Source organism: Sinohyriopsis cumingii, chromosome 7 (assembly GCF_028554795.1).
Source record: "Sinohyriopsis cumingii isolate HCF-2022 chromosome 7, ASM2855479v2, whole genome shotgun sequence".
Taxonomy (NCBI): Eukaryota; Metazoa; Mollusca; class Bivalvia; order Unionida; family Unionidae; genus Sinohyriopsis; species Sinohyriopsis cumingii.
This window is the reverse complement of record NC_142967.1, coordinates 70,486,637-70,558,725: the sequence shown is the minus strand read 5'-3', so window position 1 is coordinate 70,558,725 and position 72,089 is coordinate 70,486,637. Positions and strand designations below refer to the sequence as shown.

Here is a 72,089-nt window from a genome sequence, read left to right as displayed (position 1 = left end):
CTTCCACGGAATCTGTTCAATCACATGTGATGATAGTCGTGGCATGGATTCCTGTTTTTATAGTCTCTTTGTTTCGGAAGCAATACACGTACTTTCTACCCAGAGATCTTCGTTCTCCAATTGGAAATTTAAATGCTCCAAACTGTAATCTAAACTTCAAACTTCGTTTAGAAGTTTCCTCTTCCGCTAAGTAGATTCCACGTAAAATGTGTTGGTAATCCTTTGACTCGTCTTCCTCAATGAGTTGCACTAGGTGAATCTCGAAGTAACCAAAATGATGAACATTTCGATCATTCACTAACTCAAAGTGTTGAACAAGGTCTGACAACTGAAACAATTTCTGACGAATCAGTTCTTTTATACCATTCAGGTACCAGTGGTTAAACATCTGGTGACGTAACGGATGCAATTGTTCTTTACGTTTGACTTGTATTTTGACCAGCTCTCGGTAAATGCGTTCTCTCAACTCCACAGGCAAAGCACGAATGTTCTCTTGTAAAGTATCCATGAATAGGTCAGTCAGTACAATTCACAGTCTTCTCCTAGAGCAAAAGTAAACCACATAGTAAGTAATTTCTGACCACTGCCATTCAGGGTAACGTCCAAGAATCTCATTGAACTCTTTTGATGTAAAAGGTCTAGAGTGATATAATAGGATGAATGCACCCTTGACCCAGAGAAATCTAACACACTGGTTGACTTTTTTCACTTTCCTCTTATGATTTTCTCGGCACAAAAGTTCTACAGTTACCCATTGAGATTTCATTCTGGCAAGTCCCTGCCAAACTTCCTTATGAATCTTCTCTTGCAGTTCTTTAGGTAATGATTCAATATCATTTTTGAAATGAAGTTTAAATACTGGTCTCAGTGATGTCCAACATTTGACTCCTAGCGAATCTGGTTTCTTCTTCGTCAACGACATGGCAAGTTACTTCAATGTCTCGGTCCCACTAAGGGTAAGTAATGACAATTCGGTGACCATCGAGCATGTTCTAGGTAGGCCGAATCTTGTGGTTCCCAGTGGTGAAGTGACACACCGCAACTGAAGCACTTAACTTTATCCCCTTCGCCCAAGTAGAAAAATCCGGCTCTGCCTAATTCTTCGGGGGTCGGTCCTCCCAGATACTTAGGCCATTTTCCTTTGAACTACTGAAGACGATTTTCAAAGCCACAGTATTCAGACAAACGCACAGGGAACGAATATTCGTCTTTCACAGGTTCGTTTCGGTGAGGGAAGGGTGGCATGGACAGGAATTTGCTCAGGGCTGGATGACATCCGTAGGGGGGTAGACGTGAAGGTTGACATCAACATTGACCATGAAACCCAATAAAGTGTCCACGATGACCAGGGACATTGATTTTGCATCCCTCAGGTTTGACACGCACAGCATCACTTTCCATGATAGGGGTAGTGACACTAAAGTTCCCATGATGCTTTACGGCATCACTAAGGTCACAACGTATATTATCGCTCCCATCGCAAGGCTCACAATCGCATTCTACTTCAGAGGCCACAAACTTGAATTGTGCCTGTCTGAACTTGTTTTGTGTTTTTCTGAAAGTATTCATCTTGTTCGCTTGGTCTTGGTAGTCACAATGAACTATCGATCTTGCCTAGGGTTACTTTTTATATACAGACCAATACCAACATGTCCATACGGTAAGGTGAAATGATTGGGAAGTCGGATTTGCTTCTGGTACACGATTTGATAAACTTTTTCCAAGGATTGACTGACGATGTGGTGAGTGGGTAAACGTACAATCTTGTTCGGTTGATAGGTGGTCACTTTAAAGTGGTCATCTTTTCCAGAGTGTAATTCTTCTTTCAATACGCCAAAGTTCACCACTCGACTGGTACGATAATTCAGAGTCAATCCTTTCACTTTACACTTCGTGTGCACTTCTCCTTGTTTGTCCCGGTATTCGTAGCCGTAATTTTTAGGACCGCCACTTGCGAAACTTAGAATCTTGTCGTCGGGGTGCTCGTCTGTCCAGGCTCCTAAACGGTCTCCTTCGATGTCAGGGTGGTGTTGACTCGGGTGATGGATGTAAATGCAACTGTCCGTGTCAAAGTACAGGACACGTTTCCCTAACAGTTCTAAAGCTTCGTACAGTTTTAAGCGAGCATGAGCTGTCACGTAAGCTGCAATGATGACATTTCCAAAGGGGTCAGCTTCTACAAAGTCCAGATCTTCTTCGTAATTGACTAAGATCAAATCCTCTCGAACGACGTCCACGTGTTTGATGAATTTGGTTTTGTCGTGAATCATCTGAAAGTAGCGGGAAGGTTCTGTCAAATGTTCCGTCTTGGGTAAACACGGTCGTTGTGCCATTTTACCCCACAAGCAATTTAACATCACTTTGGCAAACGATCTCCTGCCTTCGTTTTTCTCGATGTGGTCTCAAGTAATGCCTTCTTGTTCTCAGTATTTCTCTTTGAATTGTATTTGGTCTTCGTGAGTATGACACCAGGAAGGATAGCCGCTGGCTTCTTGCTTCAGTTTCAAAAAGGCATCCACGTAGTCAGCGAAAATGCCTTTCTGCGTGGGGTCACCCTTGTGGTATTGTTGTGTCATGGGAAAGTGGCAAATTTCGTACACTTCTAACAGTTGGTATCCCATGTCCAGAGCTTTGAACAATTCTACGCTGACCCACGTCCCCGTCAAGGCGCGTTCTTCCTGGGTGTGCAGACAAGGCTGGTCTTGGTTGCACGTTTCGGCACAAATACGGCACAAAGGAAACATCAGTTTGTCTTGACAATGGTGAGGTAGCACAGGATGGTACAAGTCGGTGGGAGGCAAAACTATACATTTGATCAAGCCTTCGTATTGTCGAATGTTTTTCGGGTCGATGTGTTCCGTTAACAATTGTGGGTGCCCTGCAGGAAAGCGACAATATTTGCACACGTAGGGATACAGTGAACACACGTCCAAGTATTTGATTTCTTCTCCTTTCTCATCGTCGGCTTGGTACAGCAAACAGGTGGCATTGGTCCTTCCTCCGTACAAACTATCCCTTCGGTTCAGGGGGTCCATGAACTGGTAGCTTTCCACGGTGCGTAATTCGGGATCGGTTTTCAAACTGTGATCGTATTCGTGTTCCCACATTTCCACCACTTGGTATCCTTGCTGTTCTAACTTTAGGCGTCGCTGACAAGTGGCCTGGTACAAGTCTTCCATGGTTCGTTGTAAAAACTGATTTTTAGTGCCACGGTCAGGGTAACAGACGGGACATCCGTGAAATAAGCAACCGTTAAACTCGTACACGATCTTGGGGTTTTCTAAGTCCCAGGCATCGACCGAATGCGTTCCGATGATCTTTTCGCCTCCTCCGTTGCGGGCATGCTGAATCCATTTGTCTTCCTTGTCGCACAAGTAATGTAACCAGCGTAGGGCTTTGACCGAGTATTGACGTTTGACATAGTTGGTCGTTTAAGGACTGATGACAGCCACGGTGTTTTCAGGCATGAATCGTTGTCGGTACACTAAGGAACACGCTTTGGCAATGGTGCAAGCTTCTTTAAAAGGATCGACCCCTCCGTGTTCCATGAACAGTTCTCGAAATTTTCCACAGCATTGCCGTAAAATGTCCACGTCGGAACGACAATACTTTAGCATTTCTTCCTGAAAGTCGAAAGGGTCCGAGGCGTGAGCCTGGTACCAAGCGTAGAAAGCTTCTCGTTGTTCGTTACGCATGTTGTCAGGGTCGTAATAGTGATCCTCAGGCAAATGGGGTAGAACGGCGTGTTGATTGGCTTCCGTATTGAAAAAGTGAGGAAAATACCCTTTAGCCATTTCTGTCATTCCAAACGTTTTAGGCATTCGACTCAAAGGCATGGCCAAATAGCTCATCGAATCTTTAAACTGCACTTGCATGAAAATGATTTTGGCTCCGTTCAAAGTCACTTTAGGACGTTCGGTGCCATGTTCCGTATAGTATCTCAAAAGAAACTGTCCATCATATCCGGAGAAATTGTGAGCCATCACCGTGGCATGACGATGACAATCTCCGTAACGTTCGATGTCCTCTTGGCTCCACGTCTTGTCGATGGGGTCTAAGGCCCATTGAGCGAAATCGGCTAGCGTGTTCGGTCCCCGAAAGATTTTTTCACGCCCTCCAGGAATCTTACTGCAGTGAGGGCAATGACTGAAAATAGGTTCTTGGATGCACTTCTCGCACGCTCGATGAGCCACGCAGAAATTAGGAATGTGAATGCCGGTCTCTTGCATGCATTCAAAATCGAAAAAGATGAAATTGCCTTTCTTCTTGTGGCCATCCTCTTTCTCTGGTTGGGGTTGGTATTTTTGCACGTAGCATTGATGTTCCAAGTCCACGATATGGTGACACATGTGACATTTTTTCTTTCCTCGACATACGTGTGCCTTGACAGTATTGGTACATAGACCTTGTCCACAGGTAGGGCACAATCTCAGGAGTTGACATGCACTTTTCTGCTGTGAACCTTGCGTCTTCAGATGTTGTTGGTAACAGGCAGGGCTGACAAACGTGCGCAGACAAGCAGGACAATGCACTCGTTCTTGCCCTTCGTTCAGACAGGGTTGAGAGGCCAAACATCCTGAGCATTTCGATCCGCAATGCTTTTGTTGCTCTCGATTGTTATAGCCATAGTCACATTTCTCACAGTAATAACCGTATCCCAGGAACGCGGTGATACTGGTAATGGTATCGAAATGTTCATCGTGATGATAGAGGTGAATATATTTTCCGTCCTTAAAGTCTTTCCCTCGAAACAACAGAGGTCCACGCACTTCTTGAGGGTGTACTTTCAAGGTGTACCGTGGAGCTAGGACATCTTGCAATTTTTGCATTTCAGGAATGCCACAGGGTTTGTCTTTGGGCAAGCCGGCTCTTTGTAACAGGAGTTCTGCTTCGTTTCGTTGTTTGGCTCGGTCCGATTGTTGAATAGTTTTCCAGGCTCTTTTCCATTCTGCCTTGTCGTTTTTGTTGTCATAGGTTCGTCCCACCACGATAGCCCTGGCTAAACACATCTGGTCTTGAGGGTTGTTAATTCGGACGAGACTTGTTTTGGTGCTGCGAAGCTCGTCCACCAATAACATCTTTCTGCGTCCAGTCCCTTGAGGAGGAGAGACGTGGGTCATGTCCAGTGTGGCTTTTCCATCGGTGATGTCAAACTGATCATTAGACTGTTGTACGTGTTGAATTTTGGCAATGACTTTGGAAGGGGTCAATTCTTCAGGGTTACTAAACTCGATCCAAACAGGGGATTTCAAGCCGTCGTGTTGTATGGAAAGTCTCAAGCGATCGTCTTCTTTGGCTTGACATTGTCTCTTTAGTGTGGTAAGCAAAGAATCCCACACCTCATTGATGAAACCCTCTGCTTTCTCTAACGGTACGTCGGACTTGAAATTTTTAAACTTCACTCTGTACGTGTAAGCCGTGGTTCTAAATTTTCTAGAGGAGCGCTTTTCTGTCTCTCGAATGTGATAGTACTTTTCAGGGTTGACTAAGGGTGGTGAACTTTGTTTAGAGGAAAACTCTCTGGGTTTGGATTCTGATTCACTCATGTCCTCTTCAAAATCACTGGCATGAATTTGTGAAAAGACTTCAGCCCTGGTACGAGGCGATGGATCACGTTTCTGCCTCTTACTTTCTTCTTCTTTCTTCTCAAATGAATTGGATCGTTTCATCTTGATAGCAAAAAGTCAAATGACTAAAGTTTAAACACCATGGACTAATTTATAGTCATGGCAGACCATCGTATATAAAGGGTATGTGTCTTGTCCTTTCACTATTCATTTCACTCTCAAACCGAGTAGAACGATGGAAGAGACTACACAGATCGAACGTTTCATCAGAGCTTTGCGAGGGGTCATTAGAACATTTTCTTCAGACCAGTAGTCGGACTACTCTCCTTCCTTTCGAGATAAAAGTCAAGATACTTGCTATATCTGTCAGAAGAAAGGGCATTGGTCTTCAGAGTGTCCAGACCGTTAAAAAAGCAAAACAGGGGCTAGAAGAGACAAAAGTCAAGATACCTGTTATTATTGTCAAGAAAAAGGACATTGGTCTCCAGATTGCCCTAAGAAACAAGAGGAGTCAGAAGAAGAAGAGGAGAATGATAGAGAGGAAGAAGAGGAAGAAAGCAGACAGGTGAAGAAAAGGAAACAGGAGAAGAAAAGAAGAAGGGAAAAAAGTGAGGAGGAATAGAAGGAAAAGAATGTAACTGTGAAGAAATTGAAAAAACAGAGGGTGAACAATGAGACAGAAGAAGTCTATGAACTTTTTAAAATGCTATATTGTGAATTTTGAATTGGATTGTAAATATTTATAAAAGAATAAATTAGATATAAAGGTAAGTGTCGTTGGGTTTTGATTTTAAAATAAGAACCTACACTCACGCACTCAAACACAGACACGTACTACAGGGTAAAATGTTTTCTTTTTTTAGTTATTGGCAATTGAAAGTCTATCTCTTTTCGAGAGATATGGGTGGCCCTGAAAAGGGCCTTTTTTGGTGTAGGGGTGAGTTTAAGCAATCAGCTTTAACTGCCTTAAGCCTTTGCCACGGCCAAGGCCTACTTCTGGACTGAGTACTGTTGATGATGATGATGATGATGATGATGATGATGATGATGATGATGATGATTTGGTTGAAATCACTAAGGGTGGTACGGTAGGCTTAGTCACAGAGTTGGAGTGTTTAGCTCGGGAAGGTCGTATTCTCTTCGGTCGTAATAAAGAAGTCTGATACATTTGTTTCAGACTTCTTAACTCTGCTAAAATGTCTAACAGTACCGTGATCGTTTGACTTTCACACCCTTGTTTCTTTGCTGCTGCTTGTTCTTGTTGTTGTTTTTTTTCTTACCTCTTCTTCTTGCTGCTGTTGCTGTAGGAGAAAAGCTTGTTCCGCTTCCTTTTGCTGTTGCATAAATTTCTCCAATTCTTCTTTCTGTCTCTGTCTAAAATTCTCCACGTGTGGTAATGAAGGAGAAGGTGACGAAGGTTCCGGAACAAATTCTTGCGAGGTAAGAAAATCCACAAAATCCCAATTCACCTCTTCTGAAAGTAAGTCCGGGTTCCCTTGGGTAGTCTCCATGGCTGTGCACCCCAATTTATCGTTTTCTGAGTTTCCGTCATGTTGAAAAACTGTCGCATGGATTGACTGCGCACAGGCGCTAGCGAATCTATATAGGACATGTGACGTCACAGACTGCTCTGTTCGGATTGGACGCGGGCTGACTGAATTTTGTAACTCGTGTTTGGATTGGTCAATGAACTCAATCCGTTTCGATCCTTCCTCTCCCTATAAATAAGCGCAGTTCACTGCATTCCTTCACCTGTTCTCGGCACCCCCAACATGTGGACCGACGTGCGATCATCAACTCTTGTATCTTCCATGATGTTCCGGACGGACATACCGATGTATGTCCGATCCAAGTGGACAGTTGTCCACAGGACAGACACCAGCATGTGGATAAGAAGAATATATGTGGAGAGACAAGGATGCCTAAAGAGAGTACTAATATATGGCCCTGCAGTCAGGCGAAGCTTGAGAAGAAGAAGATCTCACAGATGCCCTTTATGTTAATATTAAGAGTATATTAACATAAAACCAAAGGCCCTTTTCAGGGCCACTCCCATGCCTCGAAAAGAGATTATCTTTCATTGCCTACCCCTTTTTAAAAAAAAATGTCTGTTGTCTATAGTGTGTGTGTGTGTGTGTGTGTGTGTGTGTGTTCTATCCTTTTCCCCTGTTTAAATTTCCTATGTTCCATTTCCATAGACCCATAAGGTCGGGACTATATTAAAATAGGATCCCGACCCTGTTCCATTTCATTTGACGCTCAACAAACCCACCCTGTTCAATTCCCCTTGACGCTAGACAGGCCCAAAAATTTTTGCCCATGTTAAATTCCCTTGACGCTAGACAAGCCCAGGGTTTTTTGCCCATGTTAAATTTACATAGACGCTAAACAAGCCCAGGGTGGTTAATGTTAAATTTACATAGACGCCAGAGTGCCGGGACCCTGCTTTTAATGGTAAGTCCCATTGACGCTAGGGTGCCCCTATTCACTACTTTTAATATCAGCGAAACGAAGATATAACACAATGCCACTCAACCCGTCAGTTATATGCTTTGGTAGTAAAAATGCAGAACTCCTAACATACACACCGTATGATAGCAAGTAGCAGTCTTCATCTTCGGCCGTACATTATCCAAAGCAAAGATTTACCATGAATGATCCTTAATACTATTGTCATAGCCATGAATGATATGTAGCTAGAAGAAAAAGTGCAATGAACAAGTGCCCTCAGCAATGTTGGTATCAAGGGATTGTGTGTAGCTGTTTCCATATTTCACTGGGGTAATAGTTTGGTTAGATCTAGTTGTATCACAAAATCATTTTATGTATTCTGTGTAATTCACCCTTGTCCATAATTGAAGGTAGAGTTATGGGCTACCTGAATAGTGTCATGGCTGCATGGCTGAGAGTTGTGTCATCATATATTTTCTCATTACTTTTTAAAGATGCGAACTTGTATTTAAGATCAAAGCTTGACCTTGTTTACTATTTAATGCAATTTGTCCATTTGAAATCATTAGTTTTCCAAAACATTTTGTTGTAGCATAGGTACGAGGACAGCTTGAATATAATTATGTTTTAGTAAACAATTATTCATTATTGTTATAAGTTCAATCTATGGAAAAATATAATGTTGTGTTAAGATATAATCTGAGAGGATTTATTTGCTTAAATTATTCATTGGAATTACAAAGTGCTCATTGACATACTAGGCTAAACAATACTTTGGGATTATTTGAATGACAAAGACATTCTGGATAATATCACTGTGAGACATCAACACTATTTGCACATCAGTACATTCGAACTATTGGCACACCAGCACACTAAAGATTATAATTAATTTGGACCATTCTATACTTAAGGACGTTTGATAGCTGTGTTAGTACATTTAGGATTAATTGGTATTTAATTTACAAAACAGTTAGTTCCTCTTAAATTTTCACTTTGTAACTTCGAGAATTAAATTATTTGTAAATTTTACAACACTTGTTTGTTTAGCTAAGCTCTGCTCCTTAGTATATATACTAATTTACTTTTCTTGGCTGAGATTTGTTTGCCACTATTTGTCATCAGTTTTGTCTTCTCAGCGCTTATCTCCATGTCAAATCTGGAAGATGTTTCATCCAGGTTCTTCACTAAGGTGGCTAGCTCGTCTTCACTGCCTGCCAGCCCATCAATGTCGTCTGCAAAGCGGAGGTTGGTGATGTTACGCCCTCCAATGCTGACTGTCCCACAGTGGTTTTCCAGGGCTTCGCTCATGATGCGCTCTAAGTAGATGTTGAAAAGCGTGGGTGACAGGAGACAGCCTTGACGCACTCCCACTGTTGTCTGGAACCAGTCCTCCACAGCACCTTGGGCAATTACTGCACTGGTAGCCTTGGCGTACAGCTGCTTGATGGTATTGGTTAACTTTTGACCCATGTTATACTTCTTCATTGTGGCCCACAATGCCTCATGCCACACTCTGTCAAAGGCCTTTTTGAAATCTATGAACACATGATAGATGTCTTGTTGGTGTTGCGAGTACTTTTGGCACAGAACCCTGAGATTGAATATTTGTTCTGTTGTGCTTCTTCCATTCTGTATCTAGTGTTTAAGCAGGGAAAATGTCCACTTTGTTGCTCAGGATTAGATAATTAAACAATGAAATGGACCAATACGAAGGTCATCTTTAACGACACCTTTAGCCTTTGCAAAAATAATCGTCTCTGGTAAAAATGAATAGATGGTATATACAATATTTTCAAAGTCGTGTATGATTTGATGATCTGCCTTAGAGTTCGTAAAATTCAACTTATTGTTATGTGAACTAATGAGGTTTTCGTAATTATGTTGTGTTTTTTTTTCTGTCTCAATTATTGATTTATTTGTGATGTTTCCTATCTGGAATCTACAAACATACCTAGTACTCTTTACACCATTTCTTGTTAGATGCTTTTGGGGAAGGTTACAAGTTGCTGATAGCGTTGAAAAAGTAATTTATATATTTTTCTTCTTGAGATTTTGGACGTACCTTGAACTCCATCTTGTTTATTTACCCGACTAAGGTTCACATTAATATACATTACTTAACACAAACTTTTTAATGTCTTAAAACATGTTTTTTTCACACTTCAAATTTTGATTGTAATTAAATGGATGATAGTGAATAAAAATTTAATTAAACATAAGGATAGCAAGGAACATTAAAAGACTTCTTCTCAATCGACAAAAGACCCCTGCATGATTGAATTTTGAAGTGGTAGCAAACACGGATACGACTCAGATGCATTAAGACTAATTCACGACAGGCCGTATTAAGAAATAATAAGAATACTCTGAAATATTGAGTACCGTCTGAAGCGTAACATCACAGGTTAAAAGTGTGATAAATATTGGACATACAGTCCACGAAGCTCAAATTGTTACGTATATTTAGTTTGTCTTATGTGCATGACCTTTGACCATGATTGAGGATAGAGTTTTAGTGCGCTAAAGATGTATGTCTTGTTTGTAAGTTATAAATAGATGTTTACCTGAGTTTTAGTTCAACATCTGACCTTGATGATTACCTTAGAAGGTTCTTGAAACAAATTATTTTACAAATTTGATGGTAAAATGACCCACATCTTGGTCATTTTATTGTGTCTTAGATATCTCTTTACATAATGGCTTTGATCAACAAAATTATGCATTCTTATCTTAACATTTGAATTCCTAAGTCCTCATTGATTTTTTGACAAAGCACTACTTTTGGGATTATCGTTAATTCACTCAAAGACATTCTGGATTATATCAGTGTGATACAGCAAAACTATTGGTACGTCAGCACTTAAAGATCTATGATGTGCGAACATAAACCTAATAAAGTTATCTAAGTGGTTCGTATACAACTTTAATTAGTCTAAATTAGACTCTAAATGCTGAAATAAAATAAGGTATATGCATCTGACTCTGATTCACTGTGCATATGGGTTGAAAACGAGAAACTTCTTTAGAGATATGAAATATACGATAGAATGATATATCTATGAGAAGCAATAGTTATATCCAAATATGTCTGTAGATCAAGGTCAACATTATATTTGCTTAAAACGACTGAAACGAAAAGAAGGCCGGTAACGGAAGAAAAATTTGCGTGTTAAATAAGACTTCTGAATTCTGTCTTTTTGAACACAAACAAAATTATCACTACAAACATTTACCCAGATCAAATAATCACGAAATGTACTGCATCTAAATGCATAAGGTGGCACTGAGTCTGAGCGATGAGAAATGGTTCATGGTTGTCAACATATACACTTTGCCATATTATGATTTCAATACTTGTAACGCATGAAATCTGTTGTTTTTTTTTCTTTCTTCTTTTCTTGCATATAGTAGTAAGCAATTTCTTTGTTTACATCCTCTGTGATGACCCCATTTTCAGTGACGTTTATTTCAATTGCTTTTTGTCCGTGTTTTAGAAAACAAACAAGAAAACGTGTATTTTCAATGCAGATTTGTACTTTTGCACAATCATCCATACTGATATTTAAAAATATCTACTGAAAAAGCTAATCTAGCTAGGTAACTTGCTTTTCCTTTTACGTCTTCAAGATTCACACAGACATCAGTTAAAAACAACAGTTATACCTAAATATCAACCAATAATTATATCCACTTACCTTCTGAATCTATCACGATGCCCGTTTCATCTTTGAGTGACCACTTCTATCGCAAATCTTGTTCCACACAAAGGCTGGACAGATGAAAACGATGTAATCCATAAAAATATATTCATTCACATTATAAGATTTTTCCCTAGAAATGGTACACCAGAAAATCATCGTGTAATAATGTTGTTACGTATATTTAATGTGATGGAGAGGTTGGTGGAGTATTGTTTCAAGAAGACAAAAATGGTGTGGATCATCCAATGTGTTATTTCTTTATAAAAATAAATAAAAAATCTAAAAAAGCACCAAAGAAATTAGTTCACGATTGAGAAGGAATATTTAGTTTCGTTGCTGACTTTACAACAATATGAAAGTGTATTTTTAGCTCCATCGCCGATTATTGTATATTCAGCTCCATCACCGATTATTGTATATTCAGCTCCATCATCAATTATTGTATATTCAGCTCCATCACCGATTATTGTATATTCAGCTCCATCATCAATTATTGTATATTCAGCTCCATCACCGATTATTGTGTTTAATTATCACAACCCCCTTACGATCATGAACAAAATAAAAGATAAAATTCTGATATTGCTGAGGTGGCATTTGATGCTGCTAGAATATAACATTAAGATTATCATGGGAAATGATAATCTAGATTATAGATACGTTCTCACGTGTATTGAAGTACTGTATTGCCTACTGTGTATTTTTGTGTCATTCATAAGATACATTTCTATGTATTTTTAATTATTCTATTACTCTATGTAATTTTAATTATTATAATATCATGTATATTTTCCACTAGAATGTAAAAAAAGACTTTACTGTATAATGTTTTGAGCGGTTGTGTTATGTATATTTAATATATATTGTGTGGCTGACTTATTTAACGTATTTATATGTTAAACGTGGACAAAACGCATGAAATGATACAAAAAGCATCCTCTCTGAGAAAAACTGAAACTATCATACTGTCGTGGTTTTGCTCCATTATTTATACTATGATTTTTTTTCTTACAATATTCACGCTATCAATATATTAAAACTTTGGTCTTGGAGAATATATCTTATTTTATATACATGTGTGGTCGATAACTGCCGTAGGTATATTCAGCAATTATGAAACTGTTTGCCAAGTTTAGATTAGATAGATAGATAGATAGATAGATAGATAGATAGATAGATAGATAGATAGATAGACGGATGGCTGGCTGGATGGATAGATGGACAAACATACAGAGAGAGACAAAAAGATAGAGAGACTGACGGCTGACTGGATTAATGGACGGATGGACAGACAGACAGAGAGACAGATAGATAGATAGATGGATGGATGGATGGATGGATAGATAGATAGACGGATTGATGGATGGATGGATGGACAGACAGACAGACATGCGACATGCAGATAGATGGATGTATGGATAGATAGATAGACGGATAGCTGGCTGGCTGGACAGACATATAGACAGAGACAGGCAAAGAGATAGATAGATGGACAAATAGATTGATAGATATATAGATAGATGGATAGATGGATGGATGGATGAATAGATAGATAGATAGATAATGCTGGAATTAAATTGCAAACATTTTACGAGAGAGAAAGAGAGAGAAAGTAAGATAGAGAGAAGGAGAGAAAGAAAGAACAGCAATAGTAGTAGGAGCTCATGATTTGTATTTGCATGGTTCGTGACGGGGCATATCTACAGCTGATGTTGAATTTCATGACGAGACTACACATTGTTCTGACAATCGAAACGGCATTAGTCGAATATCTTGTAAAGAAAGAGTCAGTCTGAATTGTTAAGTTCACCTGGGGTAAAGTGATTATTTCGGTAGTAAAAACTACAGGTGAGTACCACATTATTAATTTAATGTAAAACCTATAGTTGAAAACTACATTATTAATTAACTTAACGTAGCTCCTTCTCTTATTTCAACTCAAGGATTATAAGATGTTTAAAGACGGAATTTAATTAAAAAAATATCATCTACATGACGTAAATAAACAGGTAAACAAGTTTTGTTACTGCCTGACTAAACTCATATGTACATGTACAGAGAGGTGGGAAGGATAAGATAATCAAACCAAGCCTTCGAGCAACGGAATCATCGTCTTGATTTCACATATTCATTCGTCAGCTTATCTATTCACTCGACATTGCATGCAAAGACTCGAAGAAAGGATGGAACTCATTTTCATGGCATGTCGGAAATTAATTTGTTTTGTTGGTTAACTATTTTTACATAGGATCAAACAATCAATAAACAGACCATTCAAAATGCACGTAGGCAATATATGACAGTCATAGTTTGTTCTAATTTGTGGTAGGACACACTTAACTCTCGTACTGCGAATCTAAATGGTAATGCAAAGAAATTCTCTTTCCTTCGAATTTTATAAGCATCAATATATCGCAATATCCAATAAACCTCACGAGTATATTTTGCAGCGATTTCTTTCAATTATTCTTTTTTTCGTTGGGTTCTGTTCTTATTCTATTTTTGTCATGGATATTTGATTTGATGCCGTTGTTTATAATATAGCTTTGTAGCGTCTTACGGTTGTAGTGTTTGCTTCTGAAATATGGAGCATACTTCCCCTTATCCAAAACTCAAGGATGACCGAGAATATGAAGATCTGAAAAATGAAAGCATCGCCTTGAACTTGATTCGAGAGGATAGCTCAGATGACCTTAAAAACGAAGACCTCAAGGTCATTATCGAAGCGGAAAGTAGGGACAGTCAACTACTTTACAACGTGGACGAATCTCCACCTCTGGGAATGACATTATCCATTGGTTTTCAGGTACGAATATTTTTTTATTACAATGATTATTTGACGAAATACTTAAATACACATCTTGTCTGCTCATATAGAACTGTATTATTTTGAATTTCTTTGTGTCTTATTGTTAAAGATACGTTCAAATTCTTTAATTTTTAATTTGGGTTTGAACTCTGCAATGTCGGCTTTTTTAATTGATCTCAGGCTGGCAATAAACGGTGACTTTTGAAAATGATTAATTAATATAAATGATTTAATTTCGTATGCGTGACTATGACCGTCATAGTGATGAGAGGAAATCAAAGTATGATAAAAATGATTTCTTTAAAGACTTAAGAATTAACCAAAGTGAGCCAAGTTGCCTTGCATTTACTAATGACCGCCAAAATCAATTATTTTGCAGAGAGAAAGAGAGAGAGAGAGCAGTACTTGAAAACTACTTTCTGGCTAAGCGTCGAAATGGCAATGATGATAATCTTACTGATGTTAATACTATTATTATTGTTATTGTTATTGTTATTGTTATTTAGCATACCATGATGTCTCTTGGGTCATCCTTAACAACCGCTTACGTTATATCCGATGTCGTATGCGCCGGACCAGATCATCCAATCAGAGCGAAGCTTTTCTGTACGACTCTTTTCATGGCAGGAATATGTACTCTTTTACAAACTCTCCTTGGAATAAGGTACCAGTTGTTCATTTGAAATTAGGTCAGCTTATCGCATGTCAAACACATTACAAATAGTACCCATTTGGTGTCATACAAATTTTGATTGAACATTTGTTCTTAATTTATAATGCGTGTATTGCAATGGAGTCAATAGTGTACGTATTCCAAATTCTTTGAAGAATCTGTTTTCAAGCAATACAAGTCAGCTTATGAAATGACTACTAAATTATGCATCTGTTTTCAGTTTGTAAATGTCAACTTATAAAATGACAACTGGTCGATGAATCTGTTTTTGGGGAGTAAATGTCAACTTATAAAATGATTACTGGTCGATGAATCTGTTTTGGGGGAGTAAATGTCAACTTATTAAATGATTACTGGTCGATGAATCTGTTTTTGGGGAGTAAATGTCAACTTATAAAATGACTACTGGTCGATGAATCTGTTTTTGGCGAGTAAATGTCAACTTATAAAATGATTACTGTTCGATGAATCTGTTTTTGGGGAGTAAATGTCAACTTATAAAATGACTACTGGTCGATGAATCTGTTTTTGGGGAGTAAATGTCATCTTATAAAATGATTACTGGTCGATGAATCTGTTTTTGGGGAGTAAATGTCAACTTATAAAATGACTACTGGTCGATGAATCTGTTTTTGGGGAGTAAATGTCAACTTATAAAATGATTACTGTTCGATGAATCTGTTTTTGGGGAGTAAATGTCAACTTATAAAATGATTACTGTTCGATGAATCTGTTTTTGGGGAGTAAATGTCAACTTATAAAATGACTACTGGTCGATGAATCTGTTTTTGGGGAGTAAATGTCAACTTATAAAATGATTACTGTTCGATGAATCTGTTTTTGGGGAGTAAATGTCAACTTATAAAATGACTACTGGTCGATGAATCTGTTTTTGGGGAGTAAATGTCATCTTATAAAATGACTACTGTTTGATGAATGTGTTTTGGAGGAGTAAATGTCAACTTATAAAATGATTACTGGTCGATGAATCTGTTTTTGGGGAGTAAATGTCAACTTATTAAATGACTACTGGTCGATGAATCTATTTTTGGGGGAGTAAATGTCAATTTATAAAATGACTACTGTTCGATGAATGTGTTTTGGAGGAGTAAATGTCAACTTATAAAATGACAACTGGTCGATGAATCTGTTTTTGGGGAGTAAATGTCAACTTATAAAATGACTACTGGTCGATTAATCTGTTTTTGGGGAGTAAATGTCATCTTATAAAATGACTACTGGTCGATGATTCTGTTTTGGAGGAGTAAATATCAACGTATAAAATGACTACTAGTCGATGAATTTGTTCTTGGGGAGTAAATGTCATCTTATAAAATGACTACTGGTCGATGAATCTATTTTTAGGCAGTAAATGTCAACTTACAACATGACTACTAGTCGATGAATCTATTTTTAGGGAGTAAATGTCAACTTACAACATGACTACTAGTCGATGAATCTATTTTTAGGGAGTAAATGTCAACTTACAACATGACTACTAGTCGATGAATCTATTTTTAGGCAGTAAATGTCAACTTACAACATGACTACTAAAATATGTATCTGAATATTATGAGAATCGCTGTTTATTTTTAATTTCACTTATAATATGTGTCAGTGGGTGGGTAGAAGCATGAAGATCGTGGCTACTTCGCTATTTGTTTTTGTCCTTATCTAATTTCCTTCTCTTGTAGACCCCTCCCATGAGCATTTTAATGAATTTAGAATGATTTTAATGGTTTCTTTATAATTTATCAAAACATGGCAGTCACATCTTTCCTCTTCTCTTTTTATTGACTACTTCTTGTAGGCTTCCAGTTTTCCAAGGTCCGTCTTCCAGTTTCTTTATACCTTTGATATCTATGAAGAAGACTGAGGGATGGCAGTGCCCTTCCCATCCATATTTGAACGGTGATTTGTTTTCTTTCTTTCTGCCTTTTATACATCCATGCATGAATCTAATTATTTATCTTTACAAGGTGTGTTAACAAATTCTTACGAACACTACTTTAAGTGACTTTATTCTTCATACAAACATGCACAACACCAACATAATAACTGCTGACATGATGTCTGCATATGTAATTGTTGATAATCCTTAATAGAATCTCCAGGTTATAATTACAATTTATCAACTTTATATTAAATATGTGGTATTGACATTTATTCATCTCCACAGCTGCCAGGAACTCGACAGCACATTACACAAACGTCACTGAAACCAACACTGATGACGTCATGTATGACAAGCTGAGACAGGTGATCATTTTCTTGGAAATTTCTTCTTAAGTAATGGTTTATGACATGAAAAGAAATTTGCTAATAAAAACATCGTAGAAATAATGTGATAAAATAATTGTTTATCAGGGCAAACACATATGGCTGATGTTTTCCTATAAAAAGTGGAATTGATGTACTCAAGCGGAATTTTGCATATCTCTATTTTTAAAAAGAAAGCAAACGTACACGTAAGCAGACAGAATCGACAAATAATACAGTTTTCTCATTGGCTATTGATTTACGTAAGTATATTCTTGTCCGTGGTACAAGTATCGTTCGTTCATAACGTATTTCTCAAGATAATATGCTATGTTTCGCTTTAGTATAACTAATATTTTCAATGGTTACAATTCGACAAAATATTAATTGAAAAGATCTCAAAACCTCATTAATCTCGTTAATTCCCCTGATAGATTTCGATATTCTCGATATCCATGGAAGTCACTAAGGAGAGATTTTTAAAAACATATATACATATATATTTGTAAAAAGGATCAAATGCTTATCTGCTGAAGAAAAATTTTGCTTAAAATATTGTAGCATGTAGGGGAATCTGTAAAAGAAAATATTTAAAAATGCTCTTCTTGGAAGACGTTTATTTTTTTCTTTTTCAGATGATGGGTAGTCTCATTTTGGCATCGTTAGTCGAGGTTCTGCTGGGGTGTACTGGAACTATCGGACTAATGATGCGGTATATTGGCCCTCTTACAGTGGCTCCCGTCATCTCCCTTATTGGACTGAGTCTGTTCAAAATACCACTAACTTATGCCCAAAAACATTGGGGCATTTCGGGGCTGTAAGTAGCAGGATAATGAGAATGATCGATTGATTGATTGATTGATTGATTATATTTTTACGGCGCACCAGCACTGTTAGGCTATTTAGCGTCATACAAAAGGTTGTATGTAGGCTCATTTAAAAGTGGTAAAAGGTTTCGTATCGACAAGCGATATAAAAGCAAAGAGTTAAAGGTAAAACGACAAGATGGTAACGGTAATAAATAAAGATTCCCGATCAACGGGGAATGTAAATGGTGTATGTTAATGAAGACAGATGAAAAGGTATCGAAAATAAGAGACGGTATATACATTACATAACATTTCTCAAGGTGATGGGATAAATGTTATAGTTTAGAATAAATGTTTAATTCTGTCAGGAATTTTATAATACAAGAGAAATGTATCAGAAAGTTCCTTCATGTCAAGCACATTGTAATACTGATCGCGCGTAGGTTGGAGGTCGAAACACTCTATCACAAAGTGATTAACAGTGAATGGTTCATTGCAAGAAACACACTCTGGTAAGTCTTTGCCTTTTAGCATGTGGGATTAGGTTATATAAATATGACCAATTTGAATTTTTGCAATGACTACCTCCTCCCTATGGATGGTTCTGTAGGAAGGAGTCCATTCCCCTAGGTTGGCTTGATTGCATGAAGTTTGTTATTCACTGCATCATTCCATGATGCCTGCCACTTCTGACAAAGATTCTTTGATACTAGGTTTAAAATCAGTATACGGTATTTTAAAATCAGATGTTTTTTTTTTAGTTAGGGCCATTTTAGCAGCGCGATCTGCTTTTTCATTACCTTTAATACCAATATGGCTGGGTAACCAACAGTATACTATATTGTGGGAGGTACTCAGCTCAGTATTTTTGATGAGAATATTGGCTAATAATGGGTTCTCCAGTTTTATGTTGTGTAATGACTGAAGTACTGATAGTGAGTCGGAGAAGACAATGCTGTTTTAAAATACGTTTGTTTTCGATATACTGCAGAGCAAGGTCTGTTACTCTGATTTCGCCTGAAAATTTTTTTGTACCATTTGGCAAGCAAACTTTTGTATTGTGTTTTCCACTAACGAAGGCTGCCAATATACATTGCTCGTTTTAAGGTATTTTTCATAAACGAGACTCCCGCAGAAGAGTAATGTTACATGTTAAGTTTGCTTTAGAAAATATTAATCTTAAGTATAGCACATTTATTGGTAACGAAAGTTTTAAAAGGCGCAAAGGTTTAACTCAAAGAACCAGAAACTGTTAAAGGAATACCGCTTTAATAACTATTTTATGTGTGGAATGATACAATTATACTGCTGCATAAATATCTACATAATACACAAATACCTAACGGATTATAACTCTGTAAACCTTTTGATTACTTCTGTGTCATTCTGTAATAATTTCCTTCACAGAATCATATATCTATACATGCATGCATGCATACGTACGTACATACATGCATGCATGCATGCATGCATACATACATACATACATACATAACATTGTGGGATCGTCTGTATTTGGTATTTTTGTTTCAGTTTTTAATTATAATTTTATGTACATAACTTGCGCTTCCAAATAGAAATCCGGTGATTTTTTCCAATTTATTTTTTACATTGTATTTAGGGTTAATTTCCATTTGCATAATGAGCAGTTGCCTGAGCAGCTCGATGTCTCTCCTTTGATATTGTTCCATCCATTTTGGCAGAAGAATTCTCAGTCGAGTCAATAGAACGCCGGTGCATAAGAGCTAGGAGATACTCGTTCTGGATCACTGCAGACTCACCTGTCTGCGTGAGTTCGATTCTCAGGTGGGGCTAACGTTGGTACGTGAGAAAGCCTGCCAGTAGCTTATCTTGGGTCGGTGGTTCTTCATGAGGTTTCCCAGGGTTCTTCCTCCATCAGTTATACTGGCCGCCATGTACAGCTTATCCTGTGCTGAAAAAGGGCGTTAAACCCTACAACAACAATAACGAATAAGACTCCTAACTGATAAAAAGTATATAACTCTTTAACCGGTTTGATCATTTCGGTGTCATTCTATAAAAATAACTGTTATATACGTATATATTATACATGCAGTCTAAAATTCAGTGATAATCACCTTCATCGAAAGTTTGGACTCCATGTATACGAAGAGTTCAGAACTCACAGCAAGCGAAACTCCTACCGTCTTTTATCTGAGGTTACTCCATTGCGTATCAAAGTGAGTCGCTATGAGAACCTTCGTACCTTTTGCATATTAGATCCAAAACCTACCTTACTTGCTCACACCCACCCCACATCCCTTTCCTCTCCAAGACAATTATAATTGTCAAAGTTTCTTTTGCATCACGTAAATGAATTGTACACACATTCAATCCCGTTGTGGCAGGGAAGTTACTTCACTTTTTAGAAAAATGCACTTACTGATATAGATTTTACAGCAAGTTATTCAAATTGACTCTGGCATAAATTCGGCAGACTTTGTTGAATAGATTAGAAACTGATTTATAATCGACATTATTTTGATAACCGGTTTTTCTTTGGTCTTTCAGTTCGGCAGCTCTCGCGACGATCTTTATACTGTACCTAAACAAAGTTTGTGTCCCATTACCATTAAGCTGTACAAAAGGACGTCCCACCTTTACAAAGGTTCCTATCTTCCAACTTTTTCCCGTAAGTATCTTATATTTATCGCAACAATTATGATGTCTGCGTTTGGTTTATATTACTATCTTTGAATTGTTTCTTTAAATCCATCTTCTATGTTGTTTACATATAGTTGGCGTTGCTAATAAAAACCCGAATGTTACATACAGAAACCACCACCACCACCCCGTCACGATTGTCTAAGTTATTATATGGTCCACGATGGTGCGGCTCTCTTATCTCATATATGAATTTATTAATAAATAGAGATAAACAGTTTTAGTAACATTTATATTATGTATAATGCACACTTATTAATAGGAATAGAAAATAAATCAATAGAAAAGAGAAAGTAAAGAAGAAAATAAAGAAATAACATTAATAAATAAAATTAAAATTTGATAAATACATAAAATATATATACTAATATAATTTGTTCTGCTATTAAGTAGGGTATTAGAACTCAATTTATATAATAAAAATATGTATAACAAATATGGTGTTCATAACGTTTGATATGAAGTATTTTATAAATAATTAATTATATTGTACAGAAAATTAATTTACAACTGCAATTTCATTTTTAAATAGTTAGTAAACTTATTTTTATATTATTAGATTCTACTTTTACCAATTACATTTTTTTTGCAAAGTAGAATAATCATATCTAATTGTACACAAGGGACATAATTCAGAAAAAAATAATAAAAAAATTTTAAAAAATTTAAAAAATATAAAAAAAAAATAAAAAAAAATAATAAAAATTTTTTTTTCACTTAATGTCGTATAGTGTTTTTGAATTTAGACCTTTTGGATATACCGTATTAAGACGGTGAATCCAATAGGTTTCCTTTAGTAGACGTTCCATTTCAGGATCAGTTTTAACAATAGGTTGGAAGGAGAAATCTTGTAATGAATGGGAATTTTTGTTAAAATGTGCGGCAACATGAGATGAAAATGATTGATCGATATAATATTTTATATCTGATCTGTGTTGGTTCGTACGTTTAGATATTTGTTGACTGGTTTGTCCAACATATTGGATGCCACATTTTTTGCATGTTATCAAATAAATAACATTTGATGTTGCACAATTAATATCACAACGCATATTAAAAGTTTCTTTCGTATTATTACTATTGAAAGAAGTATTTTCATTAATAAATGAACAGTGTGAACATCTAGGTCTATTACATTTAATTGATGATCCTATTTTATATGATGGTTTTTCTAATTTAGAATTAGTTAGGAAATCTTTAAGATTTTTAGTTCTTTTATATGCAAGTGTAGGTTTGCTTTCGTGTAGCGATTTAACACTTGCTTTACATGATAAGTTTAATAAATCCCAATATTTATTGATAATATTACCTATATTAGGCAAACTTGGATTATATTCAATAACAAAAGGAACGATATCTTCATTTTTACTTTTGATTTTATATTGTAAAGAATCAATCTGTGTAAGAGAAGATACTTTTTGGAAAGCAGTATTAATGATGTCAATAGGGTAGTTTCTATTTAAAAAATGCTGACCTAGCTCTGTCAAAGATGATTTAAAAACAGCATCATCCGAAATAATTCTTCTGTATCTTTTTGCTTGACTATATGGTATCCCATTTTTACATGATTTAGGATGGCATGAAGAATATTCAACATATTGATGAATGTTCGTGTTTTTAACATGAACCATGGTAGTAATGTCATTATTTTCATTTTTCACGACATCTACGTCCAAAAATGAAACTTTAGTTTTAGAGACATTGAATGTAAATTTTATTGTTGGATGTAATTTGCTTAAATTGTCTACAAAGTAATAAAGGTCTTCTAATGAATAACTCCAAATCATAAAGATATCGTCTAAAAACCTTAACCATACATCCGGTTTTAAGTGGCATTTATTTAGAAAATCATTTTCTAATTTTCCCATAAATAAAGATGCATAAGCAGGTGCCATAGGACTACCCATTGCTGTTCCCATTTTTTGAAGATAGTTTGTATTACCAAATTGAAAAAAGTTATTTTCGAGCACAAGTTTTATCAAATCACAAATATGTTCTTTTGATAGTTTATATGTATATTCGTTTTCTTCAAGATAATAATTACACGCTTCGATACCATCATTGTGTGGTATATTCGTGTAGAGTGAAACCACATCAAGTATAACAAGGAATGAATTTTCAGTTAGTTTCGGTAAAGATTTCAATTTGGTAATGAAATCAAAAGTATCTTTGACGTATGAAGGTAGTGATTTCATTAGTGGTTGTAAAATGTGATCAATATATTGCGATATATTATTTGTAATTGAGTTGTATGTAGAAATAATGGGTCTACCTGGATATCCTAAAGGTAGTGACTTATCAACCGTTTTATGTGTTTTTGGTAAAATATAAAACTGAGGTGTGCGTATTTTATTTGGGAAGATATCTAGTTCATCATATATGGAACAATTGTGTACAGAGATTTGATTAATACATTGGCTTATTTTTTCTTTCGTTTCTTCGGAAGGATTATAGGAAAGTTTTGTGTAATATTCTTCATCATTTATTTGTCTTTCTACTTCTTTAATATAATCCTGCTTATTCATTATTACTATGGTGCTGGACTTGTCCGCTTTTTTAATAATAATACTTTCATCTTGCGATAAGCTATCTTATATATGCATACACACACGCATTTTTGGAGGAATGGACGTCTCAGCTGTGCTGTTATCATGCAGATAAAAACTTGCATCAAAGTCATATCTAAAGTTAAATAAAGTAGCTTACACAGCTGGGCTTGTTTAAGTGAAAAGTTATGACAATGTGAAGAATAGAAAATGAAAATCGGAACTTTTCCAGTCAATAAACGTTTTTAAAAAATTCCCTCTTCAGGTGCTATTTGGTTTGACATTGTCATGGATCGTCTGTGCTATTCTCACTATAACTAATGTCTTACCAGACGACCCATCATCTCCACAGTATTTGGCACGGACAGACGCCAGGCTGAATATCATTAAGGAAACTCCATGGTTTTATTTACCCTATCCGGGTAAGTAGTTCCAGTACCAACCGAACCAAAATCATCATCAGCAACAACATCAACAAACAAACAAACAAACAAACAACGAAAACAACAACAGAGCGAGATCTTTTTCTAACTAGCTCGTTCAGATGATATGATTTATTACAAAATTTACAAAACGCTACAGTGTCAATTTTGACTACATTATGGTTGACTTCCACATTTCTTTATTTTCATGTTGAAGCAGATTTTCAAAAACTAGAAAAATATGTCCCCGTCAGGGGAAAAGGTGGAGAATATTTTTTTCCTCCATAAATCTAGGCCAATAACTTTCGATATCCTGGATTCCATACTAATATAATTATGGCCAATATTTTTTTCTAGTCTGCAGTTCATACTCCTTGCTTTGTTATGGAAATTTCTGTTGTTATGCATTGATTTTACAGAGAAAGTAAACAGTGTAAAAAGTAAAGAAACGACATCAAACCTTTATTTGTTCTTTGTACTTTTTCTTCCATAAATATTACATGAGCAAATAAAATAACAATTTCACTATATAAGATACAGCTAGTCTTTCGCAGATTTCCACGTTTCTGTAGTTTAAATGCCATTAAACTGGACTGAGAGTAAGCTCAGATTTGCTTTTATAAAGGAACATTTACAGCATCCAACGAAAGACAGATGCATGTCAAAAGTAAAATCTATATGTATACATTTTACACAATGCCGTCGAGCATAATTTAAATTTTGTCCTTGCATTCATGGTGGATATCGACAATTCATTTCTCATTTTCAGGTCAGTTTGGATCACCTCTGTTCAACACAAGTATATTCGTAGGATTCCTGGCGTCCGTACTCGCGTCTGTTCTTGAATCTGTGGGAGATTATCATGCTGTTGCAACAGCAACCAACTCGCCGCCACCTCCACGGCACGCGGTGAACCGTGGAATACTTTTCGAGGGATTAGGAAGTGTTTTGTCCGGTTTTATGGGTGCAGGTCATGCAACGACGTCATACACAAACAATATTGCAATAGTAGGAATAACTAAAGTAAGTAAAGGTCGTTGTATAATTATCAAGTATCTCAAATCCTAATTTGTTACTCTTTCTTAAAACCAAAGCCACTGGAGTTTCTCGTGTCCTTAATATTAATTCTTCAGCTGAGATACCTTCATACAAAAATATAAAACCAATAGAATGTGTGTGTGTGTGTGTGTGCGTGTGTGTGTGTGTGTGTGTGATTTGGATATTTAACATAGCTTTTAACAATTTTTCAGTCATATCGCTACGATGTCTGCAGTGTGACAGCTTGTAGTGATGTCAAGCACTGGGGCATCATGCCCCAGACATGTAGCGTGATGTCCCACCCAGTCACATTATCCCGACACTAGGCCGACCAGTCCTAACACTAACCTCTTAATGCTGAGCGCCAAGCGAGGCAGCTGTAAGTACCATTTTTGTAAGTATTTGGTATGACTCGTCCGGGAATAGAACCCACGACCTCCCGCATCCGAGACGGACGCTCTAACCACTAGGCCACTAGAGCGGTAAACCAGTAGAAAATGAAAGAAATAGTATGTAATATGCTAGGACCAATCGTACGTTTGCCTCTCACAGAGTAAAGAAAATAAAGCTTCATACTAACATTCAGCGATATTGAAAATCTTGGACCATCTCGAATGAACCGTGTAGCATTAAATAATGCGGTGGTTTTATGGTTCGTACTGATTATTTTGTAAAATTTTCATTTTAGGTTTTAGATAATATATGTGTCTCAGTAGTTGAGGGCTAAAAAGACAAATATATCTGAATATGCCCTCTCTTGAAAAGCGTAAAGAGACGTATAGGTACAATTTTAAATTTCGTTCCATAGGATCAAGAAACCTAAAGTAAAATTAATCAAACTGCACTGAGTGGAAACTTCGCAATTCACACTGTAAGGGATTAGATATGAACTTAGTGGAAACTTCGCAATTCACACTGTAAGGGATTAGATATGAACTGAGTGGAAGCTTCGCAATTCACACTGAGTGGGAACTTCGCAATTCACACTGTAAGTGATTAGATATGAACTGAGTGAGAAACTTCGCAATTCACACTCTAAGGGATTAGATATGAACTGAGTGGAAACTTCGCAATTCACACTGTAAGGGATTAGATATATAGAACTGAGTGGGAAACAATGAAGTAGTGAAAGTGTATGTCCAGGTTAATCCATATACAGATTTGTTGGCTTCGGAAAGGTTTTGCTCCCAACGCGATATTCACTGCTCACAAACGCCTTTAAGTAAGCGCCTCAGCTATCAGTCGATTCACAATTAAAAAATGTATATTAACCCTATATCGACCACCAGCTCAATATGTTAAGAGTCTAACAAAATAGTTCCACACACTAGACCACTTTTCTAGTTTTATGTGATGACTTATTAACGTTAATATGTTTTCATTGTAACATGAAGTAAGTAAAATTCTTTGTAAACATGTGAAATCATATTCTTTTGCAAAACATAAAATGACCACGCTTACTTAGCACTTCCGTTGTCAAACGCTTCAGTTTCCGTGATGAGTAGTTCCTGCAGGTTGGCAGACTCTTTGATTTCGGATGTAAATAGTTTCGGTATGTAGACGACAGTTCCATAAAGCCTGTTATACGGGTATAAAGAGTGTTCTTCAGATATTGCATACGTTTGAAAGAGGGACAGGTATACACGGTAAAGTTTTGTGCATCTGCAACCAATCACTAAGGAGAGAATGTTGGCATATGTCTGTTATTTTCATGTATTATGACTCAGATTTCTTTACATGTAGAATTAGGGAAACAACCCAACCAAAAGCAGACAGCTGATCGAAATGACTTCTCCCAGGACCTTGAAAAAGTCGAAATTACATTAGTTTTAGCAGTTATTAAAATAGAAAAAATTGATCTTGTCAGAATAGACATTGCTAACTTCTGAAAGTACAATAAAAGAATATATATATATATATATATATATATATATATATATATATATATATATATATATATATATATATATATATATATATATATATATATATATATATATATATATCCAGGAAGTGAAAAATGACCAAGCGAAGCTAGCAGTCTTTTGAGAGAAGAACATCTGAAGTTAGGCCAAGCTATATATTCTACAACTCAAATTACACCCAGTAGTCATACACCAAAAAAAAAGAATTTAAAGTTATTTTAACAATACTAAAGATATACAATGTATTTTTAAATTACGTGGATAACCAGTGGAAAAAAAACCTGGAAAAATCAAATCATGTGCAAAGTACGAAACTGGAGAATGGAATATAAATGGAAGTGATCGATTTTGAACACACAATCTAAAAAAAATTGACGCCTGACGTGAAGCTTTAACAGTAGATTGAATCGCTGCGAACTACTTCTGTTGTTTATATACACTGTATCTTTCCGTTTCGAAGGTGGCCAGTCGGTCATGCTTGGTTGCTGCAGGAATATTTGGTCTGCTACTATCACTATTCGGACGAGTCGGGGCTGTTCTCTCGACCATACCCGATCCAGCGATTGGAGGCACCATGCTGATTACATTCGGAATTCTTACCGCAATTGGGTTATTTATGCTGAAACCTCTCGACTTGTCATCATCAAGAAATATGGCTATATTCGGAATATCTCTGTATATTGGTCTGGCCATTCCCGACTGGATAAAGGAGAACCCAGAGGCTGCATCGACTGGTATTTTATGAAATATTTTAAATGACATTTCACATATAAAATTAACGCACCTGACAGATATAATAAGAAACAACTAAGAATCTATGAAGTCATATAGGAAGATCGTTTTACGTCTCAAATAGTTGACTTGTGCTATTCGCGTTTCAAATGAGCCAGATATCAGCAACTAGTTACTTTTGACTGATCTGCTGAATGCATTTTAGCTACAAAAAAGAAACACCTATAAATAAACTTAATACAGTATGTACAATATTTTAGGATGGATTTAAAAACAAAACAAAAATCTTTATGGCATTTTATGAATTTGTTCAAAATATTCAAAGACACGAACCATGTATGTACGTCCAGATTATCTTGCGAATATATGCATTTTCTGTTAATATAAATGTATATATTTTGAAGGGTACCAGAACCTTGACGACGTTTTAAAAGGATGCCTGGGAACTCCAATGTTTTTGGGAGGCTTGGTGGGATTCATTTTGGATAATACTATTAGAGGCAAGTTAACCCAAGCAAATTGTTCTCATATTTCAAACGTTTTGTCAACTCTGTATTGCTGATTACAATACATATTAATTTCGTAAACCAGATGATTTTAATTTTATCAACAGAGCAAACCATTATCTGTGTCTTCTTATGAGCGCAAAGGCTTTAAATCTTGCGGCTCTGGTATGTTCTTTTTTTTTATTTTATACGTGAACCCACAATTTGATCACCACTTAAAATTGTTCATGAATTAATGCACATAAATTAACATCCGATCTGATAAGTTCGCGCATTGCAAGTTGCTAAACTGATACTAGCTATTTGAAATAAATAAGTCTTTTTGTACTTTAAAAAGGTTCAAATTCAGCGTCTTGCACATGAGTTTTAGCATTCGACGGAAAAAAATCGTGTCACGGAATAACAAAATACTAATCTGTTTTCTGTTAATTTAGTTATTTGTCGTGTATTCTCCTTTATGCTTTGTTTATTCCATTGTTAAGTAGATTTTCCCCAAAAATTAGAATGAAATGGCATACCATTGTTAGGCAGATTCTTCCCAAATAATAAAAAACTAAATGATATACCACTGTTAGATCGATTCTTCTCAAATAATTAATATGAAATTGCGTCTTTTTCAGAAGCATAACTGTGACATTAACCACATTGAAATATATCAGGAAAATTTAAATCAGTTGTATTTGTATTCCGTATATAAAATGTTAAAATGTTGTTACCCATTTATTGTGTAGTAGAGATTAATATATACAGTGTATGTTATGTGGACAAAAATGATACTGTTGGGACAAGGTGAATTTAGAATTACATCGCCATTTTAAAAATAACGATCTATGAGGACAATGGGATTTTCATGTTTAAAATGACCCATCGGATTAACATTGGGGATCACTCTGGGGCTGAAGGGACATATAACGTTGTGGGTCACTTTTGGCATAAGGGGAATTTAACACTGAGACGATAAGGGGAGGGGGAATATAATTCAGCAAGGGACACTGTATATTTCAGGGCACTATGGGAAGTTAATATTGTGAGCTACTCTGATAATCTAAGATTGAATTCAACGCACATTCCTAAGGACCAACACCTACACTTTTGAAGTATTAAAAATTTTGTAAAATAATTAGAAAATTAAAAATTAAATGATTGAATATTTGTAGCAAGAAAAATGAACAAAGAGTAAACAGGTGAAACAATTTGATAAAATTTATTAGGAAAATAAATTTGAAAAGTTGTTAAGCAATTTCGCATTTGGTCAAGTTAAAATTCTGATGAATATTTTTTTAAAGATTAATGGATTTTTAAAAAAATTAAATTTGCAAAAGAGAGTACAATTAAAAAATTGTATAAACATTTCGTTAGAAATTGTTTTGAAAGTTTGAACTAATGAAAAAGTTTGTTGACAAGAAATTGCAAGTTCTAAAGTTAAAAAAAAAATATGCACACAAAATCTTACAACTAAACTCTCCCTTAGTCTTTGCAATGATGTGCGTGTGTTTCTATATGTACTATTAATTATAGTGATAAACAACTTGAGACAGTTACTATTTTAACTTACGTTTGGTATTTTCTCGTGAACAGAGATTGCAATGAATTTTACTACCAGTTCAAAAAAGCCTAGTTCTTCTTGTAGGTGTTTTGCATTGAATTGTTTTAGAAAGAATGCTTTCTTTTGCTCTTTCTTTTTTCTTTGGACCTGGTTTCTCCGTTCTCTAGGATAAGAAATTAATTTCCATTGATGTTCTGGACATTCTAAGACCCAGTCTCCTTTCTCTTGACAGGGGTAACCGATATACTCATTTTAATATTGGGGATAGTGTTAACTTTTCAAATAGGACATGTTGGATCTTTCATATGTTTTCGCGAGAAGACATGTTGCGTGATCGCCTCTATTTCCAGATCACGCTAATTTCCAAACTCCCACCCATGGTCGCTGCTGAAATCTCGAAATATGAACGAAGAGGCGCGCAGGGTGTGGGAGACAGCTTTGACGTAGCACACGCCATCCGTGTTAGACGGCGCGTCTCACAGAATCAGATTACTTTCCAACTGCACCCAGCATTGCCAATGTCTCTTTGCGGGCCTCATTCTCTGCGTGGGCGATTGACCCTGTTTTTACCGTCTCGTGGAGACCAGGCGGCATGCGTCACGCGTACGTTCACCCGGATCTCGTTCTATGCTATCTCGTATTTGTTGATCAAGAGCCGGAACCTCGGAGATGAAGGGGGATACGTGGCCCAACCAGGGACAATATGCCACAGTCCAGGGATAGGCCGTTGCAACCTACAGCATGGATGCGGCGATGAATGTGGTCAACAGGGTGTCGCCTGCAACCCCGCCCACCATGGACACGACGATTATGCGCAATAATACTTTCTGTGCTCTACATATGCAATATTCTGTAAAGCAGAAGATCTTGTGGATCGTAGAACTTTTGAGTACAGGCTCATGACTCTTGATGAGAACTTACATTGAATGCCAGCATCCACATACTTTGATCAAAACCCCTTTGGCAAGGGCCTCCAGTTTTTCTCCACGGATAGTTTTGGCGATGGTAATGAAGTTGAAGTATATATAAATGTTTTCCTGGACCGATATGATCCCACGCGATGACATGGACTTTCAAACTGTGCCCGATTGTCTCCCCAATGGTTCAAGCAAACGTTCTGTCTACCCGGAACTTTAATGATGAGGGATGTTTTTGTGCGACAAGCGAGATGCAATTCCCCATATATTTTCCGAGAAAAAAAAACATGTGGACTTTTTGCCTCGTTCAAATATGGCAGGGAATCTGGCGCTAGCGAGACAGTCAATTCAGCAGCCTTATGTACCAAATAGTTTCGCGTGTGTCACCCATCAGGACCAAACGCTTGTTACTGTAATTGAAATACGATTATTCCCTGTTGGGCACGGCATGGACTCACTGTTACATAGCTAACTTGATCACCCAAGGCGAGATCGGAACGTGCTGACTTCTAGGTGACGAAGATACTCGTACATTAGCAAGCGGCACTTCTTGTCGACATTGGAGGCTTTTTCTTAAAACTAGAAATGTGTCGTCGTCATCAGGGCTGGCAGAGCTTACCATGGCTTGCTTGTATTGCTTCGGGTTATAATTGTGAAAGACAAAAATGGTTAAGGTGGCAAGATGCTAATGGTCTTTTGTGTCGCCTTTACGGCCCTTACACTCGAATGCGTCCCTTGGTGAAAAACATGGGTGTGGAGCTGGTCGAGAAGCACTCATATTCGATACCAACGTCCTCTCATCCGCCGTCGTTTTGATCACACAGGCTTCAGTTTATACGAATCAAGAAGGCAGACCACGACAATCGGAGTTGTGCCCGTGGAGTTTCCTCGAGCTGGGGACAGTAATGGTTTTGCTGGTGTTGCTCGGGACGAACCCACCCAGGTTCTGCATTGCACATCACCGGTGAAATCCTGGTACTCTTGTCGCAAATGTAACAAAGATCGCTTATGCGCTTGCCACCGAGCACACTCATGTAGATGCCCGTGATTAAATCCTTCTAGTTGAATTGGAGACCTGTGTCCATATTCAAATCACGGCCCATGAATCTCTGCATCAGAAGGTAGACACGTGCCATGTTGTTGGTGGCGTATAATTTCCTGATTGGTTCCTGATCGTCGTTGAAGAGCAGGCTAACTTCCGTGGTGCTCTCCTTTCGCGACGTTAAGCATATTGATGTACACTTCGAACGACGACGTCACGATTGGTATTCACAGGGCGAGCTTCGACAGTGTGGCTTTGCCTGGTTTGTGGCGCTGTCGCGAAAGACGGCGTTGTCTTTGACGGTTTTGATTGTGCTTGGCGCCAAAGATGACCTTACACACGTACATACTGAAACCAGATGTGTCGGTCAGCAGGATTACGTATAAGACGTTGCCGTGCAGGTTCAGCTTCCCTTTACACAGCACAAAGCCTATAGACTGAAGCTGAGTTTGACGCCGATTGCAGGCGTTCTACCATATAAAATACTGACTGTTTTGTAGTCACATATGTTGGAGCTTACGGTAATTGTTTCTCCGCGCATTTTCAGCAAGAAGCCATCCTCGTCGGTCAGTGTAGGATGTGATTTTGATATGGATTTCGGCGGTCAGGGAAGGTAAACGGGAGTGATGGTCTACTCCGATCACTGGCTAGGCTGTAGAGCGATGTTGCGGAAGTCCATGATTCAGCCGTTAACGACGTCACAGATGGGGTAAAAGGAGAAAACTGGACTTAATCTGCACGTTGCCTGATACCACATAGTAGCCGAGTCCGAGCAGGCATAGTGCGGATCAAGGCGTCGGCGGGTCTCACCGCCTCCTTCCTTCCCAGGCGCACGGGATCGATTAGGTTGCAGTCGCCCGCTATGGCCACGAAAAGGGTCGGAATATTAGCGCGGCTGATCAAAGTGGTGTCGTCAGGCGCTCCATCTGCCGCAGAATGTCTTTGTTGATTGGTGTCAATTTCTTAGATGACTATCTGCTGGGCAATCACATTTTCGCCGAGACTGGAGCACGTGAATCGCTCGATGTTTCCGCGTTAAAGCCATAGGGATAGTCATAAACATCTTTAATTATTTCTCATGTTAACGCCTAATACATGAATCTGTCCAGGAAGCCGGTCTGGAGCCGCAGTTGGCATAAGGTGTCTGCTTCGTTAGTTTGTTTGGCGGACTTTTGCTGTCACATAGGACCAGAAGAGCTTTTCATCTCGGCTGACAATTTCTTCCTCGGTGTCCGTTTTCTTATTTTTCATGGGCATCTTGTACCATCATTTGCTTAGATCTATAACTTTCTACGACCATTCTGTTCCTATCATCCCCGACTGTGATCGAATAGCATATATTTTCCTCTGAATTAAAAAGAGGCGATCGCATCGACTGTACATTCTCGAGGTACGTTTGGGTTCGTAATTAAACATCGAAAGTAGATCCACTCTTGCTTCATTATATGTTTAAGCGATGCTTACATCCGCGGCCTAAAAATGCCCACGAAAAGTCTGCAATGCTGAGGATAGACCTGAGCAGATTTAGATCGCTGCGTCGTTTCCTCGTCAAGGACTCGAGCCCCTTCTTGGTTGGAAAGGTTGAAAAACGAAGCGGTTACATAATGACCAGCATTTGGATAATTGACGCGGCTTGCCTGGAGTAACCATCCAGGATAAAAATCATTTTCTGCGCTATATCTATTGTGCGTCCAGGATCTGGCTGAACATTTGACTACATGCCGGTAACAACTTCAAGCGGGGTGGGGTGCCAGTCAAACACATGGTCGTCGCAAGCTACCAGCATGACCTGTCGTACTCGCGCAGCACATAAATTCGCAAACAGTACAAGGATAACGTGAAGTTCATCTGCAACCTAAAAGCCACCAGTGGACCACCCATTTGCGAGCTGGTCAGCCAAGCGTTCATTACGAGCGGATGAAGACAAAGCTTGCTGTCGACGGGCTCTCATGCATGTGAAGGTAAACCCAACAGGCTGGAGCGCCAGAGGTTCGTCTTGCATCCATATGTTACAGTCACGGTGACTACTTAAAGCTGGTGGCGACAGCCAAGGCTAGAAAAGGCACTGCCAGGAGGTAGCTGATGAAACAGGCTGGGTATTACATTGATCTGCCGAAGTTTTAGCGACTCTATTCCCAACAAGTAGCACCAGGTCAATGCCCTTTTCTTCTGCAAGATAAGTTTGGGCGGCACACATATATGTGCTTACTGTGGCGAACGCTGTCAGCTAATACAAATCTGCCGAGTTATATAGTACGCTCATGAGCTGCTTATTTCCGAGAAGCCTTTAAGCAACTTTAAGGTATTATTCCAAAGCTACGTAAACGAGATAGTCTCCCTTTCTGAAAGCTAAATTTGAATGCTTCGATAAAATTTATTTTCCAAATCTTGCAAGAATATCGTTTGCATCGCATTAATTATGCCATCAGGCCCTGGATATTTATTATTTTGGATAGCCTTTAACACTGTTATGCATTCTTGAAATAAGTAATAGCCCTCATAAGCTCGTTTTTCTTCCTCTGACAATTTATTCTTGTAAGTAATTGGGAAGAAAACAAGATAAGATGGAGAAGCTAAACCCGTTTTATATACGTTTTGATGAAACTCTATAATTTCTTCTGCGTTTATTTTTAATTTCCTTATTACTTTACCCTTAAAATTTTCTTTTCCAATGTTGAAAACATGTATGCTACATTTCTCCCCCTCCATATCGGTTTTGATCTTAGCATAACACCCTTAATATTTCACGATATAATTAACTAATTTTCAAACTTAAAACCCTGCCTTTAAAACGGTTCTTTCTTTTTCCATAGTATATGCCTTCTTACTCAAGGTCGCAATTGGGAGATAATACAAAAGATTTATTAAAAAAATTGTAAGAACACATTATGTTCTTAAGATTGAATAAATTTCAAAACTGCTAATATTTCTCATTTCTAAATATATATGTATGCACATTTGTTGTATTCGTACAAATTCCCATTGTACAAGTTAGTTGCCTTGTATTAAACTACAGTTAGGGCCGTCGCATTTCAGCTGTTCGAAACACCGCTCGTATCCGGGAAAAGGTACGGCGAATACTTCGAAACGTCGTCGCCCCCCCCCCCCCCCGACTAGCTAGCCTGTATCACCCGCCCCTTAGGGCGACTCTGAGTACAGTTTATCCCTGAAAACCCAATAAGGCACTCGGGTGCTTTGAGGTTATTGTTTACAGTTTTTGCACGGAGTATCGAGTCAAGAAAAGTACCTATCGAGTTACAAAACGCGAGTATTATCATAAAAATGTTACAATCGTGCAGAAAAAGAAAATAAACTTAAAAATGAGAAGAAATGAGACCATAGAAGACCATATTCGTATGTAAAAGAATGCATACAGAACACGGATTTCTAAGCAGTTTTAATTTGCTAACTGATATTATAGTTCAGTTCCACTTAAATTTGTAACCCGTCAAAATGAAGAGAAAAAAACACAGGTTAAAGATTTACAGAAGGTGATTAAAAAATATACAGTTTCCAACAAGAAACTCGATACTACTCCAGGGATAAAAGTAATGACACCGGTTGTGTTGATCAAGTGGAAGGGCGTCGTGAGACAGAATGAACGCAGCGTAAAAATTAATAGGAGCTATTTATCATTAAACAGCAGAAATTAGGTCACATGATCAAAGTCAATATGAATATTGTGTTTGTAGCGAGGGAGAACACTGGTATTCAAACTATCCGCCACGCAAGAAGGAAAGTGAAGGAAGAGATAAAGGTGAAGAAAGCGAGTTCAGCTAAAGAATCAGGAGAACCGAATCCCTTTATGAAATTAAGACTCTAAAAAGAACAAATGGACTCTTGTGAATAATTGCAATTGGTTGTAATTCCTAATTCACCAGAATATTCCAAACGTAATTGAAAAAAATAATGTTTTTGAATTGTTTATTATTATTGTAATAATAATGTGGACACATACAAACCTATTTATCATCACACAGATCCAGAGGTAGGAAAGGGGCTGATATTATTTTTAAGTTTCGAACTTTTTAAAACAAAATTTAATGTCTTTTCTTGTATTTTCTCTATTTTAATAATTATATTTCTAAATTTGCAAATCTAAAGCGCAAATTTTTAATTTCTTAATATTTTACAAAAAATTTTAAGTTTTAAACTTTTTGTTTTACAATTTATCATTTGTCAAACTGCGCATAGTTATTACATTTTAAATGCAGAAAGAAACCAATGTTTAAAATGTTGTTTAAAACTTGTAACGTTTTTACCATTTAAAAAACCCAAACAAACATTTCTTATATTTTGTATGTTTAGTTTTTAAAATAGAAAATTGTAACGTTTTAAAATATTCTGTTAATTTGAATTTATTTGAAACTTTTACACCATTTTAACTTCTGAAAAAGTTAAACTTTTAATATTTTAATTTGTAAAATTGCTTTGTCTTTTGAACTTTACAATTTAAATATATATTTCTATAAAAAAAAAAGTAGAAATATAAATTGTTTTCCAATGTTTTATTAATCAATTACCCTAACGCCTCATGAAATGTCCTGAAGCCTTCGTCCTCCGTCACGTGACTGGAGTGGGATGGAGACTGGATGTTAGACAAGGAAAACGCGCCTATGCGATTTGGGGCTTTCTCTAGCTGATTGTGTCTACTGAAATTTCATCGTCCTGTTTCCACTGACTTGACGAGAGAAGACTATCAGTTTCGTTCACTCTCCTTATAAAAGTTGTTTGACAATCCACTCTGGATGAAGGAAGAGGTGACTGGCGTGCCTTCCTTTTCCCTCGATAACCTGGTAATGATAGAACAAAAACATAGCTAAAGGGGGAGTGTCGACACGGTCCGCTTTCTTAGAGGGCATAGGATCCTCAGTGACTTTGGTCTTTAATTTGGAGATTTGACTATGATACGTGCACCTTCGCTATCCAAGGTTCCGATATGTTAACCCTAATTACACCTTGGCGAATCGAGCAGTTATTTTCGTGCTTTGGGTCTGTCAATTTGAATGGATGCAAGCCAAAGCATCCATTCAAAATGAAGTTGCTCTAATTTGAACACTGTTCCTACATGATTGAGACAAGGGGAGCACACACCTTGAATGAACTCATAAACAAGCAATTTTCCACTGGCGGTCCGTGTTTACACAAATACCATTTATTCAAATACACGTGTAATGGTTTCTCTCTGGTACTTAGTCATACTTTCAAAGTAACTTTTTGACGTTAATTGCTTCCACCATTTTCGGCCGATGCACAACGCTCCGATGTTACACGCTATTGGTTAGTTGGCATTGTATAATAAGGGAGGCAACTCATGAAATCCAATAGGTGTCGTTAGGACAAAGCACTAAAATATCTGCTCGATCAGCCAAAGTTTAGGTAGGGTTAACATATCGGAACTTTGGCTGGCGAAGATGTGGTTCGTGACACCATTCTACATATATCAGTATAATGTTCTAGATGAAGAATGATTAAACTCCGTTTATGAAGTTGCAAATATTGAAGTCAAATTAAAATTATTCAAAAGAAAAGGAAATTATCAAATCATTTTTGAAAAGACACACAATCCGTACAATTTCAAATCTCAAGGTACTGACCAAAAACAGACTGAAATGAAAATACAAGAGTTTCACAGGAGTTCAACCTTTTATATTACTAATATCATCATAAAAATTGTCGTTCCTTTGTTGTTCAACCCATTTTGCATCACTTCCTCTAAGATGGCGTCATTGGTAGCAAAACTATGTATAGTATGGTGTCTCTTAAAACTAACGATACGTATGACAGGCAAGTTCAATCCACTTTGATTTCTTTCGAACAAAACATACAACAAGAACATGAACAATTATCAGGCAAAAAAGCACCGTTGTCCGTTGTAACAAACAATACCAGTGTATAGCTCAGGGGCGGATGCAGGAATATCATTTTGTTTTTGTTTTTTTGGGGGGGGGGGTTAAGCAAGGTATCTGTTGGATGGATCCCTTGTTGCGAGTCCTGGGGTGAAGCCTCAGGAAGCACCTGCATTTTAATCAACGTACCCATTATTTTGCGCTAGTTTCTTTTTCATTTTGGGGGCGGTAGGATGTTGGTGGGTGGGAGTGCCAGTTCAGCTCTTTACTCATCCTCGTCCTCCTTTCTTTCCCGTCCGAATCTGTCCCCTAACCTGGTCTGATGCAAAAATATTTGCTAAAATCTTCTTTTTTTAAATCATAGGTACACGAAAAGAACGAGGATTTGTCACTGGCGAGAGGCATTCCCTGACTAATCGGGGTAAATCCGCATGGACACGTGGCTTGAACGTTTACAGATTCCCCATTATAGACAAATTGTTAAAACGGCCAGGTTTTTGGTGGTTGACCTACGTGCCTTTCATTCAAGATTCGACTCATCAAGTGTCAGAACGTAAGAAGATGGACCAGGATGGCTGAAAAGGTCTATAGCATAGACTAATTAAAAAAGTGATGTCAATTTAGTTGTGTCTGAAAATGCTGCGTTCTAAATGTATCATAGATGGAATTTTGGGTCGGAACCCAAAATGTATCTAAATAAATTGATTTTGCTCTTTCATTTTGATTAAATAAAGTGATACGTCATGAAGGCGTGTAAATTAGCGAAGCTAAACGTATGTTTACAGAAATGCAGATGTGGCACAGTATTTGCTTTTTCGATTGACTGAGAGAAACATACACGTAGTGTATTATGGTTATTGGCCTGACTGACCTGACTTGATTCGTCAGTCCTAATGGCAGTATTAAAGTTTGCAACATTTCCCTGGTTGATGTTCTCTTGTCCTTGAGCGATTTAGTTTTTTCTCAAGAGGAAAGGTTTTGCACGTGATATATGCAGCAGTTTTGTTTGTACGGAAATAAATATATTCAATTAAAAAAAGACAATCATTTTCGGGATCATTATGGTAGAGTTATTGTTCCGGCTAATACTGGACCAGTATAAAAAAAAAACTGGGAAATAAAAGCTGATGCATTGCAAATATTGCCTATTAAAGACCGATTCCATTTAAGAAAAGCCAAATATAAAGTATCCAGAAATGATGCTCCTGTCTGTTTACAGTCAAAATTTCAGTGCAGGCAGACTGGAAGCACTCATCTGATATTCATGTCTACTAAATAGTACCAATTTCCAAACCAAATAAGGAATTGTTCAAAAGAAGTTTGCAATACTCGGGAACTTTGCTCTGGAACAGTATAGCAGTACAGGTTAGGAAAGACGAATGTGTTTCTATTACAACCAATATTACAGTGGTTTCAGTCTTGAGCGTTTGTGAGCATGTATAAACAATACCTACGTTTGGAGGAAAAACTAATTTTAATTTTTTTGCATATGTTGTAAGATCTACTTTAGGAAGACCAGAAGTAAATGTGGAAAAACTGTAGCTGGAAAGAGTAAATAGCTATAATAAATTAGAAAATGCACACCTTTATATGCAGTCTTCTCGGAGTTGGTGTGTAAACAAATCATACGATAAAACTCCAAAATATTGATGTGCAAATAAAATAACTGCTGAGAAGTCTCAATGTTGATATTTAAACGATTCATATGTATGTAGTTATGTTTGACGCATATAAAGAGCAATGTCTGGACGTTCTGTACATACATACATACATACATACATACATACATACATACATACATACATAAGAAATCTGACCAAACTCGAAATTGCGAAAACGCTAACCTGCTAAATGATTTTTTATTTTCATTCATTCACATACCTTCAACGTAAAATATCATTGTTTAGTTTTTTTTTCGTCGTTTGTTTAGAGAGGTCCTAAAATTATTGACGAATTATTGACAAGACCCATTTCAGATAAAAATGTTCTTCAGCTCCCTCACCAATCTGCGATACAAAAGGTGCAATCTGACAGACATTTTAACGGCAATAAAACGCACCATAACAATCGACTAAGTAGTTGTTATTGTTATTATTATACTTACATGACATGACAAAATACTAAGGCATATCTTAAAAAATAAACAACCGACAATAAATAGTTAGAAATAAGGTGTGCTTATTGCGTGTAAAATTCAGTTTTGCTTGTTTATTTGTTTGTACAGCAAGCAATATATTTTTCATTCCAATAAAGGTTAATGTTAAAAGAATGCTTATTTCTTAACAATGGAGAATTACCGTAGCATCATCTGCAAATAATGTTAGCTTTATTTCATTATTGCAAAGATTATTTGATATCAATGTGTTTTCTAACATGCAAAGGTTTTTGTTATATCAATGTGTTGCCTAACAGCATAAGATAAGAGTTATATTACCAGTACAAATAAACAAGGAGATAACAGGCAACATTGTCTATCACTGCGTTCTTAGGGGAAAGGTTCTGATACATCGGCATTGTCTGATATACAATTGTTGGCATTAGCGTAGAAGATATGGATCCAGCTTACGAGATTTAGGCCAAAGTTAAGAAAATCCAACACATCTTTCAGAAACTAGTAATCCAGATTATCAAAAGCCATTGCAAAATCGGCAGAAATAAGAAAGACCTAGGGATTGGGAATTTTCTACATGTGCAACAATATCCAACAAAAGCCAAATATTTTGGCTTTAACATATTTCTTGTTTATAAAATGGTTACGACTATTTCAAGTGATCATTGGAAAATGTTATATATCCTCTCTGATATCGTTTTACTGACAATTATATAATCCATATTCAAAAGGTTAATGGGCCTCCAATTAAAAGTCTCGGTCAGGCTTTTGTTTTGATTAGGAATCAAAAATATTATCGCGAGATTTGTAAACGATACGGAATCAGGAAAAAGACAAGAAACTATCATAAAACCGGAGAAATAATTAGTAAACACTCATAAGCTTGTTGTTCTTCCCCATAACATTTATTCGCGAAATCAGCTGGGACGAAATGATGATTAGATAGGAAAGTTAATCTCTTTATGTATTTGGTTTTGGTAAAGTTAAAGGATTTCTTCTCAGTTTATTTTTTATTTCCTTATTACTTTTCTCTCAGAATTTTTTTCCTAGGTTGGAAGCATATTAAATATATTTCTGTTCCAACTTCTCATCATCCATCGAGATTTTTTGTCTTAGCATTACACCCTTAATTTTTTCATGATATAAAAGTGGTCGTGGCTAATTTTTATTTTTTTTTCTATACAGTTTGAATTATTCTCATAGGACTCAGAAAAACCTAGAAAAGGTACTAAACTCAAGCACACATTAGGTATTTTATTAACTGATATGCATTGTTTTTATAGTAGATCCGACTTTGAAGCAAAGCATCATTTTCTGTAGTTAGACTTTTACTTTCATGTCCTTTAATTACTAATTAAACGTACTTGACCATCTGCTTAAATTGCACTTTGAGTATGTTGCTATATTTCGTAACTGCGTCTTTACTACATAATTCCTCTTCATTATAATATCCCGTGAAATGATATTAACAAAGTTTGACTTGTCTCTTTTACATCTTTGTTCCAAAAATTTCCTCCCGAAATCTGAAACCACCTTCTCGGATATTTCCTATTGTCTTTTTTGACTGCTGTTGTGACTGCATCGGCACTGAGGTCATGTTTGATTAGTGACTAATTTAAATCCGACAGAATGCTAAAGACGCATACGCTATATATAGTCTATTATATATTAAAGTTTTTCCACCATCAATTTTATGTGATGTATTCTTCAGGGAAAAAAACAGGATGAAATTCATTATTTAGCTAAGTGCTTCACCTCATATAAATATAAATGGGAGTGTCACGAAATATGCTATTAGCAAAGTGTGCAATTTCCGTGCCTCTAAAGAAGGTACAATGGTAGCAACTATTCAATATCGAAAACAAAACAAAGAATGTCTGACATGGATGTCCGCAACTTAAAGCCTGAATCAACTTATGCAGCCTGTGAGGAGATGATGTTATCTCAGAAACCTTAAGATGATGGGTTGGGCCTTATACAATAATTTTATTTAAATTTCGTTTATTGGAAGAGGTTATACTAAAAGTTTTGAACAATTAGTTCACAATATTAGGGCACTGAAAACTGAATCTTGAAAGATGGCTTTAGAAATTTGGGAAAAAAGAATAAAAATCTGACATTCAATTTGCAACATATTTCTGCCACTCAAAACATTTGTACTGAAATGACAGTTGCGGCATTTTGCGTTGTCTTTCTCATAATATGCTAGTTTGCACTTGTGAGGCTAATGAATCATGAAAAACCAGTGTTATAAATGATTACATACCTCACATCTACTTTTATTAGTCTCCAGTAGCCACTATAAATACTAACAAAGTAAATTCAGATTAAAGTTATCTCAACCCCTGAACTAGAGATTATTTCTGCAATCTTTACGTTTGAAATTTTAAAGATTTTAAAATTAAAACTTTTAACTTTAATTAACGCATTGTGCTGACATACTGTACCATCTACCTACTGTTCCTTCCACCCTACCCAGACACTCGCGCCCAATCTACCTACCAATCTCTCCCACCCACCTATGATAAGTTGATGAAAATCAGATTAATGCTCTTGCGTTACGTTTGTAAAAATCATCGTTCTTAAAATATTATTATCCATCCCTCGAAGCCACGTATGAATGGGTGAAAGTCGCAGGCATTGAGTAACCTTAGAGTGATAGCTTGCAGTACAATCTGTGACGTCATTCATACGTCAATAATTACCTTGATTAGCCACTACAATACAAGCTTTAACATCATTGATACATCAATAATTGCACTGATTAGCCACTACAGTACAAACTGCAACATCATTCATACATCAATAATTAGCTTGATTAGCCACTATTAATAACTCATGTTAGTAAAACAAAATGTAGGCCACAGTGACCTTTAAGTTGAACTGTGTAGTAGCAACAGAGACAAATCTTAATTTTAGGTTTCCTTATTAGAACATGAACATAACCCACTATATGAATATTTATTACAAACTTTCCATTAAGTTACTGAAACATTCAATATAGGTCACTGAAACCTCTTTTGGAAAAGGTTTAATTGCATCCAATCACAATATTTCGTTATTCTAAGTATGATAATACTCGTGAGGTCTTCATCTAAACACAAAAACTTAACAAAGTCAGTAACAGATAGCAAGATAGATCATGATAAGCCCTTTTATTGTAAACTTGGCAGTAACAGAGATGCATATCAACAACAGTTTTACAGTTCTAGCAAATCATTATGTGATTCATCATGAAAAAAAAAAACTTCGTGTTCAAAAGTTCAGCAGATTCATTCGTTTAGGACCAGCTGCTCATCATAAGTGGCATTGTATGTAACAAATTGGATCAATAAACTGCACTACCAAATTAATTTGTATTTTGTTGAAAAAGCTATGATCATCCATCAAGGTGAAGTAGCAATAACATGACTTTTTCAAAATGGTCACCATGGTGGCCATATTGGAGGTTAGATAGGCATCCTTTAAATTTAGAACCTATTGGATGCTAAATAGAGTCTTCTGATGGAAATCCATTGTTGATATGACTTTTTCATTGATAAGTCGTGATAACAAGACTTTCAAGAAAGCTGCCACTGTGGCCATATTGGATGTAAGTTTGGTATTATTTCCTTTATGTCGAGCTAGATATCACAAAAAGTGCTGTATGACCATTCCTCTTGGAGAAGCAGCAACTGCAGGATTTTCAAGATTCTCGCTGTGGCAACCATATTGGGTGGCATATCAGCACATTTATGGGACATTTAGACATCATTTAACGAGCAGCAGGGGGGGCGAATCCGACATTTTGTCAAATCGTTATTTTGCTTAATTAATACTTTCTGCACTCAGCGGATCCGGTGTCGTCAGCGCCCGGTAAAAAAAAAACGACGACGGTCCATCCTACACGACGGTGACGTCATCTGGTTTAATACACTTTCTGCGCGCCGATCCCAGCGTCGTCAGCGTCCGGTAAACACAGCGACGACCGCGTCGATGTCATTTCCCCCCCTGCTGCTAAGAAGTTATTTACAATGATCTTACAAACAGAGTGATTACTAACTCCTCCTCTTGTAGATCAATTAGGTTATTTGACTGATCGGTAAGTCTAAAATTAATTCTCGTTAAAAACCGATTATGGCATCGCATATAGACCGGATTAATTGGGCTCTCAACGATTAAGAATCCGGGAGGAGCTGTTGGTGAAAATGAATAAAGGATATACCCCTGTTGAGCTTGATTTGATTGCTTGGTATCTACCTGGTAACTCCCTTCGATAACATCACATACTAGATTGATTGCTATCACCGATGCGATATTTACGTTGTATGGAGCAATATGCCTACCACCATCTCCGTTATCGTGTCTGAGGATAATTGATGGACCGAGAAGATCATTAAGAGACTTTCTTAGTTCTGGCGCGTTGTATCCTGGAAACTTGAAATCGGGTAAATCGGCTTCTGTGATATTATACTCGGTTAGGAATTTTTGTTTATTACCATCGCTGTTAGCGGATATTATTTTAACGATTCGTTCATTGATATATTCCATGTCTGATATAAGTTGATTTAACACCTCAACGTGTTTTCGTGCTTTTGTTTTCCATAGTTGTTTTAGTTGAAATTGGTAATCATGATTAATCTCGCTAAAAGCATTAGCGATATCATTTAAATTAACTGTGACCACGGCGGACGATTCAGGAGTTTCCTTATACTGAAAATACCACTGCATGGCATTCCTGTCTTGAAATATAAACCAACTGGGTAATAACGTGCTTTTCATAATAGACAAATCATCTTGATAACTGGTAATAATTTCATGATACGATTGCGCATTTGTGTGCAAGTCCGCGGGGATTTCATTAGGTGGATTCATGGGCCAACCTAGTATGGTTCTTATTGAACTGTTATAAATATCAACCATATACCCCGGTGTGCTTATTTCAATCGTCGACGATAACGTCGGTTCATGAACCGTAATAGCGATTTTTGATTCTTTTCCTGTGATCGATTTTATCCTGCGTTGAAATTCTTTATTGATTTGTTCTACTTGGTATGACCCAGTTGGTATTGTAACCTCATTCCAGTCTGGGGTCCCATCGGGTTTATTTGTCCATGCAAAAACCAGCGAGTTATTAGGTTGTTGTCCGTTAAATGCTTCCGCTCGGATATTAGGCCAACTGTGATATATTCGCAATTTTGCCAGCGCTATTTCCTTCACTGGAATCGGAGAAGGGAAGTTTATACTGAATTCTGGCTTCGTTGATGTTATCGATATCATACTTGTTTGTACCGGAGTGGTGTTCTCCGCGATCCGTTGAAGTAATTGAAACCCTTCGGGGTTCAGCGACATTATTATTATTTGCTGTTTTTAGTGTTTAATTTCAACACCGAATATTAACAACCTGCTTGTTTTCAGGAGAATGTTTTAAGCCTATTGAAGTGGTTTCAGCCACGTGGTTTCCAGCTTCCAGTTGAAAATCCTCGATTTTTGACATCGCGGAGTCATACAACTGGACCATCGTGGAGAATTCAACATCGGATATAAACGAATTATCTATCGCCAACGAGATCAACCCGGATAATTTCGAGTACGCGTCGGATACTATTTGATGTTTTACTGTATACTCGTTGAGTTTTTTCTGAGAACACGATGATATCTTTCTAGTGATTGCGTTGGCGACTCCAGCAATTGTTGTCGCCGCGGAGATAGCGATTGGAACAGCGATCGGGGCCATCATGGTCACCGTGGATAAAATAACACCGGTACCGGCTACTATACCTGACACCGAGTACACGACCGCGTCGATGGTGGTTATTTTTCGACGGTATTTTTTTATTTTTACACGGTATTGTTCGGAAAGCGTTTTCAAATTCGCGGAGAATTCTTTTACGGTATTGAATCGATATTGATGTGACGTCGGTGATACCTCTGATTCAATTACCTTGGTGGTCATTTTTATTTTAAAAGAGCTAGTGTTTTTAATTACTTAGATCCGCTACAAATTCCACATACCATGTAATGTCTGCCCTGGTTAAAGTTCTATCAACGGCTTTAATTGTAAACGGTTCAGTTGCGTCCTTGTCTATAATTGTTGATATTGTATTGTTAAACCCGGATGAACTCGACGATAATATATTAAACTGCATCATTGAAACCAGTGTCAATCGATAAATGCCCTTAACAGTTGCGGTGATATTTATTATATTCTGTGTAGGAGTCCAAGTGAATGGTCCATGCTGAATCGTGTATACTGTGTTGATGGTGTTTTCATGAGGGATTTTTATTTTTGTCACCTTCGGTAGTCTGTCTTTAATTGCTGCAACATCAGTTTTGATTGTTCCTATTTCCTGTATATGCACGTATAACCCCGCTTTGATCGTTTCAACATCAGTTTTGATTTTTTCTGTTTCCTGTCCATATGTGTATACATTCCCTTTGATCGATTCAACGTTAATTTTGATTGTTCCTATTTCCTATGTATGCGCGTCTATACCCCTCTTAATCGCTGCAACATTAGTTTTGATTGTTCCTATTTCCTGTGTCGCGTCTACACCCCTTTTGTTCGCTTCAACATCAGTTTTGATTATTTCTATTTCCCGTTTATGCGCGTCTACACTCCTTTTGTTCGCTTCAACATCATTTTTGATTGTTTCTATTTCCTGTCCATACGCAGTGATATCATTTATAGTTATTGTAATTTCATCCGGTTTGGTATTTTTTTTACCAAAGAATTTATCAATGGTGTTATCAGCCCTGTTAAAATTTTTTCGTAACGTGTAAAATTGGCCCGACAGCGTTGTAAACTCCGAAATAGTACTTTTTATCCCTACAAGATTCGGTTCGGTTACCGTCGGGGTTCCAAAAAAACTAGCAGTAGTGAGTTGTATATGGTATAACGGTACCAATTGCGCAAGTCCAGGTGGGCGGAGCTTAAGGTGTATGGAACATTGTATTCAGAATTAAAGAACAACACTAGCTGTGATTGGTGCATTATGTAAGAGTTGTACTTTCTGTTTGGCTTAAAAAAAATGTTGAGCCTCTTGGCAACATGTGAGTTTGTGTTAATTTCTATCTAGATCATATTTTGTATTTTTTATGATTTTTTTAAAATATGGTACACATGGCTGAAAATGTGCTTGTTGTGACTAGATAACTCTTACCCCTGTCTAGTTCCAGTAGAGTTATCTCTCTTAAATGCAATGGAGTACCTGGTTATGTCATTGTCAAATTGACAATCTAGCATTGTTCTATATGACAGTGTGTGACATGCATGCCCAAGTAGGACAGAAAGTATATTTATTTCACAAAACATTAGCATTGAGGTATATGGAAAAACAATTGGTACCGTGATACCTAAAGAAAAGAATAGCCTCACAGTGTATCCATAGAAACGCATACATGTGGGCGGCATTTATGAACTATACTAGTTTGATGTAGGAAAACAAATGTGTACTGAACAGTTTTGGCCAAATATTGAAAGTTCTTTAAGAATAAAATGTATGAAATCTTCAGAAAATAGCACAAGTTGGCTTTGGATGGGGACTTTTGATAACTATAGCTATGATAGATATAGGCTTGTGTTACCTGATGCCTTTATGTATGTGCTGTTACCTCCTAGATTGGAATGCATGCAACAAAATAAGTTATGTAAACATAATATAATTGATTTTGGCCAAATATTGGCTATTTTACCTGCAAAAGATGAAAAATCATGTGTACAAAAACAGCTATCTTGTTCTTTTAAGGCATGCCATAAACCAGGATACAGAACACTCTAAGTACACTTGTAGATAGATCACTTGTACCATGTGGGATGTTCTGGCATGAGTAGTTTTTAGGTAATTTATTAAGGATATGGTATTTCTTCCCACTTTGATTTGAATTGTCCTGCTCTAATTGTCCTTTTTTTTACACTTTCCTGCTTTGAAATTGTTCATGTAGTTAGTTCAGTTCTCTTGCATTCCCTTTTGTTGAAGTAGCAGTGAATACCAACAAACAAGAACAGTTTCCTTAAGTCAGCATTTGCCATTGGCACTTGTATAAGCCCAATTATAATCTACTATTGACTTTCAATTAATCCTATTTCTTTGTGTCAAGCTGCTCTTGTGGAATTTCCATGTTTGGTCCAACATTACAGAATGATAACCATTTTAGTCACACAGTGCATATTCATTCCATTCAAATCCACACTGTTCTTGAAACTTTGCATCTCATCGCAAGAATCCAAATTGGCATAAGATGATATCTGCATGGTTATGGAAGGCTGCACTCTACATGCTGGCATTGTAGAAAATATGAACTATGTGATATGAAAGAGCTGCGTCATCTTAGAAATTAAAATTACATGACTCTTGAGGTCTCCACTAAATATAGGAGTCTAAATGTTAGGTTCTCACTTTATCAGTAATGTGTTTTGAGATAATTTAATTGCAATGAAGTTAATACAGGTTGTTGATGAACTCATCTATATTACATGGATACTGTATTAGAGGTTACCACACCTTATGTATATCATTCAGTTATCTCCCTTACACCAGTCATAACATTTTAAGGAAATAAAATCTCACATTTTCAGTAACTGGTTATGAAAATAAAGAGAAGATTTGTGAAGTATTATATTAGCCCTCTATCTTGATGCAAATGTAAATAGAAGCAATTTAATAATTTCTCACAGTAAAGTTTACAAGTTTGAAAACTGATAAGGTATCTTCTGTTTGGATCTGAGATAAGTTTCTCTCTATCTTATGCCAGTTATTATTAAATTCTTATGTAGAAGAAATATACTTTATATGTATCTATATTATCTAAATTATTCACCCTTTCATATTAGATGGAAATGAACACAACTTCACTTGAAATTTGGGTACCTGTAAGGGATGTTATAGCACAGTTGCCATTGGGCTGTCCTTGGACCTGTTGGGCCCTGCCCCATATATTTGTCCAAGGTAAGGTCATCAAACTTTCACTTCTCATTTTCAGCATTGCTGATTTTGCCTCCTTTAATTCCTTTATCATAAGCTACCTCTCCCTTTTAGATAAACACTTTCCTCCTGTTTTTAACTCCATTTGATGTGCTATACTTAGTGTTTATATTTGGCATTTTTCTGTATTTTATTCCCCTAAGTTCACCCCCCAATCCAACATAACCACTTAGAGGCTGTGATTTACTATATTTGGTGACTGATTGGCTTATTGAAACAATTTTGTTCACATTACAAAGGAGGAAAGCTTACTATTTGTGTTACAAAGAGGATGGGTAGGTGGACCTTTGTGTGAGGACTGGTGGTTAGTGACTTCTTGTATCTGCAGATAGTGTAATGTGGTCAAAGCTTATACTTTATAATAAGATTGGGTCATGTCCACCTGTCTCTGATGTCAAGTTCTGCACCTACCAAACAAATATAAATTCCTTTCTTTTAGGTGAATTGTACATTTTGAAATAGGACAGGTACATACTATTTGGTACATTGACCTTTGACCTAGTTATTACATAATATGACATAATGTGATTTATCCCATATCACCTATGTGAAGTTCAGTAAGTGCTGATAGGAATAAGATACAAGTCATAGTTGAAAGAATTCATTTTATTTCAAAAGATGATTTTGATGGTGAAACAAAAGTATGAAAACAATAGTTCAAACAGCTCAATGACATTTCTATACACATTCATATAAGACATAGGTTAGTACCTCATCAAATTGTTTTTCACAAGTGAGACTAAGTATATTTGTTACTTATACAGTCCCGAACTATTTCACAGATTATTGGAAAAATTAAGGTTTGCTATAGGTATAACGGTACCAATTGCGCAAGTCCAGGTGGGCGGAGCTTAAGGTGTATGGAACATTGTATTCAGAATTAAAGAACAACACTAGCTGTGATTGGTGCATTATGTAAGAGTTGTACTTTCTGTTTGGCTTAAAAAAAATGTTGAGCCTCTTGGCAACATGTGAGTTTGTGTTAATTTCTATCTAGATCATATTTTGTATTTTTTATGATTTTTTTAAAATATGGTACACATGGCTGAAAATGTGCTTGTTGTGACTAGATAACTCTTACCCCTGTCTAGTTCCAGTAGAGTTATCTCTCTTAAATGCAATGGAGTACCTGGTTATGTCATTGTCAAATTGACAATCTAGCATTGTTCTATATGACAGTGTGTGACATGCATGCCCAAGTAGGACAGAAAGTATATTTATTTCACAAAACATTAGCATTGAGGTATATGGAAAAACAATTGGTACCGTGATACCATATCGGTGACAGACTTTTGTATCCCCTCGAACTGATTTGCTTGCGCGTTAAATCTATCATAGAAATTTTTTAACGAATTCGACATGGTTATATAATTGTCGCCAAGTGTACTTATTTTTCCATTTATCGTCAAGATGGATTCACCTGATTTAAGTCGTCCGTCATCGGTATACAACACGATAGTGTTCTCGGCGGCATCACGCTGTCGTATTAAAACGTCATTCAGCGACACATTACTGGATTTCAGTTTACCCTGGCGGTCTTGAAATACAACTATTTCGCCCGGGTCAACACTGGTTAGATTTAACGTATCAGCGATTTCATCCTCGATTAGTTTTTTTATGTCATCGGTGGCGAGCGTTTCCGTGGATTCTTTCAGCGCCGAAACCGGTCGTCCCCAGATATCAATCATTATTATTGTAAAAAAAAACAGTGTTTTTAATTAACCCGCCGGGCCTCTACGACCCCACTAGTGTATTCGTTTACAACCACATGAGGTGGTTTCCGCGATGATGAAATAGCCGCGAGTACGTTCAATACCTCACGGCCGCATATCGGTGGGTCACTTAATTGCTGTGTTGGCAGCGTGGAATAAAAAACCGGGGCTGAACACGCCCGGATATACCGCATGAACTCGTTTGGCGGGGCTAACCCGTATGAATCAAAATAGACGATCGCACGCGGATCAATTGCGTATGCAACCCAATGAGTCCCCGCTCCGGAGGATTTATCGAGGTTAATTATACCGGTTTCAATATTCCTTGGTTTTGTCGGTAATTGGTCCCTCATAAAAACACCTCTGAAGTTTTTTATCGCTAACGCGTTTGCGGCATCTATTAAATCAAAATTAGACATAGGAGTCATTAAACGGTTCCCGGTAGTCTTAGACCCTTCCCCGAGTACCATGAATACGGGGTTCCCGGTAGTCTTAGACCCTTTCCGGCTACGGGTCGTTTTTTTTTATAGCCTTTCCCGGTTGCCTTCTTCAATGCCATTCCCGCCGCGGTACCAACGGCTCCTAACGCCGCCGCCTTCGCCACTGCTGGGGCCGCCGCGGCAATCAACGCTGGAATCGCAGCTAACAGCGGAAATATCCCACCGGTCTTTTCCATGTTTTTAATCGCTGCGGCCGAAAAATCTATTTGAACACCCTTTTTATTCTTCATCGCATCATTGAAATGTTTTATTTGACGCGCCGTCAACGATATCTTATGATTACCACCTGCCATCTGTGACGGCTTTAACGTTATTGTGGTTCCACATTGTTTAGCCGACTTTGATCGTAATTTCTTGACTTGACCATCGGTCAACTCTACACCGACAACACTATACGACATTTTTATTGTAAACGCGTTTATGTTTTCAATTACATGTTTTCCACTGGTGCATCAACGATTCTCATTCGTCCACCAACACCTTCCAACAGCATTGATTTATCGCTGAGAATGACAGCAACCGCTCTATAATTAACACCACCCGGGGCTATACGAGCTCGGAAGTGTATATCAACGACGGACTGTCTCGTTAAATCAAGATGTTCCAACGAAAAGTAATAAATTGGATACAGGTTTTTAAAATCAAGTTGTGATATTTGCAAACCGGTGTCGACGTTTTGATCACGACCCATATATGACAGCATCCGATGATACACGCGAGCAATATGGTTGTTGTCGTAATTAAGCTGTATATCCTCTGATGGTTCCTGTTGTCCGTTTATTCTCAGCGAAACCTCCCTGACTCCTAATTGATCAAATATCATATGACTGTGTTCTTGATTATTCAATCGATCCCTATCCTGTAACGCAACAAATATATGACGCGGGGCTGAAACGCCTTGTTTTGATGCTAGGTGCCATGTAAATGTATCGGCGACATTATCCTCTTTAGCATCAGTTGTTACCGCTAGCCAACTCAACAACGATTTTCCCCCCTGTTCCATAAATGATAACAATCGTGCTTCCGTGGTAACTCATGGAGTTAACACCGGCATCCACAATGCTATTTTAGTTAAAATGACTTTACCGGCAGCGACACCAGCAGCACGCCATATTGCATTGTTATCATCGCCCCTTCGCGATAGCGCAATTGTATGCTTAGCCCCATAGATAACTTTTCTGACATTTCTGCAGAATCCAAATATGTGATGGAGTGGAATCGCGCATGAAAACTGTCGGCGTTGTCCTTGTAATGTTGCTACTCGTGTTGCAAACCCTAGATTAAAATTATCGTTAGTACTTTTTATAATAGTAAATTCAGCGTTTGGTCTTGCTCTGCGGTCTGGATTGGCTGCTTCAGCTTGATTAGGAACTGAAGTATCTCTTTCCGCCAGCACGTTAATGTACTGAATATGATCAGCGTTATTAGTGGTGTCCTTTGCGAACATCATAGATGGGCCCGCCGATCTTGTATAATCATCTGAGTATCTCGCTAGTCCGATTATCGTCGTTGCAACATCAACATCGTTTTCTATTGATTCAATTTCTCGCCCATCAATGAGATATCTAGCACTCTCAAATAACGCCATGATACCGTTGTTGACGAAGCCAACTCGAACACGACCGTCATTTGCGTATGGTGTATTATCGGCAGCATTTGTTACAAGTTCTCCCTCAATTTCGATAAACGCTTCACACGGCAAAAAGTATTTACTGGTATCTTGGACTTGAAGTTCAATTCGCGATCGTAGGTTGGCTTGTGGTGGTTGATAGGAATAAAATTGATAATCACGGACAGAATCATCCCTGCGCACTGGGGCGTCCATATCAAACGCGGGATCAGCGGTTTGCGCAAACATTTTATTATTTATCATGTTGATGTTTAATTCATCAACGTCGTTTTTGTCGTAAGTTCTTTAAGCCACTTCCCGCTATCGCGTTCATGAGCGCGTTGGTTGTTGCATCGGTGGATGGCTTTGCCAGAGCCGCCAACGACTCTAGTTTTTCTTCCACGGCGTTATTTATTACTTTACTGACATTTGCAGGCATCACTGTCGTTGATGGCATCACCGGTGGTTTCTGTTTTCTTTTTCTCACCAACGACATTAGTTTATCTCGTGCTGCAGAAAACGCCCTTCCGGCAACATCTCCAATAGCACTAATACCCCTATCACGAATAACATCAATAGCCTTCATTCCTAATTGTTTGGCTAACGGCGCCACTTTTGGAGCCATTCTTGTAAATAACCCCGCAATGGTGCTACCGAGACCGTCTCCGTACCACTCGCGGTATACGGGTAATCGTGAGTTTGCCACGTAGACGCTGACTGGTTTATCATGGTTGTAGTGTATAATCATCTTTATTATAAAAAACACCAGTGTTTTCCAATTAGTGATTGATCACCAGTGATTGATCACCAGTGATTGATCAATCGCTGTAATGACCGTGGTCCACAAGTTCCTCTATGAGCGTTCGATATACATTAATGTCCATGATACCACCGGCAAATAACCGCCTGCAAATATCAGCGGCCTCATTGATTATTTCCGGAGAGTTATTTCCGGCTCGTTTTCCTCCGATTAGTACTTCCAGCCGTGATATATCACTGAGAACACTACCAGGACAAGTAACGTCTTTACCAACGGAGTATCCTTTTCCGTGCTTTGGTCCTTCATTTTTTACTTTATTGTGGAATATTATATAATTATTATCACGCGGTGGTAATACATTTTTATGTTTACTTGCCAAATACACTATTCTTGTCCAGTCCTTTAACGACCTTATATTTTTCTCGTAGCCGCTATTGATATGCTCATCTCGTGCGCCCTTAGCAAAATTTGTAACAGTAAAATTAACTAATTCTTCGTAGCCGAAATTTCTAATTTTATCTATTGTGCTCTTTTTAAGTACATTACGGGGTATATTCTCCTTTATCTCTATTTCTTCCGGTATTTCTTCCGGTATTTCTTCTTCTGGTTCTCTTGCGGTGGCGCCTAGTTCTTCTTCGTCGGCGATTGTAACATAAGGTTCTTGTGGATCGGGGGGCGGTGCAATAGGTCGTGGTTGGCGCTGTTGTAGTTCTTTTAATACTCGTTCTTTTCGTTGTTGTTGCCGTGAGGTGGTTACTATATCCACGGGAAGTGTTTCTAAAGACTTTTTTGTTTGTTCGGTCTGAGCCGCTATCTTTTCAAGCGCACCGAGGACGGGCACAGTTGCCGCCGTAACATCTTTGGTCGCTTTAGTTACCGGAGCAAAGAGTTGTTCACTTCCAACAGCAAAATCAGTTTGTAGTTGTTGCCGCGTTTGAAGTTGTTTTCGGACCCTGTCTCGTAACGGTATGAACTTTTTAAGCGCCGCTAGCCGCTCTCTGGCCAGCCGAGTAGTAAGTGATTCGCCTACCATTTATTATAAATTGCTCCGTAGTTTCTAATTTCCCTGTGGCAGCCGTTACCACGACCTATCGGTGGGGGGGGGGGGGGAAATGTATACAACGTCCGTACGCTACATGCCAGGCTCCACGGAGTTTTCGTCTATAATCCTTCTAATGTTTTTAATTTTATTAGAGATTTCTCGACGTCGTTCAAAAGCCTGTCCGAGTTTTTTTCGTACTGTCTCAACGGCAGTAAATAGTCCAATAAATGCATTTACGTCATTGCCATACAGGTTTTCATTGATCGTATATTGTAATCGCTTTATAAAAGAATACTCGCGTGGCAAGGTATATCGACCTTTCTTTGATTGCTCATTAATAATTTCATAATCGGACAATATTTTTTGGTTATCAAGCTTATCAGATAATACAATTCCTTGATTTTTTAATTTTAAAATCTCGGTTAATATATTATTGATGTCTTCGATATTCATATTCTTATAAAACATCTTATTTCTAAATAAAAAAATAATTATTTTACAAAATGAACCCTGCGTATCAATCCCGAGGTGTGTTATCTAGTATGAAGTATTTCGTCATGGCGACTTCGTCACGGTGACAAGGATTTATTTATATACGAAAATCGAATTCTGTGACCCGTCTTTTTTGAGATCGCTGTTTTAGTTATATTCTCTGCAACAAATCGAACTGATTTACTACAAATATCGAAGTATCTACCAGCCGCATTCATAGAGTGAAATATTTTTTCTTCGTGCGTTATTGTATCAAACGATTTGACACCCCTTGCTTTTTTTGCGTGTTTACCAGTTCCACCTTTTTTACTATTTTCACTCTGAGAGATAGCTTGTAGGTTTATAAGAGAATTATTTAGACAATCAGAATCAATGTGATCAATAACAAGACCGTCCTCGATTGGTCCGTTAAACGCTTCATATACCACCCTGTGAACAAGATACTTCTTCTTTCCGGCACTAAACATCAAATACCCCTGATTATTTACGGTACCAACCGGCTTCTTCAGTCTACAATTTCTAACAACGCCGTCGCGAGATGCCTCGTAATTAACGAGCACAGGATGCGGCTGAAATTCTTGGTTCATTTGTATAATAATACTACTTGTCTAATTCATTATTTGGTTTAATTATAAACCTTTCAATGTAGTCCTGAGGAGTTTTAATGATTTTGTCCTTGACTGAGTCAGCGGTGGGGTCAATGACGGCGTTTTTTATTCGCTTGTCGTAATAACGTTTTAACTCTCTGTATCGCTTTCCGCCACAATTGATACATAATTGTGATTTTCCTCTTACACCAACGTGGCAAACCAAGCACGGTAGGGGGCCAAGAGAACCATTACGAACGCTTTGTAAATGATACCCGCAGAATTCACCTCTACATGATTTATTGCACGGGGTTATCGACCCAATCATCAACCATTTGCAGTGATTCATTATACTATATTCTTTCATTTAAATACTTGTTTTAATTATATGGAGGAGTTCGAGAGATTAGCAGCAATTAAGCCCTGGAAAAATATTAGGTTTAATCTCGATAGAGTCCTCAAAAATGCACCAAAAGCGTTAATAAACGATAGAACCCTGTTGAATAAAATACGCGACTGTATCAATGAATTCAAGCGTGATGGTGCATCTCATAGTTGGTCAACATTTCGAATTGATGGTGTTGTTGATGCTACCATGAACGACAACCGCGCAGCAACGATAATATCACAACTTGACGGTAAAAAGTATTTCTTCAGAGTAAAATTCATTGTCCGGGTGGAATCAGGTAATTGGATCATACGTGATAAATTTGAACCGGTTCTCAGCGACAAGAAAACAGTTATTGTTAGCCGCGACTCCAAGCCAGGGCTGTTAACCGGAGTTGACAGACCATACTATGAACGAGCGTATCCTGAAACAGCAGTTGTCTATGGAATATACCCGTTAAATAAGAAACCTGATATCGGAAAACTAGCGCCGATGAAACAGTCAACGGGGATAAATTGTGTAGCAGAAAGAGTAATAGAGCATTTTACAAATGCGTGTCGAGGAAATAAACTGACCGATTTACGATGTAGCAAAATAAACCAATGGGAGGAGACAGTGCGCGAGCGAGGAGCAACCATCAGCGACATAGCGAAATTAGAAACGTCGCTAAGATTTCCAATAACCGTTACAACGATAACCGGTGAAGTATTATATGAATCAAAGTATAAATCAAATGGAGCCCCAATCAAAATTATTGATCATAACGAACACGCGTGGACGCCCGCGGTTACAATATTTCCACGGGATAGAACAGTAAAGTATATCCCGGGGGAATTCCTGGGAGAGGATGGTTTTCTCGCGGAGAGGAAACTATTTGATGCTATTGCTTGTTTGTGTAAAAATGACCCTGTGTCAGTGTGGTTACTTCGAAGCACTGAAAACGACATGGATACCTTTGATCAGTTTGTAAGACCAAACGGTGAATTATATCGCACTGAAGCATTTCACAACAAGATGAAAAAAACCGCCATGGAATTTGAAGAGCATGATGAACAACTGCTAACAAATTGTTTTACGATTCCATCGGTTGCGGCTCATGTTGCAGCAAGGAAAAATGCGTGGAGACCAACCCGCAAGGAATTTCTACCGGATGTACAATCCAGTTGTTTGGAATACTATCACGGTGGACTATGGAACACTGAATACAACCGCGACGCTATGATTTCCGTTGATATGGTTGCCTGTTATCCAGCGAGTTTTCTCGGGTATGGATCCGCCGCTGGGTACTTTAAACGATTTGGACACCCCAGACATGAAATGACTCGTGTTGCTATTAATGGACCACTGCCTGATTTTGATTTAACCGGATTCGCTCGCATAGTATCATTTGAATTCGCGGCAGGACTTCATCGCTGTTGTTATATTTGGATCGGTAGACACATGACTGAAAAGAAGTGGCTGCCAATAGCGCTGCTACGGTATATGATTGATTGTAGCATGCTAGTTTCGTTGATTGTCAGTGACGCGATTATATCATACCGGGCGCAGACTGAAGTCTGGTTACCAGAACCGGAGCGTCTAGATAGCATAATTGACGAATCCAGAGCACACATTGATGCCGACGAGGAATATATCATCGAATGGTCCAAAAAGATATTCAACCAACGAAACCGCGAGGCAAAAGATCTCGGTAGAAGGATAATTGGTAAGTTCACACAAGGTGGAAAAAACTGCGACTACAAACGATATTGCTCACGGCTGATTATAGATGACGCAGAATATGATTTCGTAATCAAGGACGCAGTGGCAAAAAATAGATACGTGAACTGCAAAACAGCTTTCTTGTCCAATGGAACAAAGTTGGGTACAGTTGTTACCTACAGCGATGGAGACAGCCCGGCATATCCACATTTGAGGGCGTCTATGCTGGGTTACGCCGCTATCAATTTATTCTCGATGATAAATAGATTCCCCGACACCGCGGTTAGAGTAGCCGTTGATTCATTTTACATAGACGTAAAGTATAAGGGAAACATAGCCGAGTTTACTAGTCCGGACGAGAGTTGGGGTATATGGAGAATTAAAAATGAAATACGACGCGATTATTCCCCGTCAGCAGATGTCACCGTTGAAAATAATTACTTACGCGGTGATAATCTATCAGAATGGTCTAATGCACCACCGTGTTCTGATCCAATTTGTAGATATAAAACAGCTTATTTAAGCGGCTGTGGCGGGTCAGGAAAGACGACTCGGGCAATTGAATTATTTCGAACGCGGGCAAGTATAATCGTGCTTACACCGACCCATAGACTAGCGCGAGAGATAAAACAACGAAATGTTGACGCCGTAACTTATCACAGCTTTTTTCGATACAGCGGCGGTGAGTGGACTCCTGATCGAATGGGGGAAAAATTTATTCCTGAGGTTATCATCTGGGATGAGATATGTACTGTTTCGTTAGATGTTTTACAAATGTTTCTTGAGTGGTTGCTGCGCGCGAATACAGCGGTGATAATGTGCGGAGATCATGGCCAACCACCACCATTTGTCGGCGAGGGTCCACATGATTGGTTAAAGGGTTTTGTGGACTATTATGAAGAAACCGATACTGATTACCGAGCACTTGATGAACAACTGCGCGAGGTTAAAAAATTAATCAGATTACAGCCGGATAGAGTTCAATGTGAAATAATCCGCGAGGTGATTCCGGAAACGCCGTTAAATGAATTCTGGGAAACATGGAGACCAAACGATTTGATTGTAGCGAGTAGAAAGATAGTCAGAGACACACTTCAGCGGAAGTTGTTTACGTTGCATAAGGAAAAGTTTCCAACGCGCCCAGTGCCGTTGTGTTATAGACCGGCTGACACACGGCGGCAGAACATTGAAGTTGAAATCCCGGGCCCGACAGCGTCAGGGACAAAAAAACAAGTTCTCGTGCTGAATGATATCGTGCTCGTTGATATCAGCGTCGTCGAGGACGCGCTACGTGCTGATAAATCCCCGTGGACGCTAGGATACGCAACGACAATACATTCCTCGCAGGGATTAACCATCACGGACACAATTGTTTGGATGGTTGATAATCGCATCGAATGGTCAAATCGAGTCTATCTTGCAGTGTCCCGAGTACGGAGGATAAATCAGCTTCGAAGAATTGTTATTGACGAAGCCAGTGACAACGATGACATTATTGATGCTAGCGTCATTGATAGAAAACTCTCGGGTTACCGCCAACAGGATAAAAAAAAACAGCGGCGTTTTGATATTGATGCCGAATTAATAATTGCGTTACGACAACAACAACATAATCACTGCGCGAGTTGCAATTGTGTAAGGCGCTGGCGTTATTCAGATAAAGATGCTCGCCAATTTACCGTGGATAGGATCGATAACAGTCTCGGTCATATCCGTGGTAATGTGAGGTTAACTTGTCTTGAGTGCAATAGACGCAACGGCGCTAGTTAAGGCCACGTGGGGGTAATTGAGTATCATCAGGTATCACTTGTAGTTGCTCGCGAGTAAATCCGCGCTGAGGAGCAGTTGAATCCAGTCTATAGATCGGTGGTCTACCAGTTGATCGTGTTATCGTTGATATGTTATGTGTGGTAACACTCCAAATAGGATCAGTAGCTCTTTTTTTACCGCCTTCAAGCTCTCCTGGTTCATACAGATATCTAACAGTGACATCGCCGAGAATCGGCTTGGAAACACTATCTATTTTTGATCTTCCGGGTATATACTTTTTTTTAATCGCGTCGCTGGGCTTCATGTTGATTGCTCGGGTAATCTCGTTATTTAACGCTGCAATTACGCCTGGTAATCTTTTAACCCATTCACGAGATCGTTTTTCCTGGATGAATTCTTTCGCGTATTGATATCCAAATAACCGTTCAGCAAGAGTCCGATTGAATCGTTCAACAATTGCCTGATCACGATGTAGCGCAGTATGACCTCGTCGTATCGCGACGCTATGATGTTTCAGCGTTGATAAAACAGCGCCGCGAAATTCATTGCCAGGATCAACTTGTAATAGATTTGGCCAGCGCAGAGGACCCCTTCGGTAAATCCGCTCAAACGCATCGGCTACTTCAGTTGCTGACTTTGTTTTTAACGGCTCCGCTTGTTTGTATCGACTCGCAACATCAACTACAGTTAGCGCGTATTTGTAACCGTCGTCATGCGGCAGAAATAATATGTCAGCTTGATGAACTTCATTGGGCACGGTAACATCAAAGTGCGAGAAATTGATTTGTTTAGGCGGTGGTAGATAAATTTGCCATATAGCCTGTTTGGATAACCAATTAGCCGCAACGGCCTTTGTTATCTTTGCAGCGCTTGCGAGTTTACCAATTGCAGCCTTCCCCTTCCAGTATCCTCTCGGAGAATAATAGATGGATTCCATGTTGTTATTATAAACGCTAGCGTTTTCAATTACCAGCGCGAGAAGCTCCGCTTCCAATCATTAATTTACCTTTCATAGCCGATTTTACCAACCATGAAGCCAATTTTTCTTTGAATGATTTATCAGGAATAGCATTTAACGCGTGAATTAATTTTACATCCGCGATATGACGCTGTTGCAGATCGCTACTTTTGTAGTAAGCAACATCATGAGCATGACACGCCTTATCGATAGCGTTTATTGGATACTCACCGGGTTTGGGCTGATTTTGATCATCGAGTCTGATATCTAATCGTGTTCCGGGGCCACAGTAGCTATATCCTGGGAGGTGCTTTTCTCCTGGATACTTTGCCCACGGTGTTCCGGGGAGTTTTGATAACTTGGCTGCAATATCACCTCCTCGCTTTTTTTTTAAAGCATCCCCGGGTCTAGCAGAAATAAATCTAAATTTCTTTGTACCGCATTGTACACACTTACCAGTAAGTGCCGATCTGTTATTTCTTGTTGTAACGGTTGTCATATCATTTGTGCCAGTACGCACTCTACACTTCACACAATATAAATCCATAATTTATGTATAGAGATATGAATATAATTGATTTTTCGGCGACTAAAACGAGAGAACCAGTTAAGCATGTTGCAGCGTTACCAAACTCGATCCGGATGATTATCATCGGACCATCTGGATCCGGCAAGACGCAATTGTTACTCAATTTAATAATGAGATGGATGAAGTGGGATAAGTTGTATTTAATCGCCCCTAGCGTAGATGATCAACGATGCTACGAGGTGTTGAAAGATTTTAACGAGAATGCATCAGCGATCGCTGAAAAAAATGTTATTGAGTTTATTACAGATATCAATGATGCACCAGGTATTGATGATATTGATGGCGACGTTAACAATCTAGTCGTGTACGATGATGTTATGTTAGACAATCAAAAAAACCCAGCTAGGATATTTTCCAGAGGCAGGCATAAAAACACCGACGTGATATATGTCACTCAACGATACACTCAGATTCCAAAAGTAATCAGAGACAACTGTAATATTCTTGCTGTATTCAACGGCGTTGATACACACACGCTACGAAATATCTGGCAAACTTGGTGTGGCGGTGACATGGACTTTAATGGTTTTCGAAACTTTTTTAGTCATGCTTAGTCGACCCCACATGGATTTGTAACGATAAATTTACATGATCCTCGGACACGATATCGTATCGGACTTGACCAAATATTCGGTTAGTTGTAAATAATTTTAATTGTAAATAACTTCTTAGCAGCAGGGGGGGAAAAGACATCGACGCGGTCGTCGCTGTGTTTACCGGACGCTGACGACGCTGGGATCGGCGCGCAGAAAGTGTATTAAACCAGATGACGTCACCGTCGTGTAGGATGGACCGTCGTCGTTTTTTTTTTACCGGGCGCTGACGACACCGGATCCGCTGAGTGCAGAAAGTATTAATTAAGCAAAATAACGATTGGACAAAATGTCGGATTCGCCCCCCCCCCCCCCGCTGCTTAACGTCTTCCAGTGCGAATTAGCAATACTAATATTTTAAAGATGATCATAATAGCAGCCATATTGAACATCAAATTAGCACCATTTCATTTCGAACAAACTATACATTATCAGAAGTCCTTAGTGAAATCCCCATGTTGATATGATCATCATTTACGAAGAGTATCAATTACAAGATTTTCAAGATGGCCACTGTTTCAGCCATTATGGAATGGCACCATTTTTATATAATTGCAATGCCAGTAGCTGGTACAGGAAAGTAACATTTCCATTGGTCAGAATGTTACCACGTGATCAAAATAAATTGCGTTCATTTCTGTATGAACTGTAAGGAGAACTACTTTTCCACTTCTATAAACAGAGTCACGTGTACAGCATAAGATAAACACTGCCAGTGAAGGCAGACACGAAGTAAGCATTAAAGGAAAACAACATTCTTACATTTTTTTTTTAAAAATTGAATAAATTTCGCTTCCATTGGTTGAAGGACTGATATTATGATGACCTTATTACGATCAAGCAGGACAATCTTAAGTGCTATATATAGCTACGTAACAGAAAAACCCCAAACATGTATTACTACGCTCAATTAAGATTTCTATTTTTTAATGATGCAAACAAAATAACAACGAATAATTGAAATTTCAATTATAAGAGTTTAACATTGTTTTTTCTGAGTTTATCGTGGTATAAACTGTCAGTTGCCGATTCACACAGCTTACATAACGCCCTTCGGGCGTTATTTGCTGTGTGAATCGGCAACTGACAGTTTATACCACGATAAACTCAGAAAAAACAACGTTAAACTCTTACTTAGGACAAACAGGACTAAAAGGTCTTATAGGGAAGACCCCATGCTGATATGACTTTGCATTCCAGTCTCAGAAGTAGTAATATCAGGATTGTACATATACCTACCATGGTGACCATACTTGACGCTGGATCAGCATAATTTTCATTTAGGACCAACTAAACATTATAAGAAACCACTAAGTGAAAACATCATGCTGATATGATCATCCATTCAGTGGTGTTAGTAATATCAAGGTGTTCAAAATAGCTGCTGTGTTGAGTCACCAAGGTGGCCATATTAAGGGTCAGCAAACCCAAGTCAAAATTACTTTCATTTAAGCGAAGAAATAACACAATTTTCAAGGTGAACACCAAAGTAGTTATATTGGACATCTAATCAGCATTATTTTAATCTAGGGTATACAAGAATTTAAATGAAGTTTTTGGTTGAAAGTCCAAGCTGACACAACATTCTCTTCACGGCTAGCAATAACATGATTCCCAGGATGGCTGCTTTGACGGATGTCGTTCTGGCACTTTTTATAATACAACAAGCCTTCTAGTGACACCATGACCGTGGTCCGATCGGTATTTCCTTTGACATGAAAGCAAAGGACCTCAAAAGAAACAGTTTGGAACCCATCGGGCTCGGATGGGAAAATCTCTTAAATTATGTGAAAATCTCCAGTTTGGCGGTTGAGGGAGGTTGTTATCCTTAGAAGGTTATTTGCTGTGGCATGAAAGAATTGCACTTCAAGGGTAACAGTTTAAAACCAGTCGTACTCGGATTGGACAACATCGTAAAAAGTGTCTGTTTGGCGGTATAAAGAGGTTAATGTGGTCAGACTTTTTCTTGCTCTGAACGCCTATGACCTCAACAAAAACAAGTTTCAAACATCTCGGGCTCAGTTTGTGAAACCTTTTAAACTATTTTAAAACCACCAGTTTGGGGTTGGTAGGTTTTTGTCGTCCAGTGTTTAAATGCTGAGGCATGTAACATGGGGCAATATATGTAGCGGATAATTGGGAGAAATAACAGTTATGTATCCGTGGGTTCTTATAGTTTAATCAGACTTGATGATGACCAAATGAATCACCAGAAGAAGAAGATGACGAAGAAGAAGACCTACAACTTATGCACACGAAATATATAAATAATTAAAAGTAAACGAATCTATCACACACGGACAGATCACAAAATGATTAGACGCGGATTTTTTATATATAAAACTATCATAATGTAATTACTAAATATCTTACCAGCGCCGTGCATTATTCTGATGTACAATACTTTTTTCTTCCATACCATTTAAAAGACATTGAGTAACATATTGCACCCAGAATTGTTGAAGTTGACTCCTAGAGAGTCATTGGACGGGTGAACAATGGAACAGGGACCTTGTTAATGTAATCGGCGATTGCATATTAGGTACGTGCAATGCGCGCAACTCACACACTACTCAGTCACCATACGTACCACAGAACATGTACGTGGACACTGGACATCACTGTACTGTAACACCAAAATACTAAATGCACACAGACAATAACACTAACAAACAGTGGTTTACAATTGCACTTCAAGAACAACAGCATAGAACCATTCTGGCTCGGATTGTATGAAACCTGCAGTACGACGGTATTGGAAAGTTATATTTTTTGTGCTGTTGCATGAAAGCTTAGAACTTTAATAACATTAGTTTGGAACCAGTATGGCTCGGATTGGGTAACCTCTTAAGGTTCGTGAAAACCGCCGGTTCGCCGGTATAGGGAGGGTATTGTGGTTCGATGATTATATGCTGAGTTATGCAACGATTTGTCCTCAAGAACAACTGTATTTAACCACGCTGGCTCAGATGGGGAAACCTCTTAAACTTTGTGAAATCCGCGTTTTGGCTATATAGGGAGGATAATATCGTTCGATAGTTTCTTGCTGTGTCATGAAAGCACAGGACCTCAAGAACAATAGTTTGGAACCACTTGGGTAATATCTTGAAGCTCTTGAAAAACGCCAAATAGGCCGTATAGAGAGGTTCTTGTTGTCCGATGGTTATTTGCTGTTGGATGCAAGCATAGGACTTTAAGAGCATCTTGGAATCCATCGGGGTCGGATTGGTTAATCTCTTAAATATACTTCGTGAAAATCGCCACTTTGGAGATATGGGGAGGTTACTGAGGTCAGATGGTTATATGCTGTGGAGTCAAAGCATATGACCTCAATACCAACATTTTGGATCCACTCGGGTTCGGATTGGGTAACCTCTTGAACTTCGTTAAATGCGTCAGTTTGGTGGTATATGGAGGTTATTGTGGTTCGATGGTTATTTGATATGGCATGTAATCATAGGACCTCAAGAGCAGCAGTTTGGAACCATATTCATGTTAAAAATCAGGTAACTGACATTCCTCCTTCTTTCTGATGCATGAATGATTCTCAGATGGATTTACATTTTTCTCAACCTGACTTGTCCAATTTCCAGCTCTACCGGATCCCTTGAGGATTTGTTTAGAAACAGAGTCTACTATTTTCTTTCCTCTTTCGTTGATATCTTTACATTCCCAAAGTGTATGGTAATCGTCGGGGTCGAAAAGCAATATGAAAGGTAATGTCATCTGTTCAATAAGATGGTCATGATGAGATTAACTTATTGGAGAGCTTGGTTGGAGATATATTAAACAAATCGAGAGTTTATGTAACAAAGCACGAACGACTGACATGTAAAATAGAATATGGGATTAATTTGGCTGCGAGGGGTTTTGTTACTTGTAATGAGGGACACCCAACTAACAGCCTTCTATACACTGTGAAGTTTTCAGTTAAAAAGTGTCCATACTCTCTAGATTTTCACACTAATTAAAAAACCTCATAGCTTTGTCAGAAACTTCTTGGAAGTCAAGCTGATTATGTAATCTTCTCCTTGTTTGGTTTACAGCATACAATACCACCGGCGCCAGCAGTCTGATCTTCTGGTGAACCGGACTTAACTTGTTTCTCGGTAGGAGAACTGGAAATCTTTGGCATATTGGTTTTTCGTCCACTGGGGTCAGTGGCTTGATGATATCTTCTTAGGCTGGAGTTTGGTGGTTTTTCATTTGTAGTACGATATGATATACCATATTTCATGTATTGTTTAGCACACGAATAAATACTAATTTCAGAGTATAAAAATTACATGTACAATATTGTGACATATCGTAGTTTACTTGCTAGTTCTAACTAATAACTTAGTAGCTGCAACATTAGATAGGGACTGCTCCCGGAGGCAGGGGGCGCCGCGATTTATCATGGAAGCTTATTGATGTGTACTCAGAACGTGTGTGAATAAATACTGTTTGTGTAACAACTTGAGACTCCCTCATTTTCATGACATGGTGTCAGATGTGACTCCAAAGGATACATAAACTTTTGCAGTGAGTGAAAATGGCGAAATTCCAGGCACCGGAGAGCTTTAACTTTGGGAAGCCAGTGGAGTGGCCGGATTGGAAACAGCGTTTCGCGCGCTTTAGGATCGCCACCAAACTAAATAAGGAAGATGAGGCAGTTCAAGTAAGTTCACTAATATATGCAATGGGGAAAGAAGCAGAACAAATATTTAAATCGTTTGAGTTTGCTAAAGACGACGATGCCGACAAGTACACCCCAGTTTTGCAGAAATTTGATGATTACTTCGTCCCCAAGAGCAATGTAATCCACGAAAGAGCGTGTTTTCACCAACTTAGTCAAAAACCAGGAGAGTCTGTGGAGGAATTTGTAAGAAAGCCGTATGAAATCGCCGACCATTGTAACTTTGGCTCACAAAAGGATGAAGCAATAAGGGATCGTCTTGTAATTGGAATTTTGGATAAAGAGGTTTGGAAAAGCTACAAATGGAGGCCGACCTTACCTTAATGAAGGCCATACAAATAGCGAGACATTCAGAACTGGTAAAAAGTCAGTTACGCGACCAAAGTCAGACGGTCAAAGTTTTGGATGAAATCTCTAAACAGAACAAGGCATCAAGCACTAAACCAGGATCGACCAACCGAAATGGACAGCACCAGTGGCGCAAACTAAATCAGATTGGTCAAACAACAGCACAACAAACATGTCACAAATGCAACAGGAGGCATGGTAGAGGTGAGAGATGTCCCGTTAAAGGAGAACGGTGCAGAAGTTGTAACAAGCTTTGACCACTTTGCCATTGTCTGTCGCTCAAAAAGAGTAAATGAGGTCACATTCAATGAAACACCAGCTACAGATTATGCAGAATACCAAGAAGCATTCTTCCTTGGCTAAGTAACTGTGTGTGATGATGATAAGGAGGCATGGCGTGTGATTTTGAACATTTGTGGAGCCTCAGTTCACTTCAAAATAGACAGTGGAGCGGACCCAACAGTTATGTCTGAAGCAACATACAACTCTCTTCCAACAAAACCAAAGCTGAGAAAATCGGAATCCAAGTTGTGTAGCCCTGGAGGGGTTCTGGATTCAAGAGGCGACTTTATGGCACATACTACCTATAAGAAAGAATCATACCAGTTTCGGGTATTTGTCATCAAGGGACCACGTGCCAATAGCCTCCTTGGACGTGCAGTTGCACATGCAATGGGTCTTGTGAAAAGAGTTGAAGAGATCAACAAAACAGCCTTTGGGCACTTTGGCCTGTTGAAGTGTGAGCCAGTAAAGATCATTCTCCAGGATGATGCCAGGCCATACAGTATAGCTGCACCCAGGCGTTGGATTGTTGGGTTGGACTCGTTCAGATTGCACACGGACCACAAACCTTTAGTGCCATTGATCAAGACACATGATTTAGATAAAGCTCCTTTAAGGTGTCAACGACTGTTGATGCGGTTGAGACGCTTCAACGCAAAGGCAGAGTATGTAGCTGGGAAGCTTTTGGTAGTTCCAGACACCCTTTCTCGGAGCCCTCTCCTGGGCCAGGAAGCCACATACGAAGATGAAATGGACGTTTTTAAGGAGTCAATGGAGGCATGCAGGCCAATTCCCTATATGAAATTAGAACAAATAAAAGAAGGTTACAGGAGTGACCACCATCTGCAGACTGCAATGACTTTCACCAGAAATGGATGGCCGGATAAGAAACATAGCTGTCCCCTAGATGTACATCCATACTTTGCTGTACACAGTGAACTCTCGATTCAGAACGACACATTTCTCTTCAGGGACAGAGTTATCATACCTACAGTCTTAAGGCCCGGAATTCTTGATAACATTCACGAGGGTCATCAGGGATTAGCCAAATGTCGTGAGAGAGCCCAAAGTTGTGTATGGTGGCCTGGAATCGCCAGACAGATCCAAGACAAAATAGAGACATGTGAATTTTGTCAGATTAGGAAGCCAGCACAGAGGATGGAACCACTGAAGACAACCTCTCTACCAGACAGACCATGGCAGAAAATTGCAATTGATATTTGTGAAGTCAAACAAGAAAGATACAAGGTAGCTATTGACTACTTTTCACGCTATTTGGAAAGTATGCATCTAACAAAAACAACCTCACAGCAGGTAATTGGAAAGCTAAAGAGCACATTTGCACGATGGGGAATCCCAGAAATCGTAGTTTCAGACAATGGGACCCAGTTCACTTCCTCAGAATTCAAGGAGTTTGCTGAGAAATACAACTTCAAACAAGTATTTACCAGTCCTCACTACCCACAAGCGAACGGTGAGGCAGAAAGTGGTGTCAAAATAGTAAAATCCATACTTAAGCAGGATGATGTATTCCTTGCCTTGATGGCTTATAGAGCCACACCGACGGCTGCGACAGGTGCCAGCCCAGCCCAATTGATGATGGGACGCCAGATGAGGACCACATTGCCCATTATTAAAAATAAGTTAAACCCCAAGTGGCCAAACCTCAAAATCATCAGTCAGAGAGACCTTAAGACAAAACAAAGATATGAATTCTTTTACAACCGGCGCTACACTACACATAATTTGCCAGATATTACTGAGGGAGACAGCGTCAGGATCAAATGGCATGGAAATGATAACAAGTGGTCAACACCAGGCATAGTTATTCAAGCCGACAACGACCGAAGAAGCTACTTGGTAAAACTCCCCAAGGGATATACAGGCGCAATCGAATCCATGTACAGCGGATGAAAAGCCCTGAGAATCTACTTCCAGTCGAGACAAATACGTCTACAGACATTGCAACAGAATCCCCACAGTGTCCTGTTAGGAGTCATTTGTAGTCAAGCACAAAGTCTCTCAATAACATGGAGCCCGTGTCACCATCTGATGATTGTACCACCCAGTGTGACCCAGTCCAACCAACCCCCAGCAAGCCAGCTGTACCCAATGGGCCCAACAGTCTAAACACTCCACTGTGGACGTTAAGTGGGAGAGTCGTCCGAAAACCAGCCAGATTCAGTGATTTTGCCTAAGAAAGTGACTTTTATAAATGTGCCAACGCGTTGTTTAGTATTCGATTTCTGAATTATTGCAATAGAATTGGACTTTTAGGTTTTTCTATAGTATTAGAATCACGACTATCCTGTGCAAGTTTACAGTAACCTATTATATAAATCAATTCCGTTAAATTCTTTCAGTGGACAGTTCAGATACAAAGACAGTAAACTCATTGCTTACTTATTTAATGTTTTCATATTGGCGGAATTGATTCGTTGTTTTTCCTATCTACTCATAAGCAAAATCTTATGTTCAGATAATCTTAAAAGAGGGGAGATGTGACATATCGTAGATTACTTGCTAGTTCTAACTAATAACTGCTCCCCTTAGTAGCTGCAACATTAGATAGGGACTGCTCCCGGGGCAGGGGGCGCCGCGATTTATCATGGAAGCTTATTGATGTGTACTCAGAACGTGTGTGAATAAATACTGTTTGTGTAACAACTTGAGACTCCCTCATTTTCATGACAAATATGTTTTGGGAGTACTGATACTGTACGAAAAATAAAGAGTTCGGACCTAAACAAGGTTTATGTGACACGCGGTGTTTGGCAACCGAACAATACATTCGTAAAAAAAACATAAATATAACCTTTCTTCGTCTAACTTTTCTCTCAACCTGATTACGGTTTGTTTGTTTTTTTAAAGTATTCACGAAGACGTTATCAATGAATATGTGTGGAAGAGAGAGAGAGAGAGAGAGAGACAGACAGACAGACAGACAGACAGAGAGAAGGGGGCGGGAAGACCGCCTTTAAGGCAGGTTCTCATTCATAGGGTAATTTAAATTACTAAAGAACACAAGAACACACGAATGATCGACCTCGGCATTAAATAGCGAATCATTATATGCTCATTGTTTCTCCCGTTAACTTTACATTGTCAGAATCGTGCAGTATTACCCGATATTGAATCCGCGCGACAATACACATATAGCATTCACGTGCGTAAAGGAATTACTTTCTATTGTAAACAAACAATGGACGCAGACGCCAGCACTTTTGATTTGTACACAAATCATGTACACTCGCGTAAGAGGCTCTTTACGTTGTGGTTGTTTAAATTTGTTTCCGAATGAACTAAAACATGTTTCGTGGACTGCCACATACCAGCTGCTTTGGCACATTCCGCGTTGATACAATGTTACGGATTTAGGCTAGCTACAGTATATAACAGACGCAAGATAAGGTCCTTAAAAATAACATACTAGTGACAAGTCATATACTCTCTTTTTTAGCTGGTGATGAGAATGGCAAAATAAAATATACTTACAGTTTTACATCCTGAATTTCCTCAAAATGTATTTTCTTAATTCTGCAAATCCTAATTACATGAGCCATGTCATAGGTTTTCAATCTGGATTACACATTTCGAAATTGTGCTGTAATTTCGATGATAAGTGCAATTGCATCCTTCTTATTGCACTCAAAATGAAATAAGCATTAAATTCCATAGCGTCTTTTTGATAATTGCAATTGAAAGACTTCATATTTTTCCCACATTATGATTTCAAACATTCAGTGACAGAAACAGAAACACATTTGCAGATGTAAACATGCTTCTCCCACGCCGCTTCAGTCCGATGTATTTCATGTATAATTTGCACAGATGAATCCAGTCCAAAATCACAAACTTTCATCGAATCGAAACAAAATACCAAAATATATTCATTCCAGATCAAATGGAAAAGTTGTTGCAATGCGCATTCATTCACAATATGACTGCAAATGTCAATTTTAATTAGACACGCCATTTTCTTTCGAAAGTTATGTCGAGCGCGCTACTAATTTCAAATTTATCTGGGCGGAGTTATGTGCGCATTAATAATGATGTTGTTGTGTAATGATAAATCTGCGCTTGTGTATTTAGTTTGGAATACGGCATTCATTCATTTACGTTGTTTCTTGTAGTTTATTTTGTTTATACAAGTAAGCCTTAGGTAGAATAAGAAAATGAGCATATAATAAAAAGGTTACTGCATTTGTATGGGAAAATATGAACTCGTTTTGTCGGATGGATATACTGCACTCCCAAGGTTGTGCAGTATTCCAGCCAAAAAACTCGTTCATATTTTCCCATACAAATGCAGTAACCTATAACTACTGGCTGTCGACACTCAAATACTTGAACACTTCTGCATGATGAGAACCCGACTCTGTGGTGAGGTCCAAGGAGAACACCTTGATATTGTAGAGGCCCTTAACGGTGGACACTAAACAATCTTTGCTTGCGGTATTCTTATGTAGGAAGTCACCCTGAACTGGGGACAATATCTAGGAAAGTTAAAGCGATATGACCAGTAAATTTACTACCATTATTAAAACAGTTTTTATTAATCAAATTAACATCAAATTATTTTTCCTAGAATCACATTAACGTTAGGAATATATGCCACACAGCTTCAGAATCCAGCCCTACAAAAGACGAAAATTTGTCTTTTCTGTCTATGTTGTATAGACAAGGGACAATAACTCTTGCCAATTTGCCGCCTACTGATGGTGTTAGTTTTAACCCGAGTGGAACATCGTATAACGGGATGTTCGCGTTGCGGGCAGGAGAGAAGGGTATGAAATTAATATGATCGGGTAAGTATTCGAAGAGAAACATAAATTACTGAACATTTTCCTTTCTACTTCGAATACGCTCCCGATCACATTACCGTTAGGAGAATAAGTAATAGGTAATATGTGGTGGAAATGTTCAGCACCCTCCTATATCTCGGTTACCTCTGAGTGAAAAAGATTGGATTCACTATATGAAGGTTAACCCACTCTCGTAACGTGGCAGCAGCAAAACCTGAGGCGACGTGGTTAACTCTGGATTTAAATAATGAGATCTCACCACATAAATTTCCAGACGAATAAAGTGAAAGCTGCAGCCCGTACAGAGGTTGTTGTTTTGTATATCTATAATTTTTCAATTTTTATTCATGACTGTAAATAGTGATTATCTATAGCTGGATTTGGTGAACTTTGCATAAAGTCTATTTTGAGATATTAAAGAACCGCAAAATTGCATAGGATCTAGACATAGGTGCTTAAGAACGTGTTGACAGTTAATACTAATAATATCATAATTAGTAAATGTGTTTACCAAATTTCATTTTTTTTCCTATTGCACTGGTCGATCAGGTGGTTTCTTAAAAGAATTAATTCCCACTGGATGGGTTTAATCGTCTAAGTTCTTTTACGATGTTGAAACTTGCGATTTGTCACGCAGCAGTACTGACAATATGCGTATTATTGCCTTTTGTCTGTATATAAACAGCTCAGACTAAGCAGTTTTCTTATTCTTATTTCTTGTG

At 38.2% G+C, this 72,089-nt stretch overlaps 1 protein-coding gene across 3 annotated transcripts; it reads left to right on the top strand.

Annotated features, from left to right (window-relative positions):
- Nucleotides 1-13,463: 13,463 nt before the first annotated feature.
- LOC149795481 (solute carrier family 23 member 2-like) lies at nucleotides 13,464-38,524 on the top strand. Of its 3 annotated transcripts, none has more exons than XM_089965283.1 (12): nucleotides 13,464-13,570; nucleotides 14,267-14,528; nucleotides 15,038-15,195; nucleotides 17,015-17,115; nucleotides 17,384-17,463; nucleotides 18,099-18,280; nucleotides 20,805-20,925; nucleotides 23,769-23,925; nucleotides 24,695-24,948; nucleotides 27,349-27,622; nucleotides 28,025-28,120; nucleotides 37,845-38,524. In XM_089965283.1, the coding sequence occupies exons 2-12, from the start codon at nucleotides 14,307-14,309 to the stop codon at nucleotides 38,057-38,059; spliced, it is 1,860 nt and encodes a 619-aa protein (XP_089821409.1). In that variant the 5' UTR covers nucleotides 13,464-13,570; nucleotides 14,267-14,306; the 3' UTR covers nucleotides 38,060-38,524. The 3 variants fall into 3 exon arrangements, with proteins under 3 accessions (XP_089821409.1, XP_089821411.1, XP_089821410.1); XM_089965285.1 differs by having other exon boundaries at nucleotides 13,488-13,570; nucleotides 14,340-14,528; XM_089965284.1 differs by having other exon boundaries at nucleotides 13,503-13,570; nucleotides 14,291-14,528.
- Nucleotides 38,525-72,089: the final 33,565 nt, after the last annotated feature.

Bases quoted from the DNA above. Each gene is read 5' to 3' on its own strand.
- LOC149795481 (XM_089965283.1), top strand. From the start codon at position 14,307: ATGGAGCATACTTCCCCTTATCCAAAACTCAAGGATGACCGAGAATAT. The intron at 14,529-15,037 runs GTACGAATATTT...ATTGTTATTTAG, and splicing joins CATTATCCATTGGTTTTCAG to CATACCATGATGTCTCTTGG. The intron at 17,116-17,383 runs GTGATTTGTTTT...TCATCTCCACAG, and splicing joins TTCCCATCCATATTTGAACG to CTGCCAGGAACTCGACAGCA.